The following is a 72,089-nucleotide window of genomic DNA, read 5'->3' as shown; positions in this document are numbered from 1 at the left end:
TCTTTTGCCTCATAATCAAGGACCTTCTTGCGATAAACTTCCAACTCTTTTTCCAGCTCTTGTTTTTCCTTCTCTCTCTTGACCATAAGCTCGTTTAAAAGTTGTAAAGCCTCTTGGTCATACTCGGATTGTTCTTCCATCATTCTCTGGTACTGCAATGCTTCCATCTGCATTGCAGCTTTCTCCTCCTGAAGCCTAGTTATCATTGCCATTGTCTGATTAGCAGCTATTGCAGAAGCACTCCTCTCTTCTTCTAGCTCTGCATATAAAGTCTTCAGAACCCTGCGCTCTGCTTTGAGTGCTGTTTTCAGGCGTTCAACAGTCAGAACCCCCTCACCAATTTCAAAATCACTATTGACACTTCCATCCAGAGAATCCTCTGTCCCAGATTCCTTTTTCTCTAACAGTAGCAACTTTTTATGTATCTGGTGGATGCCTTCGACATAACTGGGTGTTTCAGGTGCTTTCTCTTCCTCAACCTCATTAAGCTCTAAGGATAAGGACAAATGATGGTTTATTCCTTGTTCAGTTCTGTCAACAGATATGGTTTCGCCTTCTATGGTGGCTTCCTCAGCTTGCTTGGAATCTAAATATGGTATGATTCACATTACAAACTGAACTACTATTGAAGAAATGTATTGAAACTTAAAAGAAAAAGGAATTTGATTACGAGATGACAAACAGAGTTTTCTAAGTCTTACCTTGGCCATCATCTGCCATCAACGTATCAGAGATTGCAGAATTTCCAGCATTGCTGTAATTATTGGAGAAATGCTCTTCTGGCAGGCATGGGATTATAGTAACAGGTTCATGAACTTGAGGCTGATCATTAGGTTGCTGATCAGGCATATCTATCTCTATTGGGATCTCTGATATAGTCCCATTATCCAACAATTTAGAACTAGTTTCTTCAGATGCTGCATATATCAAGAAATTGTAGATTTTAGAGATGCTTCATTTTGAGATTTCTTGAACATGAATGTAGAAAGAACTAATAAATAAGCAACTTATCCATTTAAAGTAATTAATTCCTTTTACCTGGAATATCGATTGGTTCCTTTACTTCTCGAGCAATGGTAACCTGCTCGCATACCTCACCGACAAAATCTCCTTGGCATTCATCAATGTTTAAAGCGGAACAGTTCTCAATTTCCGCCAGTTTCATGGATTGAAGCTCCATAGGACTTGTTTTCTCCCCGCTCCCCTCGGCCAAAAGCACAGCTGATTCCTCTGCTATAATGTCTTCCTTGTCAACAACTGATTCCGTTTGCGTCTCAATAGGCAATTCAGTATCCAACAGTCCTTCTGGATGATCATGCTTGTTCTGATTTTCCTCTTTATATCCATATAAGGTTTGGTTATCATCAGTCATAGAATCGATCAATTCGATTGGAACCAGGCGGTGGTCATCGATATCATTGATATTCTCCAAACGTAGAGAGATGATTTCAATAGATGCATCTTCTCTATGACGAGCTTCAAAAATAATATCATCAGAAGATTGAAGAACAGCATTTATACCTTCTACACACATACTTGAATTCTCATCCTCCGGTGGTTCTTGCTCTTTTGTTCTAACAGCGCCCACTTTCTCGTCTTCATATCCTACTATTTCTTCGATTCTTATGCTTGATGGAGACCTCAAGCAGTCTTCTTCTAGCTCCTTTTCTCTTCTTTCAACAACTTCATCTAAATCAGAAAGCAGACAATGTTCATCATCCAATCTACCATCATCTTCTCTTTCTCCCCTGTCATGTTCATCGTCGCAGCAGCGATCAGTCTGGCAATCAGATTTACATGGATCCGAGTACTCACCTCCATCGTGATCCTCACCATTGGCAGCAGCAATCAAATTTCCTTTCTGGGCATAATCCAAAACACCCCATGAAGGCTGAAACAGCAAATAGGGGGAGTAAAGTTTGCTGCTCATAAACACATCACAGCACGAACACCTCGAAATCTTCTCACCATTCTCAACCTTCTTCTCACCATCACTGGAGATCACATCCACATCCTTCAACCAAGAAAAGAAAGCGATCCGTCGCCCGATATCGATCGACTTCCCATGACAATTCGGCCGAGAAGACGAGCATTCCTCGCACATTTGCTGCGCTTCAGCCAACTTCCGATGATTGGAACAGTAACCCAGTTTGGAAATCTCAGAGGCGTGGCTCTCACAAACAAGATCTCTATAAAAGCTACATCTTTTTCCAGGCTCGAAGACATGATCAACTTTGGAACACCATAGACAGGGAGGTTTAAGGCCAAAGTAGTTGGCGAATTTGGCAATCAAATAAGAAAACAAAGAGTTTGCGAGGAGGAGGAATATCAGAATCCATTCAAGAACTGCATAGACAAGAATTACAGTGATCTTGTGTGTGTTTCTACTCAACATGGTTGCGAACTTGTTGGCAGCCATGGATGCTCTGTTCTGTTCCTAACTATTTACAGTTGAGAGAGAGATTGAACAAGAAAAATGTAGGTGAGAGACTGCTTTTAATGGTCTGAAGAAAGTCGGTTTGAATGAATGTGGAAAAGAAAAGAAAAGAAAATTTGAGCTGAAGTCAGAGAGAGAGAGAGAGAGAGAGAATGTTTTCGAAGCTTTTGCGGGGGAGAGAAGCAGAATGCCAGATTGGAAATTGGAATCACTGGACTTATTGACGAGGTTATCTACAGGAGAAGGTTTTAAGAAGAAAGCATTGGATACTCTTCATACCATATATATCTGTACAGAGAGACATCTCTACCGTACACGTGTCTCGATTTAGGGCCCATGAAGTAGACTTTTCTTAGACCAAAAGTCATCCAAGTGGATGGTCAGAATCAGATTATCAGGGCAGAGCTTGTGTTTGTGTCAGAAGGGTCTTGTTTGGTTGGTGGAGAACATTTATGGAGCATGATGCATGTCATATAGACGATATTTCGATTTGTTCTCTCAAACTCAGTAGTGGGACCCACAATACGATAAGATCGGCTTTAGATTAGCCCCACTCACTTGATCGAGTCGGTGCCAAACCGCAGACGGCCCAGGGCCACCCTCGCTGTGGGGCCTTTACCAACTTTTGGAGTCCTACTTCTAATGGGAATGTTTGGCTGCAGAGATAAATACACTCCGCTTCTACAAAGTTGGGGCTTTTATTCAATTTTGCCAAGTTCGATCTCTTTTCTGGTCGGATCGTCCAGAAAAGAGGTTTAAATTAATCAGTTTTTACACGTGGCAAGAAAAGAAGGTGGCCCCACCATACAAAAATGGAGTTTTATAAATCCATCAAGGAATTCTAGGGCCGGACCTACACACTCATAAAAGCAAGACTGAGAACAAGGGTGAAGGATTTTTATCATGGCTACCAAAGACGACCCTTCTACGAATCTTCTTCCACAAGGTCTAGTATTTGGGAGTTGAGATAACCGCGTTAAGGATGGGCCCACTCATCTGCATAAGTAGGCCAGGTATGAAGTGATGTGTGGGATCCACACTTGATGTTACGCCTCTCAAGTTTACATCTCCGCCCCCACAACGTCCCATAACACATTTCCGTCGATGTATTAGAATCCCGCCATGTATTAGGTTTTTGACGATAGACTAAAACAGATGATATCATCATCGGAGATGTTTCCAATATACACTTGATGCTACGCCCCTCAAGTTCACATCTCCGCCCCAAAAGGTCTAGTATTTGGGAGTTGGGATAACCGCGTTAAGGATGGGCCCACTCATCTGCATAAGTGGGCCAGGTATGAAGTGATGTGTGAGATCTACACTTGATGCTACGCCTCTCAAATTTACATCTCCGCCCCACAACGTCTCACAGCACATTTCCGTCGATGTATTAGGATCCCGCCATACATTAATAACATCTTCTGATGATAGATTAAAACAGATGATGATCGAACAGATGATATCATCATCCGAGATGTTTCCAAAATACATGGAAATATACTGTGAGACGTTGTGGAAACTAAACCGATGATATTATCGGGAGATGAGATATACTGTGGGACGTTGTGGGGTGGAGATGCATACCTCTCACTCAATTCCATCAATGTGTCTACTTACATTATGGGATACGGCAACATTAACATCCGTCAAATTGGAATAATTTTGCGGGACACTGATTACTTTTTGGGCATTAAATGAACACTTGTCACAACGCAATAGATAGTAAAAAAGACAAATTTTTTAAACTATCCCCAGGTTTAAGAAATTAACTAACGTTAAAAGACAATTTACGAGTAGGTAAAAAGGGGCAATTTAACTTGGGCAATCTAACGAGTCCGGCTCCTACACTGCGCGCCTCACACCGATTTGACAGCATTTACTAATCGTATATTGGGTTCTTGAATTTATTATTCACGAGGAAATGAGGAAATGTTAGGGTGAGGCACGCAATATTAGGGTCAGAATTTATAGGTTCAAAAGACATTTGGAATAGATATCAATTGGGAATTAATGCCAATTCATTGGCGGGTATAAATGTATAAACTATAATAAATTTTTGATATTTTGAATGTTTATAACTTTGTAATTAGGGTTGTTCATAAGAAGGCCCAACCAGATCAACCCGAGTCAGTCGGGTTTTCATCAGTATCGGTTAGTTTCGGGTTGGGCAAAATCATAAACCGATATATCAGGCCGGTTTCGATTTTCTTATATGAAAACCGAAACCGACCCGAACCAAACCGAACCAATTAGTTTTCTAGTTCGATAGTTCCTAGTTTCCTACTTAACTAGTCTTCTACTAGAACTAGAATAACTCTATCTTTTAGTTCTTACTTAACTAAATTGTATCTATCCTAATTTCTATCGTCTTTTACACCAAATAGACAACCCATTAGGCAATTACAATTACAACTCATTAAGTAATTGTCTTTTACAATTACAATTAGGTGTCCTAGTTCTAGGTTTCTCTATCATTTTTGTACAAGATCAAAATTGAAACCGACCCAACCCGACTCAAACCGACCAAGTCGATTTTGCCTATTAGTGGGTTGGTTTCGGTTTCCACCTCATGTAACCCGATCAGGTCGGGTCAGTTGGAAAAACCCCTGTAAACCGACCCAAACCAACCTATGAACAGCCCTATCTGCAATATAAATCAAAAATATGCGTTGAACCTGTCCATACTTCTCCGTAAATATACTCCGCGCACCCAACTTTTGGAGCCCTAAGCCACTGTTACTGATTTGTCTGGAGGAGCCATCCCCATGTGCCCGACGGTTACCGATTCTTGTCCGTCCCCTTCTCTGAACCCTACCGGCTCTTCCGCCACTGTTATCGATACATACACCGTCTTCTTCCAGAGCTTGATCTTCGGAGAAGAAATTGCACGGCTCGTCAGCACCAAAATAGTTAATGCTCTTCCATCTTCATTAACGGGTGCTGATACGCTTTCTGCGGACACGTTGGATTAGTCATCAAATCCGAGAACTGAAAACAATTGATCGAAGAAGGCGATTATGATGTGGAATAATTGAATCTAAGGTTATGTTTGGTTTGAAAGAAAGGTAGGGAAAGGAAGCTAAATGTAAGAAAATGTTTACAAATCTTGTATAATTTTTTTTACATTTTTCTACCTTTTCCTTCAAACCAAACATAACCTTAGAAAAGATGAAGAAGCCGATGAAATCTTAGCGAAGATGTGGAATAGTTGAATCTTAGGGAAAAAATTGCTGCATTCGGGCCGTTGTCTTCTAAGATCACATTGGAGTTGCTATCGGATGACCCATCTTTGAAAATCCGGAAAATTTGAAGCTCCCACTTCATTGTTTGCACGGTTGGTGTTGCTGGTGTTATAACTTTCTTGGTTTGGTTCGGTTGCCTTGGAACCTCTGACTACAGCAATGGCGGGGATCTTATTCCGTATCGTAACCACTTCTTTAACTGAGACGCTGCCCTCTATTTCTTCGATTTGAGTTCTCCTAACTGTTATATACACCCAACAAAACGAGCAACAAAGCATTATGTTATTCAAGTGAAATTCGACAAATTGTGTTAGGACAAGCAGAAGGGGACACAGGGACAAGACCTAACCAAGGGATGACAGCTCAACCTGGCGAGTCTAGTTCACGGCATTTGAGCTTGAGTATTCAGCCACCTCGTCCCAAAACTCACCTCGGCGTCGGGGCACCTCGACATTCAATCCAATTCAGAACTAAAGAATCGAAGAGCATCCAATTCAGTTCAGAACTAAAGAATCGAAGCATCAGCTTGGGGCTAACAACTCGAATCGCCATGTAACTAACTCTAGAGGTCTCTCTAACAGATACTAAATCTCTCGAGATCATGATGAGATAACAGATCCTGACTTTTCCGAGATCACGATGAGGACTCATCCCAGCTCCGCCAGAATCGGAAGTGAAACGATAAGCCTTATCTACATATTGCTCCTTCGGAAGCAAAATGAACCCTATCTTCACACCCTGGGGATCCCGAAGCTCTTTCGTGAGACCCACGATTACTCTAGTATATAAAGACGGGAACCTCAAGGCAAAGGTACACATGATTACTCTACTCTCTACCTTTCAAGCTCTCAAATCTCAAGCATTCAGTTCGCATTGCAGTATACTAACTTAAGCATTGGAGCGACCTCGCCATGTTAGCCACCCTAGGTTCTCTGATCCGTTGTCTTGTAGATAGATCCAGCTCGCTGCTCGATTGGAAGCCAGATCGCCCTCCAGTTGGGAGTAGTCAGATCGCACAACAACAATTGGCATCGTCTGTGGGAAACGATTCAAAGGTCATACTCATTCTTCACAGTTACCAACCTTGATTTCTACGTCAATGGCATCTTCCAATCATACCGGGAAAAGCTGCGAGATGAACGTCTCCGGGGGGCAACCCCAACCCCCTACGGTGGGCATCGACCAGTTCACCATCCCGCTTACTGCGTCTGGAGTTCAAACACTGACCGCACCACCAAATACCACACAGGTGAGTGCCCCACTTCCCCTAGTGGTAGGCACAACTTTTTCTGAGCCTTTTGTGGTTCCCCCCAGAGTCGGGCAATCCCAGTTCAATGACCTGGTTCAGGGCGTCTGGGTTATCCAGACCCAAATGCAGCAGGTCCAACAATTTTAATAGTACCAGCAGCGTTATTTCTACCAGCAGTACCAACATCAGTTCCCTCCACTGCCACAAAATCAACAGTCGGTTTCACCTCGGCACCCAGGGGCCCATTAGAATCAGAACCGGCCTAGGACTAACCAGAACATCAGCTGATCTCCCCACCGGGGCGAAGAGACCTCACAAGTATCGATTCCTCTTAGGAGTCAAGTCTCGCCCCATGGGAGAAGAGAAGATCAGCTTACTCCACCGGCCTCGCAAGGGAACCTCGAAAATAGGTCTGGGGATACTCAACCTAATAGGACCAATCCTCCTTGGCATTCACAACCAGAAAAATGATGATAAGCTAGCATGTAACCAGTTCGGAGTTCGAGGTGTGAACTTGAGACAGGGCCTCTCCGTCCCTCGTGATAGCCAGCCCCAAAATCCCACAAGGAATGAGGAGTTACCTCGCGACAGAGCGGTATCGGAGCATACCGAAGTCAGCAGCACCAACACCGAGCCGGTGAAGAAACAACAGCGAAGGCGTCACAAGGCACACCGTACCTCAGCTCAAAACAGCCTGCCAACAAAGCCAACCCAGCGAGAAGGGCAAACTAAAGGTAAGGAAGAAGTAAGCTCGTTGGCTACAAAGGCCGCTCCTCCACTACTTTGCATGTCATCTCCCCTGTCTCCCGAGCTCTTGGTATCTCCAATGCCTAAAGACTTCAAGATGCCTTCCATAGGCAAATACGACGGGTCCTTAGATCCTAATGACCATGTGGACTCTTTCCAGTCCTAGATGCACCTAACAGGGGCTGATGAGTCTTGCATGTGTGTAGCCTTCTCCACTACCTTTAAAGGGGTAGTTCGAACCTGGTATCAGAACCTCACACCAGATCAATCAAAAGCTTATCGCAGTTTGCAGACTTATTTACCTCGCACTTCATCACTAGCAAGAAGTGCTTGAAGTCACAAGAAAGTCTTCTCAACGTAGTTCAGAGGGAAGGAGAATCGATCAGAAGCTACATTAAGCGCTTCAACGACACCTGCCTACAGATACCAAACCTTGACCCGGCGATAAGACTCACTACAGCGAAGAAAGGAATAACCCACAGGGAGTTTAAATGGCATGTGGTGGCCAATAAACCAAAGGATATCACCGAATTCCTTAAGCTAGCCGATCAATTCATCGATACCGAAGAGGAAATCAATCAGAAGGCCGACAATCCACCAACAGAAAAGAGGAAAAGAGACAATTAAGAAATAGGTAATGGCAGACAAAAAAGAAGAAAGAGTAAGTCCCCGAGCAAGGGAAGAAACAAATCTAGAAGTCGGTCTCCCTCGCGAACTCGTAAATCAGGTCGGCGCTCCATGACCCCACCTGTTGAAAGAATGAACTACATGCCATTGAACGCTAAGCGAGGAGAAATCCTAATGGCCATTAAGGACTCCTCCTTCGTTAAATGGCCTCCAAGGTTAAGGGGAGATCCTGCAACAAGGAACCGAAACGTCTACTGTCATTTCCATAGAGACCACGGACACAACACAAAGAATTGCAGGAACCTCCTCGATGAGATCGAGGAGCTCATCCGCCGTGGATACTTAAAAAAATTCATACAACGAGAAGAGAGAAGCCAAGCAGATCGGCAAGCAGATCGACAAGGGGAGCAAAGAAGGAATGCCCCCGAGACCATCAGGCAGAACGAGCAATCACCAAGATAGTTGCCCGAGGAAAGACCAATCCGCAGGGTAATTAACATGATTACCAGCGGGTCCATCATCATGGGGTGTACATCAGCAAATGGTTGGACCTCAGCCCACGAGCTAGAAAATGAAGAGGAAAACCCCCCAAAGCGACCTCAGCTTGAAGAACCAATATACTTCACAGAGGATGATGCACATGGGATCCAGTACCCTCATGACGACATCTTAATGGTAAAAATGAGGATCAATGACTTCGAAGTGAAGCATATCCTGGTGGACTCAGGTAGCTCGGCCAATATATTATTCAAGGAAACTTTTGACAAGCTACAGCTACAGTAGAGGATCTAAAACCGGCAGACACTCTTCTGGTAGGCTTCAGCGGTGAGGAGGTCAAACCTCTCGGATGAGTCACGGTACCCGTAGAGGCCGACACGTGGCCAAATATCGCGAGATTTGAGCACACATTCCTGGTGGTCACGATTCCCTCTCCCTAGAAAGCCATAGTAGGTCAACCCATTACGCACGTCCTACGTGCAATAGTATCCACCTACTATCTAGCGATGAAATTTCCAACAGACCATGGAGTAGGAGTTGTGCGAGGTGACCAGCTCGAATCTCACAAGTGCTACGTAGCTGCTCTCAAAGGGAAAGCAAAACTAGCAGATGATGTTGAGCTCGAACGCCCAACAGAATATGCTGACGAGCGAGCTGCCCCAACAGAGGAGACGGTCCACATCCCGATCTCAACTGATGACCCGACCTAGAATCTCTAGATCGGTGCCTCGATCAACGAACCACTCCACTCCCAACTAGTAAGTTTCTTACTTAAAAACTTGGATATTTTTGCTTGGTCTGCAGCAAAAATGATTGGAATAGACTCTAAAATTCTAACTCACAAATTGAATACCGACCCCTTAGTGAGGCCAATAAGACAAAAGAAGCGCAACCTCGCCCCGAAACGTTGGAGGGTAGTCGATGAAGAGGTCGGGAATCTCCTAGAGGCAGACTTCATCAGAGAAGTCCATTACCAGAGCTGGGTGGCTAACCCAGTTCTAGTAAAAAAGGCCAATGGCAAGTGGCACATGTGCGTCGATTACACCGACCTGAATAGAGCCTGCCCAAAAGATTGCTTCCTGCTACCCAAGATCGACCACCTAGTGAACGCGACCTTAGGGCATGAGTTGCTGAGCTTCCTGAATGCCTATTCCGATTACAACCAAATTAAGATGGACCCTGTTGACGAAGAGATAAATTCTTTTATAACTGAGCTTGGGTTGTATTGTTACAAGGTCATGCCCTTCGGATTAAAAAATGCTGGGGCAACCTTTCAATGCCTTGTAAATAAAATTTTTGAGCCGTTGATCAGTAATAAAATAGAGTGTTACATTGATGACATGGTCGTGAAGACCCAATTTTCAAATTTCTTGTTGAATTATTTACAAAGTGCATTTCAAATTTTGTGAAAATACAATATGAAATTAAATCCAAACACGTCAGAGTCACATCGGGTAAATTCCTAGGCTATATAGTCAACCGACGTGGCATCAAAGCCAACCTGGATAAAATAAAAACCATTGTATATATGAGACCACCCCACAAAATAAAAAAGGTTCAGAGGCTGACTGGCCGAATAGCCGCCCTAAGCTGCTTTACGTCCAAGTCGGCAGATCGCTGCCTACCCTTTTTAAAGCCATAAAAAAGAGTAAGGACTTCGAATGGACTACAGAATGTCAGCTCACCTTCGACGAGCTGAAAAGATACCTAGATGTCGCCCTAGTTTTAACTCGACCCGAGTAAGGGGGTGTATTAAAGTTGTACCTCTCCGCGAGTGACAAGGTGGTCAGCTCGGTACTAATCAAAGAAGTAGATCGAGTCCAACGACCCATCTACTATGTTAGTAAAGTTTTGTAGGACGTATAAACCAGGTACCCAGAGATCGAGAAATTAGCGTATGCGCTAATCATAGCAGCTCGCAAGCTTCTCCTGTGCTTTCAAGCCCACACTATCATCGTCCTCACCAACAAACCTCTGATGTAGATTCTGTTCAAACCCGAGGTGTTTGGAAGATTGACGAAGTGGTTTATCGAACTAAGCGAGTATGATATCTGGTATGAACCTCGGACGGCAATCAAAGCCCAAGCCTTGGCCGATTTTGTGGCAGTATGCACGTTTAGTACCACGACTCCCGAACTGGTTGAGCTCGAACACACGATGAAAGCTTTAACTAGTGTGGCACCAGACCTGGTCAAAGTAGGACCGACCTAGGATGAGGAGCCATGGATTCTCCATGTTGATGGCTCGTCCAATCAGTAGGGAAGCGGTGCAGGACTGATTCTGTACGGCCCAAGCGAGGTGAAGCTGGAATATGCACTCTGGTTTGGATTTACGACATCAAACAATGAAGTAGAATACGAAGCATTGGTCGTCGAGTTAACCCTAGCAAGGGAAATGAAGGCAAAGCACCTCGTCATATGCAGCGACTCACAACTCATTGTCAACCAAGTCACCGGTGAGTATGAAGCTCGTGACTCCACTATGGCTTCTTACTTGGCCAAAATAAGAGAGATCCTACGCAGATTCGTTTCCTACTTCATCAGATAGATTTTGAGGTCCGAGAACGCTGAGGCCGACGCCTTGTCCCGATTAGCCAACACAAGCAGTAACACCATGTGGACCATGTATATAGAAGACTTACCTCGGCTTAGCATTCTCGGGGGGGGGGGGTTAGAAGAGGTTGCTCCCGTAGCACAAGCAGAATCGAGCTGGATCGACCCACCCGTAAGTTACCTGCTTAACGGGACCCTACCTACAAAATGCAATGCGGCCCGAAGGGTAGAACACCAGTCAACTAAGTACATCCTTATAGACGGACAGCTATACAGAAGGTCCTTTACGCTCCCCTACCTGCGCTGCTTGCGACCCTCAGAAGCCGAACATGTACTCCGCGACACCCATGAAGGCTTGTGCGGCGGATACTTGGGGGGCAGAGCTCTCATACAAAAAGCGTTGTGGCAAGGCTATTATTGGCACACGATAAAGGCAGATGCACTCGAGCTCGTCAAGAAGTGCGACAGGTGTCAGAGGCACGCCAAGATCCACCATCGACCTGCTACTGATCTGAAATACCTAACTAGCCCATGGCCCTTTGTGTAGTGGGGAATCGACATCCTTGGCCCATCCTCACCAGTGACAGGACAGAGGAGGTTTCTAGTCGTAGCAATAGAGTACCTTATGAAGTGGGTGGAAGTCGAACCTTTGGTAACAATCACAGCCCGCAACATACAGGATTTCTTTTGGAAAAACATAGTATGTCGCTTCGGGCTACCTTGGGTACTTATCTCCAACAATGGGAAACGGTTTGAGGATATCAAGTTTCAAAACCGGTGTGCCAAAATGGGAATTCAACAAAATTTCACCTCGGTGGCACACCCCTAGGCGAACGGACAAGCAGAAGTCACTAACAGAGCAATACTTCGTGGACCAAAAGCTCGCTTAGCTTGAGCCAAGGGGTTATGGGTAGACGAACTGCCTAGTGTCCTCTGGGCCTATCAAACTACCATTAAGACTGCCACTGATGAAACCCCTTTCAACCTCACTTACGGTACAGAAGCAGTGATCCCAGAAGAAATCGAGGTCCCACACTACACTTAGAGGCTTATGACAAGGAGACGAATGATGACGAGCTCTGTACCAACCTAGACCTGGTAGAAGAGGTACGAGACCTGACTTACATCCAGATTGCAGCTTACCAATAGAGAGTAGCTCGGTACTATAACACCCAGATCAAAAAATGACACTTCCATGTCGGTGACCTAGTTCTTCAAAGGGTTATGGTACCCGAGCCCGACGTTGGTAAGCTTGGAGCAAATTGGGAAGGTCCGTACCGAGTAAGATGGGTGTTCGGGGAAGGCACATATGAGCTCGAGACTTTGGAAGGGAAGCAGGTACCTCAAGCGTTGAATATTGACAACCTAAGAAGGTACTACTTGTGACCACTGAACTGGTCAAAAAGGATCACTGAACTGGTCAAAAATGATCACCGAACTAGAGAGAGGATTGTGAGTCACTTCTAGAAGCCTAAGGGCCATAGTGCCAAGCTGACATAAGACCTCGGCACTACGATAAGTCCTAGTTGCCTCTTCAGCATAAGCAGATAAGTCCTAGTCACCTCCTCGGCATAGGCGGATAAGTCCTAGTCGCTTCTTCGGCATAGGCAGACAAGTCCTACTCGCCTCTTCAGCATAGGCAAACAAGTCCTAGTCGCCTCTCCGGCATAGGCAGACCAGTTTTCATGCCTGAGGCATAGACGGTTTAGGTATGAATCCTACGGCGTCTAGCCCACCTTGGCGTATAACAACAAGTTAATCCCATTTGAAGTCAGGCCCGATGGCTCGGCACTAAGGGATAACCAACACCTAAACGAGTAGCTCGTGTGTAGACAGGTCGGGTATATACCCTACAATGTCCACCCACCTCAGCATATAATGATACGAAGTTATCCCGACATGGATTCCAGCTCGTTAGCTCGACAATTCGGGATAACCTACATTTAGAAAAAATTTACTCCTATTTGGTTTAGTTCTCCAGTTCAGAAGTGATTTACACTTAAAAAAAAAAAAGAAATTCTTGCACAAACATTACAAAAAAACATTTGTATTTCATTGATATGGAGTTTCGGATACAAAAAAAAGAAAAAAATTTACAATAGACCGTGCTCGGTGTATTACAGAAGGGGGTCCAAGAAAAGAGGCATCTAGTCACTTTGGGGCTCCTCATCCTTGTTGGAGGCTTCGGCAGGAGGATTTGTCTCCATGCGACTCTCGCCAGCACCTATTTCCTCATCTTCTCCAACTAGGTCACCGTCACTTTCTGCTTCGGAGTTCAGATCTTGGGTAGCTTCAACAGCCATCTCCTCTGTGATCCTCGAAGTGGTTATGACACTGAGGTCGAGTTGGGGAAACTCATGTTGGGTCAGCCACCTACTAAGTTTGAATCCTTTGCGGTAGCTCGCCGTCCCTACCTCGACCAACTCTTTCCAATACTCCGCTGAGGACTTGTACTCCTTGATAGCCTTAGCCTTGGCCTCCTCCATTGCTTGAAGAAGTAGCTCAGTTCGCTCCTTCACATGAACCTCAAGATTCCCCACCCCCTCTTCAATGTCGCCTCTCACTCTTCGAGCTCCCTCTTCAAGAACGCCTCACGCTCCTCGAGCTCCTTCTTCTCCGACATCAGCAATGTGAGCAGCTCCTTCTTAGTCCACACATCGTTCTTCAACTGGTTATTTTTGTTGTAGGCTAAGTTCAGCTCAACGCGAGCTTTCCGAGAAGACTCCTCAGTTCCGAGGGCCTGCTTCAAGTTCACATTGGACTGATAAGACAAGGCATGGATAGCAGAATTCACCTGTCAAGAAAAGAAAACAAGTGTAAGTATACAAAGAAATTCAAGTACAAGATTAGAAAGACAAGTTCAAGAATGTACCACCATACAGTGAGTAGCCGCTCGAACCTCGAGCTGAGCAACTGGCAGTTCAGCCCAACGAGCAACCTCCTCGGCAAATACCGTGTCCTTACTCTTGAGGAGGCTGAACCTTGGAGTCAAAATACTTATGTTGCGTCATCACTACCCGTAGAAGTGGTGGCCACAGGAACAGGCTCTGGAGACGTAGCCTCCTCGGGCATGCGAGGTGGGGAGGGCTTGCATGAGTCCTCCTCGACTAGGTCTATTACGAGAGGCTGATCGGCAGACGGGTGCTCGAGCTTGGGAACGGTGGCTGGTGGGTGCTCAACATGAGCCCTTGTTGAGGCTCTATTCTTTTTCCCCTTCTTCATGCTCCCGAAGATTTCGTTGGCGGGGATGTCCATGATAGCTGTGACAAAAATGAGCTATTAGAAACAATACGAAGTAAAACAGAGAGAAAATACAGAAAACAATAACCTACTAAGACTCAGACTGGCCTACACGAGCTTCTCCTCGGTCACAAAGTCTTCGAACTTCAGGCCAAGCTCCGCCCAAGATCAGAGTGCCTCCCTTGTCTTCAAGTCCAACCTAACACCGGGGTCCTGGATGGATGCCCTCCAATGAGTCAGGAAAGGCTACCCCGAGTGTTGCGGACCACGAAATAGCACATCTTCCAGGCCAGGACCTTGTTCGGGAGCTCGTGCAAAAGCTTGAAGCCAAGACAAGGGGACAGATAGTAAGTTCATCTGTGCTTGGGCAGAACACAAGACGAATTCTTCTTTATAGAAAGGATAGAAGAAAAAATATCGAGGTCATGGGGAAGATTGTAATCGTGGAAAAGTGAAATGATCCCTACGACATTGCGGATGGAGTTCAGGTACAACTGGTCTATGGTGATATTGAACAACTTTATGATCTCGACTATGAGAGGGTGAAGTGGAAGGCGAAGACCAGCTGTGAGTTGTTCCTCGAAGATCATGATCTCGCCATGACCATGATCCCAAGGGAAGTTTTGTGGATGGAGTTCGGGAGCAACTGGTCTATGGTGATATTGAACAACTTTATGATCTTTATGATCTCGACTATGAGAGGGTGAAGTGGAAGGCGAAGACCAGCTGCGAGTTGTTCCTCAAAGATCATGATCTCATCATGACCATGATTCCACGGGAAGTTACCTAAGGGAATGCTATAGATGAGGTCATTGGGAAGTCTGTACCAAGATACTAGGGTTAGGAGCATGTCCGCCGTCATTGTCGACGGGCCAAAGTTATTTGGCATGACCTTGATGTGAGGTGGAAGCCAAGTTACCTGAGGCCTCTCGCTCTCGCCGAGGTGAGTTCACCTCGGGAGGACAATGGATTACATCTTGGCCCGAAGTAACCTCCTTGGTAGGACGAGGATCTACGGCCTAAGCTGAGGTACCCATCTAAAAGATTATCAAAACTAAAACTAGACATGATAGAAAGACACGGAATCGAAAAGAAAAAGCAAAGGGGGACTCACCAAAAGAAAGACCGAAGGGAAGGTGACCTCGGAAAGACACCAAACTGAGAGACTTGAGTGCAACCTCAGATTGCGGATTAGTGGACTTGTAGCGAGGAAAATGAGCCCCTTGGCCCTTATTTATAGCCAGTGTATCCGGGGATCAACGGTCGAGATCAACACGATCCAATGGCTTCAAGAAAAACTGGTTGCACGACCCCCGATGTTGAAATTGATTTAGCGCATGTTTTGACATCCACAAAGTTTATAAAACGGAATGACGTCCGTGCATAACTTTGACGTGACCTAGGTTATTCCTGGTTGAGTCGGGCTGTCGAACAGGTCCGACCAACGATTCGCCCGTCAAGCCGCCTAGACCTCGTGCCAAATCCACTTGGACTCGTCATGAACCCACCGCACCGGGTTGAAACCCCTGGCTCGGGGAGTGGGGAGCAATTGATGAAGGGTGATTTGGCCCGACCTAGCGAGAAGGGGACACATGGGCACAACCTGACCAAGGGATGACAGCTCAGCCAGTCATGCCTAGTTCATGGAGTTTGAGCTCGGGTATTCAGCCACGTCGGCATCCAATCTAGTTCAGAACTAAAGAATCGAAGTATCAGCTCGGGGCTAACAACCCAAATCGCCACGTAACCAACTCCAGGGGTCTCTCTAGCAGATCCCGAGTCTCTCGAGATCACAATGAGATAACAGATCTCGACTTTTCTGAGATCACGATGAGAACTCATCCCGGCTCCGCTAGAGTCGGAAGTGAAACGATAAGCCTTATCTACATACTGCTCATTTGAAAGCGGGACAAACCCTATCTCCACACCCCGGGGATCCCAGAGCTCTTTCGTGAGACCCACAATTACTCCAGTATATAAAGACGGAAGCCTCAAGGCAAAGGTATGCGTGATTATTCTACTCTCTAGCTCTCAAACTCTCAAACTCTCAAGCATTCAGCTTGCATTACAGTATACTAACTTAAGCATCGGAGTGACCTCGCCGGGTTAGCCACCCTAGGTTCTCTGATCCACGGCCTTGCAAATAGATCCAGCTCGCTACTCGATTGGAAATCAGATCACCTTTCAGTTAGGAGTAATCAGATCATGGAACAACAGTATCGCCGCGAGAAAAATAGTAAGGATAAAATTAAAATTTTAAAAAAATTATATTATGTATAAATTTTGATGGAATATTAATAGATGTTATAGAATTAGTCAATTGTTAAAAACAATAATAAAGGTAATTTAAAAAAAGTATTAAAAAAATAAGAATAGAAGTAGTCAACTTCCTAAACGTTAAGAATAATTTAAGAAATTTGCTCACTTGCGTCCAATAACTATTATTTTCTTCACTGACCCACATCCACATGCTTGTTTCTCAAGTAGGGCAGTCTGCATGCTTTGCTTTCTGTGAAACACAGCACACATAGTTGTCATATGGAGTCTATTGACTTGCCACGTGTCATATGGGACCCACCAACATAGAGCCTGTAACACCATACCAGACATTTTTTTAAATAAGTTCAAATTTAAAAAATGAAACCATTTCAGTTTTCATCAACATTCCTAAAAGGAATTTTTCTCACACGACAACATGCATGCCACCAAAAAGGCAGAACAAAGTTTTTGAACCATTTTGGCGCCTAATGGCGCCCAAATGCCTCGTGAGAAAACTAAAATCAAATGATTCAATTGTAAATCACTACCAGACAGCCTCTCGACGTTTTCTGTGAAATATGAAGTGAGGGTTTTTGTCCAAGCTTCTCAGTTGTATTTGGCTCTGCTAGTTGGACGGGTCAGTGGTTTCCGATGTCCAGTCTAGTTTTGGTATTGAAAAGAAAGGACTATAAGTAAAGGAAAGGGATAAATGCATGAGAGCCTGAGAATCATCTGAGAAATTGCATTTCAAGTTTCAACCTGACCAGAGAAATAACCGCGTGGCAAATTTGCTGCCATTGGCCTGACTGATCACTCGCTCCACAAATGTCTCTGCTGTCAATTCTGTCCATCTAATTCCACTGCAATTTCTGTTCAACGAAACTTTGTAAAAATAACGTTACTAGGTTTTGGATGATGTGGCATTTTCCCACTAAACCCAAATTTTCCAGGTGGCCTTCTTAGAGTAGCAGTTTGATCTGCCACGTGGTCATGAACTTGGTCACATCAGAACATCGGTGAATCACCTGGGCTAGTGCTGTAAAACCTAGCAACAAGGCTAAATCGATTCTCTCCAAGTCAAGGGGTCAGCGGCTCACTGTTTGGGCCACGTCTGAGCCACCTAGGGGGATGGCAATTTTCCGTCCCCACTGAGCATCAGGTCGGGGATGGGAAAGAGAATAATTAGGGTGCCCAGTTGGGAACGGGCATGAGATGGAGAGTGAAGTCCCCACCCCAACCCGACCCCAAATAATTCTATTTAGTTACAATAATGTTATGACAATTTTCAATTTCTATTTTATTTTGGTGATTAATGATAGTTAGTTAAATGCTAAATCAATTTAGATTAATGATCTTATTCTTTAGGAAAAACCTATGATATAGACATGGTATAGGAAGAGATTTGACCAATCAAAATACCTCTCATGAATTTGATGATGCTACTTTATAAATCATTTCTTTAGTATCATATCTTTTTTGGTATAATAGTAGATTTTTAATTAGATCTTCTTTCCAATCATTTGTAAAATCTTATGCAGTTCAAGTCCCAAACAAGATTTTAACTAAAAAAAATGAATTTAGAAATTTGGGTCCTTAATGGAGAATCCATCTCCGCTAGATGAAACCAGATTCAGTTAGTGCAAGGCCTATTAGTTGAACTAAATAATCATCACCGGTCCAACCAGTCAGGTCAACGGAGGCTTGAACAAAACACTGCTGGTAGGTGACCCAATATAGCAATAACTACGCAAAGGAGAACGGAGTATAAGAAGATGCCCAATAAATAAAATAACGTGAAATTGTGTTATTTCATACGTTGAAATATATAATAATAATTTTTTAAAATATTTAAATGCGAAATTTATCAACCGAAAATTTTGACATTTGAAATACTCCAGAATATTTTCTTTTTATTAAAAATTATTTCCAAATATTATGACATAAAGAAAAACATTGTTAAATATTGACCAAAATAAATCTGTGTAAAATATTCAATGCAACATTTTGATATTACTTATAAAAACCCAAATGTTCCAAGATTTCATTAAAATTATACCCATTTGTCTTGATTAATATTCTCACCAACTTGATTCTTCTGTTCCCATCCATTAGCCTACGCAAAAGGGATTTTAAGGGAACAATGTAGGGCCCAATCCACATATGTAACATGACATTGTGATACTTGTGAAACACCTAACTAAATTATATATGAAAGAAAAAAGCTATTTCTTCTTGTGATATCATGGCTAATTGCGGAACGGTTTATGCAACCTCTTAATTATGAAATTTTGCATAGGGATGTCAATAGGTTGGATTTGGTATGCATTTGGCATAACCCTAATCTAACATTAGCCACTCTAACTCACACTTGATCCTACCCACCCCACTAATGATATATGTGTATTTTATGTAGGGATGCAAATCGGATTTGAATATATCCATATTCGAATCCGATTCAACATTGTTCATAACGGATCTGATCTGAGGATTTGGTCGGATTTTATTGGATTTGATTCAAATTCGAATCCTATCGGTAAGTTGGATCTTCGGATTTGATCCGATCTGACTTGTTTTCTTTAAAAATTAATAAATAAAATAAATATACATATATGTATATGTATATATATATATATTATGTTTTTTATAAAAAATAAATAATATAATAAATTTATAAAAATACATTTATAAATAAATAAATAGCATGTATATGTATTATATATATTTATTTATAATATATATCGGGTCAGATATTCTTGGATAGAGGTGATCCGAATTCGACCAAATAGGATCGGATCATGATCCAATCCATTTGCACCCTTAGTTTTATGTTATATTGTATGCTTATATAAATATTATAATATGAAACATGTAATTCATATTTTATATTACAATATATAAAATAAATTTTCTACTCATATAAAAACATGAAATATATTTAATGTATTTATAGTAAAAGTTATAGACCTGGAACACGGGTCCAAGGTATAGCCCTTATCACAAGTGCAAAGCCTGCTCCAAGCCCAGCCCAACCAAGCCCATGATCACCCTTAAATTGTACTCCTTTACACACACTAAAAAATAAGGTTATTTTTATATATGTGCCAATGATAATGAGTTGGGTTTCATGTGGGTTTACCTAGCTCGAACATGACCTAGAACCTAACTAAAGTTCATCCAACAATAACTCAATAAGATTGAGTGGAGGTGAAATCAAATCGAGTAATAATCGAATAGTTCGAGTTCAAGTTTGATTAGGATTGCTTTGAGTTAACTTCTAATCGAGTTCAAATTGAAATCAAGTCTCAGGGTAAATTCAATTAGTTATTCAAACTTAATCTTGACCAATAAAAATTTCAGCTAGAAAACTTGTAAGCCTGGCTAGATTAAAATTTTTATGCCAAATATATTTTTATACTAGTATATTATAGAAATATATCATATAATAATATATATTTATAAAATATGAAAATATATAAATTTTCGAGCTTTGGATCCAAATTCAAGCTCATCAAATATATAATTAAACCAAGCTCGAATTGAAAAATAGAGTTCAAATCAAATTCAAACTCAAGCTTCAACCTAGTAGCATTTTAGTTTGGCTTGGCTCGGCTCAATTACTACCCTAAGATCAGGTAAAGGCGCGTGGGCTTACCACTTAAGGCTGTTTTTGGTTGCAATGCAAATAAATATGCATTGATGTAAAATCATGGCAGTGCAAATGATTCGAGTGTAAATTCTAACCTATTTATGTTTCAAATTTTAACTTATTTTGTTTGATTGCAGTACAAATGAAGTAAACTAAGACATAAAGCAGAACAAAGTAAAATCCAAAACAAAATTAAACAAGAATTTACATTTGTTACATTTGCACTCCCATACATTTGTACTAATGCAAATGAATTTGCACTGCAACCAAACAGAACCTAAAGAAACCCATTTACATATGCTTCCTTTTGGTTGCAATAGAAAAGGGGATTGAGGAATAAGAATAGTTGCTAATCACATTTTGGTTTTGCTTCCATAGAAGAGCCTAATGTGGAAATTAGCAAAGTTTGAGCTGCCAAATCCACAAGAAAGATGATCTATATTTGTATTATATAGAGGAAAGAGGGAGGCCAACAGTCCTCTCACAAGGACCTCCTCCTCTCATTTCTCATACATGTGGTTACTTATTAATTTAAAATGTCCAACAGATTACATTTTACAATATATAAAAACATTCATGTTAAAAATGCCAATTGTAATATTTCACTTTGTCACGGCTCATTTTTTGCAGGTAGATTTTGCCTTGCATTAAATTATTAAAAATATAAGAAATCACAATAAAGACCCTCGTAGGTCTTAACTTTCTTTGTAAGGATTAAGAAGTAAAAAGACCACCAACATCACCTGTAAGGATTAATGGGAAGTAATTTGTTTCTAAGTAAGAATAAAGAGTGGACAAGTAGTAAAAAATGATTTAAGTGATAATAATTAACAATCGCAATTGCATTAAACATAACAGAACAAAATTCATGTAATCGACATAAGGCTTGGATGATGATGATGACTCTCTCTCTAATAAAATCATTCTTAAATCTCCCTCCCCCCCTCTAGTCAATGTTTATAGTATCTCCTCCTCTCCTGTTCAGTCCCTCATTCCTCTTAAATTTTTAAACCCCTTTTACCCTCTATAATAAATCAAAGATATGATCAACCCAAGACCAATCTTAAACATCGACCTTAGCCTAAACTCCAACTGATGTAAAAAGTAAAAAAACCCAAATATATCCAAATTTCTATTCTTGATGATTTCAAAATATGAGGGAGGTGGAGGTAGGATCATTTCTCTATTGATTCATTGATTTCATCAAAATAATTCACAAAGTTCTATAATATCAAGTTGTACAATGTTTGATAATTACAATACAAGGATCTAATCGGTTCTCTTGTCTAGATATTTTATGTTAAATATAAATATTGTGTCTTTAGTCAAAAGAAGTATATTGAGTTGTGATTTACTTGATTTAGCTCACCTGTCCCAACAGAGCATCAACAGACTGCTTGATTACAATTAGAATGTGGACTTTCATGAAAGAGAACCGGCAACCAGAAGGATAGTTGGTACAAATTTTGGAAGGAGAGCAGAACAAATGTCCTTACTGATTCCTTCTCCCACAGCCTCCCCAGGCTCCTTTTTCAGAAGAAAAATGGGCTTGTCCAAGCTAAAAAACAAAACAAAAATTTTGCATCTTTTTTTTAGTTCAAAGATGGTATACATATCTACCTTCATTTTGTATTATTTGTTAGCTGTTGACAGAAGATGTTGTCTATATTCAAGATAAAGAGTTTGAAGAAACAGCCAGGACCTGCAGCTTCTGGGCATTGGCTTTGGAAGGATTGCTGAAGAGCAGCAGAACACTGCAATCAGCTTGTCTTGTTCTCTCATCTCACTTATAGTAGCATGGAATCATGGATCTCCACTATAATTGCCACATCAGGGGTATAATTTGGGTACTGGTTTGAAGATTTTCCACAAACAAAGTAGTCTAGGGCTGATGTGGCAAATTCAAATGGTGGGTGGATGTGTGTCATGTCATCTCCGCCTCCAATGTGGCGGAATCCGGAACCCTCCTATATTAAAATATAAACTCAGAATGAAAATCCAACGTTATGTAAAGGAGGTTTTGATGTACCCAAGAAGCAGCAAATTGCATAATCTCAACAGCCCAAAGCAATCAAACCCTTTTTGGATCACAATCAAGAGGAAAAGGAAAAGGTCTGTTTATATAATCATAGCTGTGTTGTTAAATGCATCTTATCAAGCTGATCCCTTCCTATATTTGGTAATACAAAAGATATTGCAACTTGCAACAAAATATTTATATACTTCTAGTGGCCTGTGAATACAAAGAACTAGAAACCCTAACCAGACAGGTTGGATTGACTGACCCTCTTGAGCAAGTTCGATCGACCTTTACTAAATGCAACTGGTCTACCTGAACTAGACCAAGTGCAAATCCTAAATCCACATATCACATGCCCTTAAGCGTAATTTTGTTGTAAATTAGACTTCCACTAGTTCATACAACTGGTCTACTTGAACAACTTTGTTAGACCCTAGTTCATACAACTGGTCTAACCGAACCAGATCAAATCGCACTGCTGACCGGGTCAAACTTGGACCAGGAAAAACCCTGAATCCTCATCAAACACACATAAACGTAAATGCGTAATTTCAATGTAAATTTACACTGCCACTGAAGTATGGATTAACTAATAGCCTCCTGTTTCTGATTAAAGAATGAAAAAGAGGTTAGTCTTCTCAAATTAAAATTAGAGGAAGCAAGGGAAAATGATGATGAATCATAGCTGTCCCATAAGCATGATCTATATTACAAGAAAAAGGCAAAATGGGCCTACAGAAAAAGAGGGCTTTCAATGGGAATTGCAATGATAGTGACTTGAGAGCAGTTGGATTTGAATGAATAAAGAAAGCCCAAGTGATGGTGGGATGGGGGGTATGGGATCCTCTCTTCTCTTCAGGTTGCTTTCCTCGCTGACTCTCTCTCTTTGTTTAGCTTTTCGCCTCCTCTTTCACATTTCTCCTCCTTTTATCTTTTGAAAAGTTCTTTAGCAGCTGGCCCTGACTGACCCCTTTACACAGTTATATTATGAAATTTTAAACTGTATAGAACCAAACTTTGATACCTTATAAGAGTTTGAATGAGTAATCTAAAGCATTAACAGATCCAAGAGAATTTATTATATTAGGTATGCAAGCAACCAACCAAAGGCCGAAAGCAGGTGAACAAATAACTAATACTTTAACCCATCAGGAAAAAACAATAAGTTAGTACTGTCATTACCATATATATACTTAGTTAGTTAACGGAAAAAATATTCACTGCTTCGCAGTCCTCATCAATTATTAAACTTCTCCTAAAGGTTCCGACACCATTGACGTCACAAGTCGTAGCGTTGTAATTGAATGATTCCATCCCTTAAGAACTGTTGAGTGTTGATTTGATTGGATCCGAGAGCAACTCTTCAGGATGGCAAAGATGGTATAACAGACTGATTAAATTTGGAAATTTCATGGTCATAGGATCCGAAAGCAATTCGAGGTCATCCCGATCTGATTGGATTTGGATTTGTGCTTCTAAAAATCGATTTAGACTTGATTCTTCAGAGATTTAATCCAAATCCGACCTACTTGTGTGGGTGGGGCCGGGGTACCGAACTAAGATCTTAAAATTGAATTTTATTTGAAAACGCAAGGCAAGGTAGATCCACGCACAAAGTCATGAAGCTACAAGTTAGGTTTGGTGTAATTTAAAAAAAAAAAAAAGCCTCAAAAGGTTTACAATGAGCTGAAAATTCGATATTTCAATAAAGAAGAGATAGTTTTGATAGCTTCTTTGAAGTGGTTCACTTTCAATCAACATAGTCCAAGCAACGCTAAAACCTTCGCAGACGGACCCTAAATAGGATTAGTGGCTGGATTATTCTCTCAATTCTACGATTCGGGTGAGGGATAAAAAAGGAATAGAATTTGCAGCGCTAATCCTCAAGTTTCCAAATTTGCTCGTGTGTCTAAATTGTAATACACAAATACTATTATACCAATGGACTGGATGGAATTGAATGGAATTGATTTCAAGGCCTCCTTGTGATCCAAACACAACATGTTTCATACTATCATAGGATTGCGGTGAGGTGTTGCTATTAATCATTGTTTTGAAAACCGGATTGAAAACGGAACCTTTTTTACCACAAACGGTCCAAACCCGGATCGAATGGTTGTAGGGTCCAAAACCGGACTCAAACCCATGACTGATTCTTGGATCAAACAGGTCCAACCGTCTGGTCGATCCGAATGGGCCTTATGATTAATATGAATGAACTGAAAAAACATTATATCCCGGTAAAAAATGCTAGTCATACGGGTCCAGTCCTACGGAGTACGGAAACAATCACCGAATACAAGTTACATATGAACCCGTGTGGCTAACTTTTCTATTCTATTATCCTATTATTTTTTATAGATGGGGTTGGGTTAAATTTGAACAACCAACCCATTTTTGCCAGGGGCGGGTTCAAATCCACCAAAATCCCAACTTGGCTGCTTCAGCCTTCAAGCCCTTGCTAGTTACAACGTGTAGAAACTTTGTATGTTATTGCATTCATGTGTAGATCCAGCAGGTTGGGTTAGTTAGGCTGCCTACGCAATCTTTCTGCGTATGCTGTCAAATGGGTTGGGTTCCATCTGGTCTGGGTCAGTATAGATCTGATCTGATAAGAACCGATTGTAATCGGTAGCTTAGATGGGGATTGTTTTTGGGTAATATATCACAAAGTGCACACACACATATGACATAACAATCACCCAAAATCCGTTCTCAAAAGTATGCATTTAACTTACCAACCTAGTGGTAGCTCGGTTCGGTTGGCATGTTAGCAGAGATGCAGATTGGAATCCCGCTATTACCATCTTCGTTGAAAAGTTAGTGTATTGTGTTAAAGTACCAAAAAAATGCGTCCCACATCTCAAACATGGTGATTATAGTCTTCAGAGTATGCCATGGCCCAATCAATAGCAACATACAAGTATGAAACATATTTGAGATGTGTGCTTAGAGATCATGTTGAAAGTAATGTCGGTAGATCCAGTCTCAAGTCTTACACCCTTCTTTGGCATGTAATATACTCAATATCATGCATAGTTTTTTGAAAAAAGAAGAAAAGAAATAAGAAAGAAAGAAAGAAACATTTCAATTCTCATTGGCTGCATTTAGTAAGTGCAAATGCAAATATAAATATAAACCACTGTTTTCAAAATCGGATCGGACCGGAAAATTTGGGAACTTGTCACCTGATCAGTTCTGTTTTCCTCCAAAACTACTTTTTCCCCTAAAACTGTTGATTTTGGTCAGTAAACCGCTCAACCGACTGGTTAACCATTTGAATTGTTCAAACAGTTTTCACCGTTTTCTAATTTTTTTATTTTTTTGTCAGAAAGGGCCGACCGTTCGGGTCGAACGGTCGAACAGTTTGAATCGGTAACTGGATCCCTGACAGGTTCAATCACTGGTTCATTTTTAAAAACCATGGTATATACAATGCAAATACAAGGTTTAGAAATACAATATGTCGGATTTTACACTCTACGTATTTATATTTGTACTCTTAAACTTTGCAAATACAAGGTTTAGAAATATAAAATAGCAAATTTTGCATTGTACATATTTGTATTTGTACTCTTCCCAAACCTTGTATTTGTACTCAATTTGGGAAGGGTACAAATACAAATATTGTAAATTTGCTTTTTCAAACATCTTTGCATTTAAAATAGGAGCAAAGCTTGCATCCAAAAAAAAAATTGAAACAAACTTTTGCATTCAAAGTTAATCAATGTAAAAAAGATCAATTCCAGTCCTAAATTTTGTTTTATATCCATCCGCAACATTTTAGAGTGGTCAGATAATAAGAAACTAGTCCAAAAGGCTAAAACAACTTAAAATGCAAAGAGAATAGCCTGAAACTTTCAGAGTCCCTACATATGATATATGAAAGTGGCATGATCTGATCTTAAAGTGGTTTTTGGATCAAGGGCGGAAATGGAATTCTGAAGCTAATTTTGTCAAATTTCCAAGATTTCCAAGTTTGGGTAAAATTCTATATTTCTGCTTATAGAAGCACTGTTCATCGGAGAACCATTTTCATTTCCATTCTGCATAAATTCTTGAAATTACTAACTCCACTAGAACATGGAATTCAGAAGCTTCTTTTTCCATGCTTCTCCAAATCCCTTGATTCTGAAAGAGCTGCCAAGTAGAAAAATCCGATACATGGAATTGAAATTCCAATTCCAAACCCACTCTCATCCACACACAGCCCAGCGGATCAAAACTAAGGGATTAGTGGACAAAAATGAAGAGAATTTATTTTCCATATTTAAATCATTTCCTTTGTGCCAGTAATACCTATGAAATTTATAAATCAAATATACCAACTTTACAATTTACAAGTTAAGGCCCACAGAGACACTGAATCATTAATTAAGTTTGGCGTTTCCATACTCTTGCTCCCCTATTATCGAATTAAGACATTAGAATGTATGTGCTTCCTTAGAGTCAATGTCATAAGCTCTTTCATATAGAACATCTCCTTCTAGTGGATGAAGCTTCTTCTAATGGATCTTGCAGATTCACCTTTTTTTTTTGCAATTGAGGAAAGCTAAAAAAAAAAAAAAGAATAAAAGAGGGATTGATTCTTCCTATTTCAAATGGATGCAATAAACTGTCAAAAGACCAATCTTAGTAAATCTGAAGGTTGTGCTTGGTTTGATAGAAGGTAAGAGAGAAACAGAGAGAGTTGAGGGAAAGTTGGATGGGTTTTTGTGAGATTATTTTAACAATTTTTTACTCAACTTTCTTTTTCTCTCTTTTTTACCATAAAAAACCACACAGCAAAAAGTACTATTGTAATGCATACTTTTGTGCATCCTAATTTCCTAATGTACCCTGCATGATTTTTGAGCCACCTTTTTAGTTCCAAAATTAGACCCAAAAAAGTAGGGAAATGGTAGCAAACGGTAGGGGTGTCAATATTGGAGTCAAAAAGCCTGGAATTCATCCAATCCGATTATTTTGGATTTGGATGATCCATTTATATAATAGGACTGAATGTCATTGACCTTACCTGATCCGATTAAGAGTCAAAATCCAATTTCTATAATACAATTATATGTATATTAATTTATGGTGCATGAATTACATCATGAAGCAAAAAAGAAAAAAAAAAAACCGTGAACTAATGATAATGATAAAAGGATAAGTTACAATGGATATTTTTAATGTTGTTAAATTTTGATAATAAATATATCTTTTAAAAGTGAACAAATGAAAAATAAGTAGACCACGTGACATATTGTGTAATAAATATATCTTTTAATGTGTAATAAATATAATAATTGGATTCAACTTATAATTAATAAATCTAGTATTTTATATTTAAGGAATTTTATTCTACATGTATAATAAATTTTGTTTGTTTTGAAAATAATGAAACAGGCTTGAATTAAATCCGAATTGAATGGGATCAAATCCAATCCGAGAACCCTACACCCGACCAAATTTGGTTTCAAGTCATACATGAAAAATAAAGTAACAAAAGAAACCACATTTTTGTTTATTTATTTTCACTCTCTTTACTCTTCCCTGTGCATATGTCGTACTAATACTTGGGTTTGGACTTTGGATTGAATCAGGCTTCTGAAGGCATCAACCTGAACCATCTGTGCTTTATATGGGTTCTTTTATTTTTTTAATCCTTTCTTTTGGGAAATGGATCTGGTCTGGTTGGCCTGACCCAAGTTGCACCTTGGATATACCAATACCAGCCAACATCTTTTCATCAGTAAAGATATTAAATCTGACCACAAGACATTTGTCATAACTGGTCCAGACCCTTCTACCAAAAAGAAAAGATTTTAAAAAGAAAAGATTTTAAAAACTGGTCCAGGCCCACAGATTTCCGTTAGTATGGTTCATTGCTTTAGTACGAATCGGGTCCGAGGACAATTTTTTATAGGGCCGAGTTATGAATTCTGTTCCAAGCATTTGAATGGTTGAATATCGATGATTGTGTCATTTCTTCCATTTTGTAAATAACTTGTTACAAGGGAAAAAAAAAAAGGTCTGGACCTTCAACTTGCATCAATTCACAACAGGAAGTGATATGGGCACATCTCAGTTTTGATAAGGGTACCCAATACAAAATAATGGGGTCATGGGGTGTGCCCAAATCAATCTTTATCTCCATTGGAATTATTGTACGATAGCCAAAAATGTATACTGAGAAATAGTAAGAAATACTAGTACCAGTACACAAGTTATGTGGCTTATGCAACTCTTTGGAGTCTTAGCTTTGTATTACAGGCAGTATTGGAGTCATTGAAAGACACTTCCAAGAAAAATGTTGAACATGCAAAAAGTCCCACCTTGTCTGTACCATGAGGAAGACAGAAAGCTGCATAATATTGAATAAGGACCTAGCCTTCCATACAAGTAGGCCCCACAATTTGTAAATGCTAGGGAGGGGCATTGTCCATTGTGGATAGAGTGAATAATGACCTAGCCTTTCGTACAAGAAATAGATGTCTTTATTTACCCCAATTAATAATTTATTGATCAACTTAGGGGTGAGGATTTGATTTATTCGGTTAAAAATCGAACCGAACAAACTAAAAAACAAAAATCAAAATCAAAGTCAAAACCAAAACCAAAACCAAATAATAATAAAATCAAAATAACTGAATCGGAATTTTTTGTTCAGTTTTTGGTTATTTCGATTAAAAAACTAATTTAATTCATATATATAATATTATATTATAACTTATAATATATATATTATGAAATTTAATTTCATTATAATATATTATATATAATATATTAATATATAAATACATAGAATATAATATATAAATATTAAATATTGTATATTATATATTATATATTATATAAAGAATTGTAGTTATTTTGGTTTTTTTGATTAACCGAATTTCTAAAACTGGACCAAAACCGAATTACTCAAAAACCAAACCAAAAAAACCAAAACCAAAATTTTCGATTCGATAATTTGGTTTTAACCGAATAATGCTCACCCCTAAATCAACTCATCCTGATTTTGAATTTTGATAAAATGGGGTAGGATCCATTGTGTAGCCCAAATTATTATAGGCTACCCCTGTTGTGTATCCCCATGAAAAAAAAAAGAGACCAATTCACTACTTTAAAGAGATTGGTAATATTTTGTAGCTGGACTACAACTACAAGGCCATGTAACATACAGAGAACCAGGACCCATCATTGAAAGAGCCCATCCTAGGGTGATCAGTGCTGGGCCTAGGATTTTTTTCCAAGCCTAGCCTGGGCCTATGTTTAGGGACACTGTGTTGGTAAACATATGCTAGGCCAGACCCAACCCGGCCATGATCATCCCTAGCCCAGCGTAGTAGAATAACCGAACAACATATTTGCTCAGACTTTCAAACAAGATGCCGACAGGAAAACATGGATGGGTACGGGCCGAAAAAAAGAAAACATAGGTAAGATAATGAAACTAAGAAAGGAAAAGGTCGTTAAAGCCTATAAATGATCTTGCTTCCTGCAGATTTATAATATATTTTTTAATCATAATAGTGGGCTCATTAGTAGTTTAGGCTGCATATGTTTAAGATACAAATGCAGAACCGGCCGGTTCGGTTCAATTGATGTTTTTGTGAGAGAGATGTGGGTCACCTTATCACATCCACCTGGCCATCTCCAAATGACAGTTCCAAGTTCAACCACCGAGTCATTCCAATACTAGCATAGCTCATTTTTTTAAATTTGCGCCTTGCTTAAAAGTTAAATTGACTGATCAAGTTAGGATTGCCAATACCCATAATTTTGCAGATTCTAACGCTTCTCAAAGTCTCAATTGAAGAGCACCATTGAATGCCATGAATCAAGAGCATTCGTCCTGGTATCATTTAATACAATATACACAACAAATCCACCATGAAAGCAAATACCGCAGAGGAGACCAGGAGGCAAGCATAGCTCCTACATGGCCTTCTTTGCAACCAAAAAGATTTGGCTTGTCAGTCTAGCACCATGGTTCAATGTATCAAACAAAATTGTTACCCTTCAGAGTTTATATCTATATTTGGACAAGGCATGAATAAAGAGATTGACAAGAGTTCACTTTACAACATGATGACAATGTATCAAACTAGAAATTCTGAATCTTACATCTTTTCTCTACATTCCACAAATCATGACCTGTTTTCTAGTCCAAATTCCAATGACGTGGATAGAATACAGAACACCAAAGCTCATCTGCAATTATGCCCCAATAAAGGGCGGCGGTAGATTACAATATAGGCATCCAGCAATGAAACTACAGAAGGCTTGTGCTTCCAAATGGGTTAGTATTCTGGGGATGAAGAGCAGGGTTCACAGGAAAAGCCCCAAAACCGGTATCGCCAAAAAAATTTGATGCGCCCATAATTAAATTCTGTTGTTGCTGTGGTTGATAGTTAGGCTGATAGTGTATGAAGGGATTTGATTGCTGTTGAGACATTGCAGCCATTTGAACAGATGGAGGGGGAACCACATTGTTCGACAATGCAAATGGATCCTGTACCTCGAATGGGTTTGGGGTTGGTGCTCCATAAACAGGCTTCTGCGCTGCTCTATATGCACCTTCGTCATACAAACTGTTGAGAGTAAGTGTGTCCAATCCACCAGCCTGAATATAGCACTAGTCAGATGCTGAAAACAAAAGAACAGTATTGGGATGTAGAAGATGATATTCACAGATAATCACATGCTTTATAGCAAGCAGTTAAGATCATCTGTTACAATCTCCAACCCCCCTCCCCAGTGAAAAAAGAGGAAAAATAAATAAATTGAATATCTGAAGTTAGATTTTGCTCAAACTCTTCAAAACAATGTTTAACACCCAGAGGAGTCGGAACAAATTGAATATGATACCAAGATGTTTCCCCAAAATGTAAAGCAAATAGACAATTTGTTCTCTAAATGAGCCAGGACTTTTGTGCCAAAAAAGAGAACAAATTAAGACGACGTTAATGAGGGGCAGAACTTTTTCATCCTGATCCTGAGTTTTTTTTTTTTTTTCTTTTTCTTCTTTCAAGAAAAAAGCAAGGTATATTCCATGTATACATTCTGATACTTAGATATAAAAAGCATCCTTCCCTAGCCATACTCTTCTATCCTTAGGACCCTACCCTCTCTAGGTCTGGTTGCACGAATTCTTTGCATAAGATCTATCCAGGACCCAACCTCGGAACCTCCAAATTATTTAGAGGCCTTCTGAAAGTGGGGTTGAACTCACCCAACTCTCCTTGATGGCTGAAGACATTAGAAATCCAACATTCTTTGTTTTGGGATATCTCACAGAGATTTGGGAAAACCTTCTTGAGAATTTGATTTCCACACCATATGTTTTGCCAAGAAATGTATTCTAAATCCATCCCCCGCTTCAAATTTGATATCTTTTTTAAATTCACCAAAGATTTCTGATTCCTCAGTTTGCCAAAGTACAGTTGAGTTTTGGGCTGACTTACTAAAGGCATACTTGTCTTTGTACTCTGTTTTTATTTGTAGGTATATAAGCTAATGAAAGGGGCAGCCAGACCTATTCCTGGTGGGAGCTAAACTCAGAAGCTGACAGTAGCTAAATCTGGCATTCACAGGGATTACCTATTTAGTGATAGCTTTCTGCCTATTAACTTTCTGAGTGCTTAATTGTTGTGTACGTGTCCTCATGTACCTCTTTTTCAAAAAAAAAAAAAAGAGTTGGTTGTGCAATTCCACGTTACTCCATATAAGTAGGAAATTTTTATGGGTTAACACAGCTAAGGAGATTTGGGATAGAGTAGCAGAAACTTATTCGCAAAATGAGAATGTTGCTAGAGCCTACCAGTTGAGAAACCAAGTGATTGCTACTAGGCAAGGAGACAATTCTACTGCTATTTATTTTTCAGCCCTCAAAACCTTATGACAGGAGATAGATCATTTGGAGACTGTGGTTTAGGAAAATAGCAAAGATGCAGCAACTTATCAGAAGCTGGTAGAGATGGATCTAGCAGGACTTAACCCTGAGTATGACATTGCACGACAGCATATTCTTTCCTAAGACAGTATAAGCCTGCATTTGGTGTTCTTTATTTTAAGGACTTATCTCCTTTTTGTAATTAAAATGCCCTTATGAACACTGAGTTTTTAACTACACAAAAGAGATAAGTCCTTGAAATAAGGAATGTTAAATGAAGCCTAATTCTCCCTCAGGCATATGCCTTTGTGCTTGGAAAGGAGATTAGAAGGAATGTGATGACGAGGAACCCAAACCTTGAGCAGCCAGCTATGGTTAGCACAGTGAAGCTTAAGCCGAGTGGGGACAAGAGTGGAAATGAACCGACGAAGGAGGACAAGAAGGATCTGATTTGTGACTATTGTAAAGAACCTAAACATACCAGAGATACCTACTAGAAGTTTTACCACACCTTATATTGAACCGACTTAGAAACAAGAATGGAAATGTGAAAATGACAATCATTGGTGATTTATCAAGACCACCTACTACAACTTCTCTAGAGTCTGTTAAAGCATCTGCAATGAGGGCCAAATTTGAGAGATATGGGCAGTTTTTTGAATCAGAGGAATACAACCAATTCCAACTCATTATCAAGTGGATAGCAAGGTGCAAGTGGATCAGGAGGTAACCATTCTAATTCGTTTGCACATGCAGGTAGTTCACATGCCACTACAAATTATGTATCCATTACAGGTAAGGGGGGACCTCCCTGGATTAAAGACTCAAAAGCCTCAGAATATATGACCTTTGTAGTGGCAAAGATAGAGTTTCCACAAATGATGGATCACATGTTCCCATTACTGGGAAAGGGTCTATTAAGATAATCGATAACATTATCCTACCTTTTGCCATTCATGTTCCTAGACTAAGCACTAATCTTTTATCCGTTAGTATCTTGACAAAGAATTTGAATTGTACAGTGATTTTTTTCTCATGGTCATTGTGTTTTGCAAGATCTGGAATCAAAGAGGATGATTGGGAGTGATCGTGAGATTAATGGAATCTATCTTCTTAATGCGCTTCATAGTCATCAAATTCATCATGTCAACAGGAACATTGAGTCGGAGTCAATGGATTAGATTATGCTTTGGCATAATCAGTTAGGGCATTTGTCTTTTGTTTCTTTGCGTTTTTTGTTTTCAAATTTGATTTTGTCAATTTGTCCAGCTTGGAGTGTGAGGGTTGTCAACTTGGAAAGCGTTGTAGACAATCCTTTAAAGCAAATAATAAAAAATGTTCTTCTATTTTTTATATTGTTCATATTTGATGTGTGGGGGCCATACCGTATTTCCTCTCTGAGTGGCTATCGGTATTTTCTTCTGGATGATTATTCTCAATACTCTTGGATATATTTGATGAGATCCTGTGATGAGGTACTGTCTTTGATTTGAAAGTTCCATCAGAAGGTGTTGGCACAGTTTAAGGTACAAGTGAAAGTGTTTAGATCAGATAATGCCAAGAAATACTTTGAAAAAAACCTGGCATCATACCTATTGAAGCATGGAGTAGTCCATCAGAGCAGTTGTATATACATTCCACAATAGAATGGTGTAACAGAAACGAAGAAAAGACATTGTGGAAATAGCAAGAAACGTGATGTTGAGCTCTATAGTTCTAGTTCGTTTTTGGAGTGATACATTCCCTACCGCAGTTTTCTTGATTAATCGGGTGCCTACTCGTGTTCTTGGATATAGCATTCCATCCAACCTTCTTTTTCCCGAGGTGAAGATGTTCCATATTCCTAAGGGTTTTTGGATGTGTATGCTTTGCCCATGTTCTTGGTCCTCACCGCTTAAACCTGAACCCTAAGGCAAAGAAGTGTTTATTCCTTGGGTATGTAGGAAATCAGAAGGGGTATTGTTATTATGATCCAGTCTCCGGGAGCCAATATGTTACTATGGATGTCACTTTTTTTGAGTCCACACCTTTTTTCTCGAGAGGTTCCTCTCAAGGGAAGTGTTTTGGAGAAGGAAGTGAGCAATCTATACTTCATGTTCCATCTCCTTTGTCCACTACAATGTCTAACCCACATACTCCACCCACCTTGCCACCTCCATTGTGTCCTGCCTCTCAGTGTTTTACACAACAACGCCTACAACAGCACAAGGAGGTTGATTCCATAAAAGAGGAACCCACGTCACTCCATATCAGCTCATCGGAGATTCCAGGTTCAATTGACATAGACCCAATTATGCCTCTTGTTTCCTCTAATGGTTTAATTCCTATTGATGTTACTATCCCTGCTCCTAACATCATTGCAAATGACCTAGATCTCTCTATTGCACTCTGAAAAGGGAAGATGAAGTGTACTACTCATTGCATCTCATACTATCTTTCCTATAATAGATTATCCCCTTCATATTGGACCTTCCTTTCCTCCCTCGACTCTGTCTATACCCAGGAATGTTAGTAAGGCTCTCTCCAAACCCAAGTGGAAGATATTTATGCAAGAGGAAATGAAAGCATTGATTAAAACTAATACATGGGGGATTATGGATTTACTTGATGGCAAGGAGACATTTGGATGCAGGTGGGTTTATATAGTGAAGTACAAGACTGATGGGAGTATAAAAAGGTACAAGGCGAGGCTGGTTGTAAAAGGGCACACTCAAACTTATGGCATAGATTACTTTGAGACTTTTGCACCAATGGCAAACATGAGCTTAGTCCAAATTCTTCTATCACTAGTAGCTACATACTCTTGGCCACTCTTCCAACGTGATGTGAAGAACGCTTTTCTTAATGGGGACTTGCAAGAGGTGTACATGGACCTTCCAATTGTCTTTTGCAATGATGTGGATAAAGGAAAAGTATGTAGGTTGAAGAAGTCTCTATATGGTTTGAAGCAATCACCCAAAGATTGGTTTGCCAGGTTTAGAAATGCATTGGTTGTATTTGGCTATACTCAAACTCAATCTGATTATACTCTTTTTGTAAGGAGGAGGGGGTCACTGGTGTCAATTTTTATAGTGTATGTGGATGACATTGTAGTCACAGGAAATGATCTGAGTGAGATTGATACCTTAAAGAAGAACATGCACAAAGAGTTTGAGATTAAGAATCTTGGGGAGCTGAAGTACTTTCTAGGCATTGAGGTGGCAAGATCCAAGAATGGGATCTTCATCTCATAGAGGAAGTATGTTTTGAATCTACTATAGGGAGACAGTAAAACTTGGGGCAAGGGTAGTTGATACACCTATTGATCAGAACCACAGTATAAATGCTTCAAAAGGTGAACTAGTGAATGATGTTGGAAGGTACTAGAAATTAATGGGCCAGTTGCTATACTTATGTATGACACGACCAGACATCTCTTATGCAGTGAGTGTAGTGAGTCAATACATGCATGCCCCACGAGTTCAACATCGGGAGGCTATTGACAAGATGGTTTCCTATTTTGAAGGGACACCTAGGTAGATGCATATTATTTGCTGACCATGGACAGTTGAATTTAGAGGCTTAAACAGATTATGATTGGGCAAGGTGTCTAGATGATAGGAGATCTACATCAGGAGTTTGCACTCTTGTTGGAGGTAATCTAGTTTCATGGAAGAGTAAAAAACAAACAGTTGTGGAAAGGTTAAGTGTAAAAGCTGAATATAGAGCCATGGCAGATGGTGTTTCAGAGCTCCTCTGGTCCATTCCTTGTTAGGGGAGATTGTAGTTGAGGCCGAATAACCTATGGTGCTATACTATGACAATCAAGCAGCAATTAACATTGCCCACAACCCAGTTCAGCATGATAGGACAAAGAGTGTAGAAGTGGATAGACACTTTATAAGGGAAAGGGTGACATCCGGAGAAGTTTGCTTACCATATGTTGCATCTAACTTGAAGCTTGCTGATGTTCTTACAAAAGGTGTTGCAAGAAACAAACTGGAGCATGATCTACACAAGTTGGGAATGTGTGACATCTATTCCCACCTTGAGGGGGAGTGTTGAGTTTTGGGCTGACATCACTTGTTTTTATTTACATAGCATATTTAGGGAGCTATTGGGCCCAAGGCCCATTAGTTTATGTTTTACGTTAAGAGTGTTTATTCAGTTCTTACAAGTAGTCGACTTAATAAGGGCATACTTGTCTTTGTACTCTGTTTTTATTTGTAAGTATATAAGCTAATGAAAGGGGCAACCAGACCTAATTTTTGGCTTCTCCCATTCTCTTCAACCTCTCTACTCTTTCTTTCTCTATATAAACCTTCTCTTCTCTTTCTTTTGTTCTTTCCTTCACAGTTTTTATATCAAAACAGATCTTCCAAACTTTTCTACTCACAATTATATTACCTAAATTGCATAACTCAGGGGCTGTTTGATAACAACTAACTAAATATGATGAACTGAAAAGCTTATTGTTTGTCTTTTAGTGAATAAGATTTTTAGGAGGTTGCGGGCTCCTTAATGGCAAAAACTGAAATTGGGCAGACCACTATATCCTTAAAACCTTTATAATTTAATTATTTTTAACTAAAATACAAAGCAACAAATCTTTCAGTTCAATGACTTTAGCCATTATCAAACGGCCCCTCAGGCACATTACTGAAGTAATCTAGACTGATCAATATAATTGTGGCTGTGAATTGCATATATATTTGACTTTTTTTATAAGTGCATATATATTTCACCTTTATATGATAAAAAGGTTATGCAAACAAATAGTTTTGATTTCCATTTACTTCTATTCCACACATTAATATGCATATCTAGATATTAATCCACAAATTCAAAAGAAAAAAAACGTTTGGCTTTAGAGTCAACTCCCCAATATGCATCCAATCCAAATCCAATGTCCTTACCTATGCAAGTACATAAAATTAGCAAGTTTTTCACTTTTATTTGGTTCTGTGATCTGATCATACATAGAGTCATGCTGCAACTATTGTTGAAGAAAGAAAAGTTTATCCAGGTTCATACAAGAATGCAGTTAAAACCATCATTCTAATTACATTTATATACGTGTCTAGAAAATTCAATACAGATGCCAAATTATCAAACAGAGCGAACATAAATGCAATTTCATTGACCATAAGTGGTGCATGTGATAAATATGACAAAAAAAAAATAGAAATGGAAATGGACTAACCAATTGCCTTTCAGTAACTGAAGAAATGTTGCTACTTGGAGTAGTAACAAGAGCAAGTTCCCATCCAGAAGGATCAAAATCTATGGTTTGCGCAGTACCATTGTCATGGGACGCATGGTCAGCTGCAAATACAAATTCATCTTTGGTCAATTAATGCAAATGACAAAAACAGCAGAACTTGGGAGAGAAGAAACAAAATCAGAATTTAATTGAACAGAAATGCTTACTAGATGGGACAATAGCAAGAGCTAAAGCATTGCTTTCCTCTATTACAGAAGCATCAGGACTTGTAGCATTTAATCCCTATAGATTAAGAAAATAATAAAAATAAAAACAATATTTGGAAAAAAAAAAAGTAAGAAGGGCACAACAGAATAAACATCAGATAATAGGAAAATACAAATAACTGAAAAGATATACCAGTAAATCTCCATTATCCACAATGTCAGGAGGAGGAGGAGCATCAGTGCCAGAAGGAGCAACATCATCAGAAGGCAGTGGCTTTGGGTTATCTACAGAAGGTTTATCAGCAGAACTAGGAGAAGATTCTTCTTCTGGTTTGTATGTCAGAAGGAGTCTCTCTGGTAGTTCCTGATTAAGAATGGGCACGTTACTTTGTCTAACACAAGCCTAAGGTATTAAGTCTATTGATTGAAACAATAAAATCAAGACAAACATTTTTTAGATAATAAAGAACCCCAATGTTCCCTTTCTGAACCTAAGCAAATCAGAATATACAACAGATGATAATGAACTAAAAATTACATTAGCAATTAGAATATAGTTATGTTAGGGTTGTCATCGCAGTCCCGAACTGATTATTAATCAGGACAAGATCACGGGCCCAGAACTGTCACAATTAATAATCAGGATAATTGGATCTTACAATAATTGGTTATACTGAAAACTATATTTATTTAGTAATATAATAACTTAAACCTTAAATTTTTATAATATAACCTTAATAAAAATGATAGTATAATTAGAGGTGTAAAGTGGGTGCCCACAGGCGGCCCGCACAAACGCGGGCCGTCACAGGCTGTGCCGCCCTCCCCGATGAAAATTTTGGGGGTCGGCCTGGCACGGCCCACAGCCCAGGTCCACGTGGGCCTGTGCCGTGCCGTGGACCGGGCTGGCCTGTGGGCTAAGCCTTGGCCCAAGTTAGGCCATGGACAGGGCCAAAGCTATTTTTGCCATTTATTTAAAAATATTGAAAAAAAAAACTTAAAATGTTAATTTTATATGAATTTTGATGTATACAATTGCTTATATATACAATAATTAAATATAGTAGTATAATAAAATTGAAAAAAAAAATTTTATTTTACTAATATATTATATACTATATACTATTATACAATTATAATTTATATTATATTATATATATAAATATATATATATATAAAATATCTAAATAGTACATATGGGCCATGTCGCGGGCCGCGGGCGGCATGGCCCGTTTGATCGTGTCGTGCTGTGCCAACCTGTGGACTTCAAACCCCAGGCCCAGCATGGCACGGACCATCGTACCGGCCCACAGGCGGCACAGCCCGATTTACACCTCTATGTAAAATACTAAATTATTTATATGTTAATAAATTAAACACTTTTAACTAATCTTATATTGTATATTATCTGCCAAATTTACCATTTCAAACAAAAAATATAAGAAAAATTAGAACCTTATATGTATTTAATAAAATTATCAGCTTGGGTCTGAATTGGTTCGGGACAAGCAAGAACCAGAACCAACCCAATTATTAATTGGGACAAAATCATGGAACCAGAACCGATATGATTGGTTTGGTTTGGTACGGGCAATCAGGCAGAACCAACCCATTGACAGCCCTAAGTTATGTAAAACACTGTCATACTAACCAGTGCTTCCCTTGGACCTGAAACCATGCGTGGTGCATCTTTAATATATTCTTCCATGGTTGCAAGAAATGACTGTGGAGGCTGGACAAAGAAGAGTATTGAGTTGATACAATTCAAACTGTCCCATCAAGGGAATCATAAAATCAACTAGAACTTATAATGCAGCACTATCACCTCTCTCAATGCTGGAAACTGGAAATTCCTTGCAAGTTCCAGTCCCCTGCAAACTTCATAGAAATCAGAAAGACCCCGAGCCTGCAGTTGGAAAAAGAAATTTCAGTAGTACACTACACAAACTATTAGATATGTATTCTTGAATACCATGATTAAGACCATCAGGTAAAGAACTGTAAAGAGCAAAATATTCAGAAAATTACCTGTTGGCCAGCTCGTTTATAGATTTCAAGAGCTTTCACGGCTTCATGTCTTGGCATTTCAAAGAACTGCAACAAAATGAAAAATAGTTATGGGAACACAAATAGAGGCTTCCTGGTCTCACAAGAAAAAAGAAGGAATCCACACATAAAGAAAAAGTTAATCTCACCTTATCAACGAGATTGATAATCCCATCATTAACAGCACAATAAACTTTAAAACTCTCCTTCAGTACCTACAAAGTGATTTTGGAACCACAAGCTGTCAGTGCATGTAAGCATATCCAATTAGGAAACACAAACTAAGATACCCAGGCAATTTGTTTATATCCCTAGGTACCCTCAAAATCACAAGCAGGAGTGAAACTATGAGATTTCCATCTGAGCAATTAGATCTTCACCCAATTTCTTCATTACAAGCATTGCTGAATTTGGTATATAATCATGGATCCAACATAAATTATTAAAAACATTCTTACAAATATTGTATTTCAAAAATAAACTGACAAATATTAAGTGTCCATTAATTTTACACACTAAGTTTTTAAGTACATTATGATTTTAGTTTATTATTCTAATATTGCAAATTCAGTATTGTATTATTTTGCTGTTTTTTTGGTGAAGGTATTATTTTGCTGCTGACTTTACATTATTTGGATGGTGTAATGGAATGCATTTATGTTCTTAAGGCTGTGTTTGGTTGCAGTGAGAATTTCATTTGCACTGGTGTAAATGCATGTGAGTCAGTGTTTTAAAAGCGAAAGGCACAAAAAAGGCGCAGGGGTCAATTTGCGCCTGAGGCACAAGGCGCAAGGCGAGGCATGCGCCTTTTTGAAGCAAGGCGCAAAAATACAAAAAAAAATTGCTAAAAAATAAAAAAAATGTCAGAAAATTCAAAAAAAATGCCAAAAGATTCAAAAAATATTAAACATAATATTACTAAAAAATATAAAGTGTTCCAAAAAACCTATTATCTAAAATTAAAATACATAAACATAAGATGTAAAGCGTATTCAAATGAGAATTTAAAAATAAAATCAAACATATAAAACATTTTCAAGCATGTAAAACCTCTAATCTCTCTTTTCACTCAATTGCAGTACTTCACATAGCTAAAGTAGTGTAAAACATATTACATTTCTGATTCTACGAGCCGCCTTTGTGCCACGCCCCTCGAGGCAAGCCCAAACAAGTCCACGTTAGGTCTTAAATTCTTAGTTTTCACACAAAAAATAATGATTTTATAGTTTTAATTGTTTTTTAAGAAGACATTTTATTAGGATGAATGAATGAACAACATTACCAAATTAGGCGTATGCCTAGGATCACCAGGCATGCACCTTTTGAAAGGGCTGCGCCTAGGACCTTGGCGAGGCACATACCCTGAAATGCACCTCGCCTGTGTGCCTTTTAAATCACTGATGTTAGTGCTTTTTTTTTTGGGTAATGGGCTACATAACTGGAGGTAGCTCTTTGGCAAACCCCTAGACCCCCCACAATCCGGGTGAAGGCAGGACTCATTCCCAGTTCATTGCTATAACCAGCTAGAGAATTTACCAACAGGCTAGCTATCACATTCCATGTAGTGCAAATAGGCTGAGTGTAAATTCTGGTATTTTTGCTTCAGATTTGACCTTGTCTTGTTTGTTTGTGAAAAAATAAAATAGGAAATAAAACGGTATGGTCCCACTTTATATGCAAGAGAATGGAGGTAGGAGGGTTATTTGTTTCAGATTGAGGTAGGAAGCAAGATAATGTGATCCCCACTTTATATGAGAGAGAATTGAGGTTGGAGCAAGGTGGTGCAAATTTTGCATCGGTTTTTGAGATGCAATTTTTTTTTTTTTTTTGAGAAAATTTAACCAGAATTCATTAAGAAAAAAAGAGGTGCATGAGAAGATGTACAAAGCAGGGGAAGAACCCCTACAAGTTACAAAGGAGGAAGCTTGTCACTATACAAATGCTCTAAGAACACACCACATTTAGCTAAGCCATCTGCTGTATGATTTACACTGCTAGTGAGTGCAAATGAGAGAAAATTACTAATTTTGTATCAAGTAGGACTGCAAATCATAGTTACAAACAAGAAGATGCAAAACTGAGCTGGATGCAATCAAGCAAAATTTGTATCTGACTCAAATTTGCACTGCAACCAAGCGCAGCCTAAACATCACTTGCTCCTTTGCATGGAAGTTATATATAAATGTCAAAACGCGAAATATGTTTTTTTGGTAATACATAAAAAATAAAATTTATTAATAAAAAAATAAGGTACAACTGAGGGCTATGAAACATCACCCAAAATACAAAACAGTACAGAGATAGGCACTCAGAAAAATAACAGACCAAAGCCAAAAAAAGGACACAGCTTTAAACCAACTCCAGAGAAATCCAAAATCCAACACCAAGATCTTCTTTTGAAACCCCTTCAGAATTTAGCTTCCTCAATAGAATATAGTCAGTCCTTCCATCAAGACCATACCTTCTTACAAACTCCCAAGAATTTCTCATAGCCCCGGTGATCCCGTTGTCCCCCCTTCCCCCTTTCCTTTCACTCAACTTCAAACAAGCAATAAAATCACCCCCCACATCCAAGGAAAAGCCCTACCACTGAGAGCTCCCTCCAGATCCTCCCACAACTCCACCTTACTGCCCTCCCCTGAAGGCCCATGCACATTTGACACCAAAATCCTGCAAAGCAACACCAGATGATCCAGCACCACTGGCCCTTTTTCCTTTTTCTCTTTCTTTTTTTCTTTTTTTTATTTTTGTTTTCTTTTTTTTCTAAGAAGCAGGAATCTCCTTTGTGGGTAATTTGTAATTCTCCTCCAATTCCTGGAACATTTTCCCTGTGAACAGACCTAGGGCTTTACTTACTTCCACTGCCGTATCTGCAACCTTAGTTAAGTCAACAGTTTTATCAATCTGATGAGTCTCATCTAAACAAGCTTCCTCCTCACCTACCTCACTAATACTTCCATCCTCATCTGATGAAGGAACTTCATCCTGATTATTTTCAATCTCAAACTCTGTCAGCGGTCTTGTCCTGTGTGCTCTCTTCCTATTATACACTTTGGGCCACGAGCTGACCTGGCCTTTACCTTTGTTTCTTCCCCCTTCTTCTAACTCTTCCTCCAAAAGAATGGCCATAACCAAGCTAGAGTGAATGTAAAACATATCCATGCACCCATACCCGGTTGGTGCACCCATCTCAAACAAGTCCCCAGTTCCATGACCCAGCCAACGACTCAATGCCCACCCACCACAGAACACGCACATACCCTAAATTATTTATAGGATCAAGTACCAATTTATAAAATTCCTGCCTATACTACTTCTGTCCAATGAACAACTAATTTGTTGGCCGCCACAGAACACACACATACCCTAAACTATTTTTATAGGATCAAGTACCAATTTATAAAATTCCTGCCTATACTACTACTTCTGTCCAATGAACAGATAATTCGTGGCCGGTTTCTGGACCAAGCAGAATGAAGTGTTCCTACCAGCTGCCAAAGATCTAAGTTCTCTCATAAATATAGAGTGTCACACATATCCCCATCCTTCATCCCTATTACTGCAACAGTTAAATCAAGCAGTTATAATATATTAAATGCCATTTGAAAGAAACAACAGATCAACAAAGGAAGGTTTTAATTCTTCTGTTTAGGAGTGTTTTGCCACCACCAGAAGCAATAACTTGAGAAATTTATGTTGGTCTAACAATTAAAAGTAAGAAGCCCTCCTAATGTATTTTACTTGTACACCTAAGGCCCCATTCATTTTTTGGAGTCTGGAGGGGGGAGTTGGTCAATGGAATTGTGGTTCCCATTGACCACTTTTCCCATGTTTGTTTTTCACGTTCATGTAGGATCCATGGAAAAATCACTTTCCCTAGGTATCACTTACCCAGGTAAGTTATACCCATAAAAAATATTGGGACAATTTTTCCCATTCTAATAATGACTTCTTATGGATAAAAGAGTCATTGTAAAATTTACCTGAGAATCAAAAGAACACGATTAATTTCACTTACCTAGGTAAGTAAACTTACCCAGGTAAAATTAGCTTTTTGAAAAACAAACGAGGCCTAAAGCTTAAACTTCCCTTGCAAAATTGAGATTTAAGTATAAAAGATTAAGTGGACATACCAAAGCAAGGGCATATTGTATCACATAATTGCCAACAGCTGCTCCTTCTGGCTGTGAAGTCAATAAAATCCAACATTAACCTTGTCCTTAACTGAGGGAAAAAGATAAGCAAAAGAAGAAAATACATATTCAATAAACTATTAGATTCAACAAATTTCACAAGGTACCCGGCATCCAACAAGACGATGCAGCAGCTGTTGCAAAGCTGGCAACTGCTCCAACAGTTCTTCACTGTGCAAATCCCTGGTTCTACTGTAGCCCTGATAATGGAAGGAAACAAACAATAAAGCTAGAGATCAACAATTGATGATGACCCATATTAGATTAGATGGACATAGAAATACCTATTTCATCCAGTTGATATGATATAATATGATTCAAATAGTGATGCTGAACACTGCATCCCTTTTCCCCCATTTCTCCAATCCGCAAGGTCCAGCAAATGTCTCAAGATTCATCTTTTTCTTTTTTTTTTTAAGTATTGTACTCATTTAATATGTATCACCATGTACAAGTACAGACATGTACAGTGAGGTCACTATACAAAAATTGCAGGCAACAATAACAAGCAGGCTTGCACAAAAATATCTCAAATTTTATCTTCTTGGCGAACTTACACGATTCTATCTTACTGGTTTTAAATGAAAAGAAGGTCTCAAGTCGATTATTTTATGAGTTATTAACTTATTACCAGAAACTCCCCTTCACTTTTCTAACATTCCATTAAATATACACTGACGTTTCAATACTTCCACGGATCCCTCAGTCAGACACTTTTGTTTATAACATATAGACTTTCTGTCAAGTCAGCATCAGAGGCCATAACAGAAGTGGTCCACATGCGCCATATTTATTTTTTAATGACAAAACGAACCCTGGCCAACTGGTCTACTCTATTAACTAAATTTTATATGACAAATACCCCTGCTTTATTTTACTCCCCTATTTCATGTTCATTCATCTCACAACCTGCCAATTTTTCAATTCTCCAACCAGCAGTTCAACTTGACTTAATAATCAGCCCATGTTCATAATTTTGGTTCAAAGGATAGAACTTAATAGAGGGGCATCATTGTAATTTTAAAAATGCCATTCATTTTCTAACGAAAATTAGGGGTGCTCATGGTTCAATTAACTGAACCATGGGCCTATTTCCAAACTGAACCGGTACCACTGGTTTTTTTGAAAACTGGGAACCGAAACCAATCAGTTAACCAGTTGATCAAGATCGGTTCGGTTTTTGACCAGTTTGGTTCTTTGGTTTTTTGACATTTATAATATAATATAAATACTAGAAACAAATATAATATATTACATTATAAATAATGAATAATATATTATATATTATACATTATAAATATATATATTTATATAATCCATATATATTTATTTATAATATATAGATAATATAAATATATATATGAAAAATATATATAATATACATAAATATATATATACCGGTCAGTTTGGTTAACCACCAGTTTTTCATATTCATTAACTGAAACCAAACTGGTACCTTCGGCTTTTCAAAAATACTGAACCAACTGGTTCAGTTAACTGGAATTTTTTGTTCATTTTCATTGGTTCGGTTTGGTTTTTCGGTCTTCCAGTTTTTTTATGAGCACCCCTAATGAAAATGTTTTACAATGGAGGTCTCTTGAGAACTAGAGGTATCAAAAAGTCAAGATAAGTTTGAAATTTGAGGCCATTGTTTAGAAGAATCCCTTTATAAGATATTTAAGATTTACTTTATTCTGGTTTAAGAAATCGGGAGTTATTTAGAGCTCTCATGCAACAAGAATGTTTGAGAATGAACTTTATAATTGTTTAATTGGTCCACAATAAGTGTGGGGAATAATGATATTTGTTTAATGTTTCTACATCAGATTAGAAATGTAAGGGTGTAAGGGTCTTCATTCTTTCTAAAATCAATAATAACCACCAAAAAAATGGAAGGGAAAAAAGAACTACATGACCCAAAAAAACAACAATTAATACAAGTCAACTACCATTCATGAACCTTTGCTTGGAAAAGGAAGGAACCCACACAACTCGAACCTTCCAAACCCCCTGTTGGCAAAGATATCAGCCAAAGAGTTAGTCAACCTTGGCATCCATTTGAATAAGCTGTTTATCCTTGGAAGCAAAGGCACAAACTTCTCTCTTTTTTTTTGTCAATAACTGTGGATTGAATTAATATTAAAAATATGAGAAAATTACAGGGCAAGGGGGCTAAACAATCTTAGTTCCCAAGAACAACCATTAAACATCAAAAGAACAAAAATTACAAGACAGCCCAAAAAATAGAATGTCTGTTCACCCCTTGTCTAGCTAGACCATCTGCCAAAGAGTTCGCACTTCTTTTTACCCATTTGTATTGGAATTCCATGTCCTTAGTCAGCCACTTGAATTTCCTCTTTTCAATACTGTAATTCCAAAGTCTAAGACTATCCTCTTTCAGGCAGTTTACCACCACTTCAGAACCTCCTTCTATGACCAGCTTGTTAATATGCATATCCTTGATTCTTTGTACCCCTTCAAGAGCTGCAAGAAACTCCCACCCCAACTGGTCCAGAATACATAACTAACAGATTCCCTTGTTCATCTCTTATTACTCCTCCTATTCTAGATGGCCCTGGATTTCCAAAGCTGCTGCCATCAAAGTTCAGTTTAACACAGTCATGGGTGGGGGGATAAAACAAACATTTGAGGCCTTCTTCATTGGAACAAGTTCGGCTTTCTCCTTCCACTTTCTTTGCAGCTCATCAACAGAAAATTCTGCGAACAAAGCCAAGGTTTTCAGCCAGTGTATAACCTTAATGTGGATGACCTCCAGCATTGCTTCCAAACTTCTCTCCTTATCTGTAAATATTCGTGAATTTATCTCCTCCCAAATAGTCCAACAGACTGCAGCCCTCATACACCTCCACATAAACTTGGCCCTTTTTGTTGGCCGAAACGGCATAAATGTGAATAGGCTTTGCACATTCGAAGGGGGGTCCACCTGCACCCAAACAAAGAAGTACACCACTCCCAAATGATGTTAGTGAACCAATAGGAGATTAGTAAGTGATACCAAGACTCACCATCAGCTTTACAAAGGACACACCAGTGAGGACAAAAACAACTATTGGGTCTTTTTCTTTGAAGTAAATATGTTGTGTTAACTCTTTCCAAAAAAGCCTCCCAACAGAAACTCCCAACCTTAGGAGGTAATAGGATGACACCACACCTCTTTAATAGGGAAAGACAAGCCAGAAGAAGAAGAATATGTGAGAGCACTAAAGAAAGAGGCACAAGTGAAAGAAGCAGAGGGGGGTGAGAGTCCAAATTCTACTATCTGCCTTTGTTAGCTCTAGGAAAACCCCTTCAAGAATGGATAACAGTGATGAGATACCATCAAGTTCTGTGTCCCTGATATCTCTTCACAAGCCCAAGTTCCAGTCGACCGCGGAAATAGAATTAGAAGGAACAATGAATGAAGACATTGGTTCATTTTTAAAAGTGGAAAGTGCAGAAAGGATTGGGAATTGGTCTTTTAGGGTGGATCCCCAATCCAAACATGTTCCCAAAAATTAATGAGATTTCCTGAGTGCAAGTCATACCTGATCCATGGAGAAAACAAAGGTAGAATAGCTTGAATAGCTTCCAAGGAGATGCTCTTGTACTCCTTGCCAGAATCCCAGAGTCCCATCCATTTGTTGCAACCCCATGAATACTTCCCACTATCTTCACCCAAAGTTTGTCCTTCTCCAATTAGAACCTCCAAAGCCATTTCCCCAGAAGAGCCAAGTTCCTATTCCTTATGTTCCCGATACCCAAACCTCCCTCCCTCTTACTCCTACAAACCATCTCCCACCCCACCCTATGGTCCTTCTTCTCCTCCCCTGGCTCCTAGAGAAAGTCTCTCATTAGTTTTTCTAATCTACTAGCCACCTTTGTCGGAATCTTGAAGATTGACAAAAGGTAAAGAGGAATGTTAGCTAAAGCAGACCTGATTAGAGTGGTTCTCCCTCCAAGAGACACAATTTTTCTTCCAAGTTGCTAATTTCTTTTCAAACCTCTCCACAACCGGAACCCAAAACTCACCTTTTTTAGGGTTTCACCCAATGGCAAACCAAGGTAATTAAGGGGCCAATTTGCTATTACACATTCTAAGATGTTTGCAGCCTCAAAGATCTCCCCCTCGCCCATATTTACCCCAACTATACAACTCTTCTCAAAATTCACCTTAAGGTTTGACATTTGCTCAAAAAACCGTATAGTGAGCTTCAAATTTCTAATCCTTTTAGGGTCCCCTGCTTCACAAAAGAGTATGGTGTCATCTGCAAATTGCAAATGTGTGAGTGGCACAAGCTCCCTCCCAACTCTCCAACCTCTGATTAAGCCCCTGGAATCTGCTCTACAAATTAGTCTCCCTAGAACTTCAGCTACCAAAGCAAATAAAAAGGGAGAGAGGGGGTCTCCTTGCCTAATCCCCCTCAAGGCTGGGAAGAAATTGACCACTATCCCATTTAACAGTATGGAGTAATGGTAGTTCCTGATACAACCCAAGACCCATCTACACCAATTATCCCCAAAACCAAAATTGGTCATCACCTCCATCAAGAAAGACCAATCCACCAAATCATAAACCTTTTCCAAATCCAGTTTACAAATCACCCCTTTTTTTCTTTGACCTCTTAAACTCCTCCAAGCTCTCATTTGCTATCAGAATCTAATCTGTTATTTGTCTCCCCATCACAAAAGCTCATTGATTATCTGCTATAATTGTTGGGAGCACTTTCATTATTCTGATGGACAGCACCTTGGTGATAATCTTATAAAGGTTGTTCACTAGGTTGATCGGCCTGAAATCCTTTGGGTGACATGCATTCCTCTTCTTAAGAACCAATGCAATAAAAGTGGAGTTCAGCCCTGGGTTGATCACCCTCTAGAGTGGAATTCATCAAACACAGTCCACAGATCTTCCTTTAATATCTCCCAACAATCTTGATAAAAAGCCATCGTAAAACCATTTGGGCCTGGCACCTTTGATCTATCCATAGAGAACATTGCCTTATCTCTTCCACTTCAAATTTCCTTTCCAACCAACCCCCATCCTCTATCTGCAAAGTTGTCCATTCCATACCTTCAATCCACACCCTATTATTTAGGGGTTTTCTAAAGATAGACCTAAAGTGATTTGAAAAAGCCCCTGCTATTTCTCTTTGGGTGGATATTGTAACCCCTTCAATCTCCAGACTTGATACAAAATTCCTTCTTCTTCTTCTTCCACTTGCCCCCGCATGAAAAAATTTGGTATTCCTATCCCCCTCCTTCATCCATTACACCTTGATTTTTTGTCTCCAACTTATCTCCTCCTAAAGAAGATAATCCTCTAACTGTTTACGCAATTCTCCATCTTAGCTCCTTATCTTCTTCTGTAAGACAACCTCTTTCTTCCCTGCCATCCAGGTCCTCAATTTGCGCAATCACTATTTGCTTTCTTTCCTCTAATCTCCCAAACTCTAACAGATTCCACTCCTTGATTTTGCCTTTCAGATACTGGAGCTTCTTATGAAACATCATTTCACTCCATTTCATTGTTGGATTGCTTTCTAGCCACCACTCTTTGACTTTCTTTATGAACCCCGGGTGTCCTAGCCACATGTTTTCAAACCTAAAGAGAGCAGGACCAGCACTTCTTTCATATACTGAAGCTTCTTATGAAACCTCATTCCACTCCATTTCATTGTTGGATTGCTTTCTAGCCACCACTCTTTGACTTTCTTTATGAACCCTGGGTGTCCTAGCCACATGTTTTCAAACCTAAAGAGAGCAGGACCAGCATTTCTCACTTCCTCCCTATAGATTACGATAGGCCAATGGTCAGAAGTCACCCTTGGATATGCTCTAGAGTTTAAATTCCCCCAATGTTCTTCCCAGTCATTTGACAATAGAAATCTATCCGGCTTAGAGCAAATCGGGTTCACTTGGAGATTGGACCAAGTAAAACAACTATGTGATAGTGGGATCTCTTTAAGCTCGTAAACATCCACAAATTGATTGAATTTCCTCATACTCAAGGTCGCTCTCTGCCTCGGAGTATTTGTCTCTTCCAGGAATCTTATAACATTAAAGTCACCTCCAAGACACCAAGGCCCTTCCCATAGTCCCCTTACATCGGCCAGTTCTTCCCACAACTTCCTTCTCTCTCTGTAATCATTTGGGCCATATACATTAGTAAGCACCCATTCAAACCCATCCTCCACTTGTTTAAACTTCAAGGAAATAGAAAATTGGCCTATTAACTCTTCCTGACCTATGAGTACTTCATTCTTCCACATTGTGACAACACCCCCCGCAAACCCCCAAGAAGGTAGAGCCGCCCAGTTAATCCCCCTGCCTCTCCAAACACTCCTTGCCCACCTAATGTCAAAATCTGCTCTCTTGGTCTCTTGCAAAAGTACCACATCTGGGTCTGTTTTCTTGATGGCCTCTTTTATTACTGCTCTCTTCCTAGCACTTCCCAAACCTCTGATATTCCAGCTTAAGATCCTCATCTGACTATCTTCTTTCCCCTTAGACCCTCCTGCCCTCAGTTATTCCTCTTCCTTCTTTCTCCTTGGACCTTCAAACCTCTATCTCCTCCCACCTCCTTTAGCACCCTTTCAGCCTCACTCACTCTTCTCCTTTTAGATTTAGCTTCTTCTTTCTTTGTTTTCAAAAATACTTTGAGAGCATTTGGATCTTTCAATTTGCACCCCAATTTCTGTACAAAACCCGCCTCAGAAACCTTACTAATTACATCTCTTACACTTGACTTTCTACTTCCCTCCCCTGTTTTTGTCTCCCCCCTTCTATCTCCTTCCTCCTCAGAACCCTCTACTCTAACTCCCTCTGACCCTTCCTTTTGACTATTTTCCACCACTGCTTCATTTAGCAGACACTCTAGGATTTCCAGGATTCTTTTCATTTTTTCTGTTTCTCCTTCATTCCCTACTTCTCTCTCCTGACCCTCCCTGCCGCTTCTATTTTCTCTCACCCCATCCCCTCCTTCAAAGTCATGAACCTCTCTGATGTGATGGTTCATTGAGCAGGGGCTAGTAGTACCACCAAGCATATAGCCAATAACAGATGGGTCCTTCCCTCAATCTCCACTCTAAAAACCTAGTAAGATAAAGGTCTAAGGCATTTAAGCATAGAGAGAATATCTACACAAAAAGAGTCTTCATTCCCAAACTGCCCCAGTACTCAATCCCAAAATTCAAACAATGCAATTTAGCCCAAAACATCTGCTGCCTATTTGCCCCTTGTTTAGTTAGAGCATCTTTCATGCAATTTTCAGTTCTCACCCACTAATTCAATTTCTCGGATATTGTGCCTGTATATCCAAGGACTTTGAGTGTGAAACTTTGTGCAAGAAATAACCACCTGGGAGTCCCCTTCCACCTCCAACAGCTGGAATCCAAACTGCTTTGCAAATTCCAGTTCTTGAAGCAAAGTCAGCAGTTCTGCTGTCAATGAGTCTCCTTGCTCTACAGGGCTTGAAAATAGTGCTAGTACCCTCTCAATCTCAAAGGTATCATGATATTTCAGTTCTTGAGTCGAATGTGACACTTCCTTCCATGATCTCAAAATATCATGATGCCTTTATCCCTTTAATCCCTATAAACTCCTCCAACACAAGATGTACCTGGTTACCCAGTGGGTCATCCATCAAAATTGAGCTAAGGATCTCTTGGAGAATATACAAACTCTGCAGATATTTTTCCTGTCAAGTAGTTTATCAACTTATATAAAATATGCACTATGAAGATCAGGTTGTTGCTGTGTTCTCAGGTCCAGTTGGAGTAGGGGAATTGGTTTTTGCAGAGTTCCAAGCTGTCCTGCAAGGAGTAAAGCTTGCTAAAGATTTAAATTATGATAGATTGTTAATTGAAGGTGACCCTAAACTGGTAATAGGGTGGTTGAAGGAACCTGAAACTGTAATTTGGAAATACAAAGAATACATGAAAAGATTTAAGTGGATGGTCAGAGATATGACAATTTCAGTCCAATGGGAAAGGAGGTCAGCTAATGGGATGGCTGATTTCTTTGCAAAACAGGGGGATGCAGAAGTCTGAATTATTCTCTGCTCAGTTGTAATCTGGTTATATGGCTGGGGCTGCATCTCACGCCTCCACTGGTTGTACTCTGTAATCTTGGGATACTTAACTATGCTCTAATAAAGTTTATATCATTTATCAAAAATATATATATATATGCACTGATTTGCTGGGATACACTTGAAGAAAAATATTAACATGATCAGATATAAAATTGTCAACATATAAAGGCTAGTTCAATGGCTTATGCCCATGGATTGCCCAAGTCTTAAAGCCTGCAATAGCTTTATGTATTCAAGTAACTAAGACAAGAAAATTTGTTTGGACATTTTAGAACTTCTTACCAATGTCAAATTGATTTGATGATCATGCCCAAATACCAAAAGCAGAGATATGAAGATAAAATAGAGCAAATCGAATCAAATATTATAAAGAAATAAGGCTGGAACTATCTGATTCACAAGAACTTCCTGTCAAGCAATTTTAATAATCTAGTTTGTCTTCTTTTCTTCTTGTCTGTTTTAAAAAGTTTCTTCCCCCATTTTCTATTAAAATTTCCTATAAAAGGATGGTAGTTGAAGCCGATGATATCACATTAAGACATACCTTGTCTTCTCCTTGGGCAGGTCTTGGGAGACGCTCAGCCTCAATATCGTATTTCAAAATCCTAAAGCATTCTAATCTTTCTTCCAAAAACAGTGCATATGTACGAACCCATGCAGAGCAATCCCAAGCTGAAAGAAACAACCATTTGAAAGTAAGAACTGCATTTCCTCATGTTCAACACAGCTTATATAGGATATGTTTGTGCACAAAAAGAGAAGCTTTTATAGAACAATATATTTCCAATAAACAAATCCAGGATGTGAAGAAATTAACCAATGGGGCTTGAATCATCTTTGAAGTTAGATAGTTGGAGAATGTGCCCCCTCTGTGAGTAGTTCAGGAGCTCTTCCCGGAAAGTAGGATCACCCTCCCTCAAGGTTCTATGGATAACTATCAACGTTTTCAATGCCACCTGTGTAGTACAAACCAAGTCCAAATTATGTCATAATAAACAGTCATGTGACCAGGACAAGCAAAGAAAAAGCCAAAAAAAAAAAAAAAAAAACAATGTTAAGCAGAGGATCTTATTAATTATTAGTGTTAGAAACAGTACATTGAGTGATAAGGACCCCCTTGCTTTACTGCAAGTGGGAGAAGAGAGCCTGCAACACCACAGTTGAACTACTGACAAGCAATCAACAAGTAAAAGGGATTTCATTAACAAGGAAATAAAATAGTAAGATACAATTGCTTCTGCTGTTCAAGATTACAACAGCAAGAAGCAAACAGCAGAAAATTGCTGAACAGTCCCAAGAACACTATCAAATCTTCAGATTGGGAAATACTAAGTTGAATGCTTCAAATAGTGTCCCTTCCCAAGGGGATCAAAAGTTCACAACTTCATTAACGCAAGGGATATTTCTTGCATGTGGCAGAGAGCACAATAACATAGGTTAGAATCTGAGAGCAGCCACTTTGTGTAAAAAAATAATACCAAATGTTTTCTGTATCCAGTATACCACTCCCAAGACCCTGGATAGCTTGGGCCATCATTGGGTAATGGTCCTTGTCATTAGATTTGGTCCCTGTTTGGGAGTGCTTCTTTTAAACACTTATTGGGAAAAGCGCTTAAAAGATTCCAAAAGCACCTGAAAAAGAATTTATGGGCATTTGATAAAAAAAAGCTTCAATAAGTGCTTTTTCAAGAGAATAATCCCATTTTGAAGAAGCCCAAGTTTTGGGCTTTTTAATAAGCACTTCTTAAAAAACTGATTCTTGTGTTTCTGGCCCGTCTTAGCCTGCCACCTAATTATCAAAATACCTATACTACCCCCCCACCCGGTTTGAAAGAAGCACTTTTTCACCAAACATCATAAGCTGCTCATTTAATAAGCACTCCCAAACATTGCCATGATGAGGAGTCTGACTGTCAGAGGCAGTTTGTTATAGTTGTGCAGTTGGGAGTTTTACCCTGTCTGTCAGATGCAGTTTGTTAGCTGGGACCAAAAGCATGAAGATTGTCCTTAAACCCTCTCCTTTTTGTAAACATTATTAAATTTCTTACCTGGACCAGCTCCACATAGACCATTTTCCAATCTAGAAAAAAAAAATAACTCTGGTAACATGAACCAATTGATGACTCCAAGCCACATAGACCAGCTCCACATAGACCATTTGCCTTTATACCACAGTCTCACCAATGCAACTTAATTTTGTTCCAACCAACTTTAATGGCTCCAAGCCACACCTGAGCTCTTGCAACTCCTCTTCTTCCCTATTCAAATCTTCTATAAGAATCACACCTTCATTTCTGCCTACTAAGGCAACACTATGAGAATCAACTACCTCTTCCCCCGTATGTGTACTAAGCTGCTTTATTGAAGCCATCTCCCTTAATACCATTCTCAATTTGAGATACCATCCTCTGCACCAATACAAAATCTTTTATCATTTATCATCAAAACAAAGAATACATTGAGAAGCTTGCCTATCCTCCTACTGTTTAATTATTTGCTTTCCCCATGTTTATCATCAATGACAAATCAGGCATAATCTCATCACTGACCAAAGCATTATTCGGCTCTTCCACTCTGCTTGGTCCCAATACCCTCATTGAGTGGTTTTCCTTCTTGCATAGCCTGTTATGTCTACTATCCCTTGGTTTAATTAGCTTGTCTTCTTTCCTTGCTTTCTCCTCTACTTGGTTTTTCCATGTTTTTACATATTTAATCACCAACCATATTCACTAGTCTGAACCATCTTGAACTTCCTCTCCTCTCCTCCCTTGAAATTTTGGTTTAAACCAAAAAACCTTCCCCAAGGAAGCCTTTGTTATTCCCAGTACATCTTTCATTTGAACTTCTACAACAACCTCTGTATATTCTATGATATTACATCCCCCGACCCAGTTGCCATCTCATGTTGACCCATAACGTGCAATCTTCAATCTTTCTGCCTCAATTTACTCCCTGATATCACAGTTTCCATCTACTACACCATTCATTATTGCATCTTCTCCTTTGGCCAAAATTACTAAAGGAATTTGAAATTTCTCTCTTCCCAGTCATATCTTCATTTTTTTTTATAATTGCGCAGTCATATCATCATTAAGACCCAACACATGGCTGTTAATGAACACTTCAAATCCCACCTTACCTCTTCCTGAATTCCCAACTCAAATTCCTCTAGAAACCTCCCTTTAAAACTACCTTTGGTCTTCATCCCACTCTAGTAAGCCTCCATCTGCTCAAAATTTTAAACTGAAGGGTCTTCTCCTTCAATTACTATCCTTAACTCGTACTCCTTAGTCCCTACCTACGAATCCTAACTTCAACACCGACAGCATCAATGAAACATTTTCCATTTCAATTTCCTAAGTATAATGGGTTATTCCATTTTCCACTTCTCACATTCCCACTTCATTACATCTTCTTCTGAATCAGGATTCACAAATCGCCTCACTCACTTCCAGAAACTGCAATCTTTGTCTAATATTGCAAATATCTAAACTAAAACTTTGTCCTCCTTACCAGACTCATTCCAAACCCCATATTTTGTGGTTCCTTCTCAACTTCACTATCTCTATCAACCCCAGTACTGCTGCAACTAATTGAACTTTCACCTTGTCTTTTGTAATTATTTATATACTCCAGTGTTTTAAAAGGCGTGGGAGGCATACGCCTGGAGGCGCGGCGCTCCCAAAACGCCCTGAGGTGTATGCCAAAGGCGGTGACACCTCTGAGGCGTGCTAGAGGCGTATTCCTCTTGCGCCTCATGCACATCTGATATGAAAATACAGAAAAAAAGAAAAAAAGGAAAGGAAAAGAAAAGAAAGGGAAAGGAAAGGAAAGGAAAGAGAAGAAAAAAAGAGAAAATGAAAGAAAAGAAAAAGGAAGGGAAGGGAAGAAAAGATAAGGGGAAAGAAAATGGTTGGCCCCCAGCCCCTTCGGCTGGGGGGCTTCGTCCCCCAGACCCCCCCTTGAACTACTGTTATGCATCTTTATTCTTCTTAATATAAAAGATTTTTATTAAAAATAAAGAAAAAATGAGATCCCCCCTTCCTCTTCATCCTCCTCCTAACCCCCTCCTCTTAAGGAGGCTTACGCCTCTTGCGTTCTAAATTACACCTCACGCCTCTAGGTAGTGGAACGCCTCGCGTCACGCCTCCGCGTTTTAAAACATTGATATACTCTTGGTCATGCCCTCTATCCTTCCCCCATTTCCAGCCATACCTACTTCATGCATCCAATTGATGATATCTTCCCCATGAATCCCTCATACTTCAGTTTTGTCTTCTAACTAACCCCATACTTCACCAGTCCTAATAACAGGACCATAAGATTTCCTTTGAACCCTTAAAAATGCTTCAAGGAGGCCCCTTCTGTTACAAAAGGAGTATGGGAACTCATGGTTGGAAAAAATCCTTATGGTTTTGATACCCAGTAGGAATAATATGAATCAAAGTCCAGGTTAGTTGGTGAACCTAGTTGAACAGAATACCTAGCTTGGTTCGGAGAGCACCTGTTGGGTTAAAGATTTGTTTGTTGTTAAACGTTACAGGCTAGGTGTTGAACTATTGACCCTACTTGTTCAGACAGGTGTTGACCCCAAAGTGTTCCCAGACTGCATGAGTACATCTGTAAGTAACTTAGTTCAACATGGAAAAATTCATTGGGAGGAATCAGCAAAGAAAAGAAAAGATGGTCAATATCTTAATGTGTATTTGAGTGATTGTCCTTGGGCTTAGGAGTGTCCACATGAGTTCGTTGAGGTGTCTACACAGGCCTGTGGGCCTCTTTTATATTCTATCAAGAGTTTGGATTGCTCCACCTAAGTAGAACGGAAAGGAAGAATAGGAAATTCAAAGGGGAGAGTGAAGAAACAAGCGATAAAAATATAGGAGTGCTAGTAGCATGATTCAAAACTAATGTGCACTAGATCAAGCGGCAGCTTTGCTTGCTTCATTATGCCACCTTCAACATAGCATTTTTTCCAGTTCCTAAGTAGAATGAAAAGGAGGAATTGGAAATTCAAAGGGGGGAGCGAAGAAACAAGCAATACAAATACAGGAGCACTAGTAGCATGATTCAAAACTACTGTGCACAATTGATCGAGCATCCCCGTTGCTTCCTTCATTATGTCCACCTTCAACATAGAGCATTTTTTCCCATTCCTTTTTGGTGGGGTGTCAATAGAGGACTTCAGGAAATACAAAGCTTTAGGTTTACATATATAAGTTCTCCTAGGATGATTTGATTTTTCACTGTGTAATCAGCTCATTATGATGGAAAATTTTCTACATAATCAAAAGTAACAGAAAGGTCACTGTGAAAACTTGCAGGGAACTAATGACACTATTCTTTATTCTTAAATTTGATGGTAGATTTAGTACAAGAAAAACATGGTGCTTTGAAAACTTTTTTTTATATCCTGATAGCGTGCTATTAACTCCATAAAGATGGAAATCAGAGTCACCTCCAGATAAAATTAGGAACCATGATCAATGCATATTGGGTCCTATGACACTCACTTAAAAGAACTCAGTAAATGGAACTTAAGAATACCTATATCTTTGAAATCTTGCATTTTTCAGCTTTGACAATCAACAATGATATGAAACGAATAACTTGAAGGAAGTTCTGAGCTTTAAACTCCTGATTTCAGATACCTTTCTCCAAAAATTTCAAATACAAAAATAAAATGATAGAGGTTTTATAGATAATTTCACAAACTGTGCCTCCACAAAGGAAACTCCAAAGAGAAAGGGCCTCAAAAGTGCAATACAAGGCAGATAGTTCTTAAGAAACAGAAGCAGAAGCATCATATGAAAAGTATGGGGAAACAAAAGGGAAAAAAAAAAGTATCATATACAAAACAGATTTTATTTTCTTTACAAGGACCAAGATAAGGATTTAACTTGACGGGAACCACTAATAAGGTTTCATATTATCAATCTGTGATAACCCAAAGAAAAATCTTGACAGTCCCCTTCCCGATTCCAACTTAATCAAGTAATAATCGTTTTAAAAGCATATTCCTTCCTTCACAATCCCGATCACTTTCAAAACCTCACAACTAAAATTTCACACAAATTTCAAGCAATAAGAGCATTAGCAATCAATTCCAATAAGATCTAGAACTAAATCTAAAGCCAAAATGAACAAACAAAAACAACAAATGGGACATCTAGATGAATTTGAAGCACAATAGAAGCATACCGTCCAGTTGTGGGTCTTTGCCAACCGCCTTGCAAGGGCACGTATGCAGTACGCAACATCTGCCCTCGGCCGCATCACTGATGTGGCCGCCAAGATTTCTGAAAAAGAAAAACCATTTCTTTACAAATCAAACCAACACTTCCAGAAAACAAAACCAAACTGCAACCAAATTAGACTTGCAGAGCCACTCACTCCTGAGATGTCTCTCCTTCGGCGGGCATTCGACGTGATTCGTGGCTTTGACGATCGCAACATCGACATCCTTCCATTATAAACACCAATTAAGTCCAACCCAAAGATCAAACCCACAAGAAAAATACACAGATCACTCATTGCCAGTCTTCACAGAAGGAGAGGTAAAGAAACAACATCAAAAATTTAAACTTTTCTTAGAAAACAAAATAGAAGAGGAGGGAATTGAAACAAAACCTTATATTCACTATTAACTTTAGCGAGGCCCACTGTGGTGGAGTCTTTGATAGCGCCGTAAGCCTTTCTCCATGTCTGAAGCGTAGCCATGTGTCAATACCCCCGTCGGCTTCTCTCCGACGACGGCTCTATTCTTCTCCTCCCCTCTCCCCTTCTCCGTTGCCGCTGCAATCTCTCTCTCTCTCTCTCTCTCTCTCTCTCTCTCTCTCTCTCTCAACCTCTGCCGTCCTTCCTTCCTCTTACGTGGAGGGTGTCCTTTTTCTCTATTCCGGTCTTTTCAGTTCAGCGAGCACGGTTGGAATTTTAATCAACCAGACCAAGGCACCCCAGCTTAGATCTCTATCTCTCTCTCTCTTCCAGCCTTGTTGGCTTTTGGCGGGCCCAATTTGTTATGCGTCATCATTTATTTGATTTTTTTCCAAAAATTAAATAATATTCCTCTGACAAGCCAGTAATTGTGATCTATAGATTGGAATATTTTCTCTCATAGACCATATCTAGAGTATAGAATACTGCAAATACATACTAGCTGGCCGTTGATCAGAAGTCAGAACTTGTTTAAATTGCTTGAAAGCAACCCAGTTGGATGTGTTTGACTGTGTCCCCTGTCCTGTGGTTCATCATCATAAGACAATGCAACAGAATAGTACCACGTGGCAGAGTTTGTCTTGCCACGTGAATTGCTTTTCTGGGCATTAATAAGGTAAGGTATACGACAATTTTTATAGACGATAGACCAATAGAAACAGTCTATGGGAATGGGACCCACGACTCTGGACCTGAATGTGAAGAAGCACCGAAACACACATTTTAAGTCAGTAGGTCACATAAAAAGCTGTTAAAGTGAGTAATTCGGGTGTGAGAATTGATACTTAATCCCTTGGCGGTGCTTAATTAATTAACTGTTACGAAGATGTTATGCTGCTCTCTTTCTGGTCAGCATGGGCCAGGGCCACCCAAGATTATTAGCTTACCAACTAATGATAAATAAAATAAATTTTAGATTAGTAGTAACCAACAATCTTGATTCATATATAAACAATTGGCTTACTTGATGGAACCACTACGTAGAAAAGGAAATTGTAAGTTCCTACTTGCTAAAAGTAAAAAGGGTGTTTGGTATTGATGTGTTTCTTGCATCTGGGTTTAAATAATTTGCCACATTTCTAAAAAAAAAAACAAAAAAAAAACAATTTGCCACATTAATTAACATGTAAGCATAAATGTGCGAACTCTGCATTTATTGATGCCCATTTATGTGATCCAATCAACAAAAAAGGTGCCAAGTAGTTCAATTGATAAGGTGTTTGGCTAGTTGTAGGCTTGTGGCAGAGACTTGGGATTAATTACTGACTTCATTCATGTTAGGGATACAATTTTTTCCCAACCCCACCCCATCCAATCCAAAGGGCAATTATCAGAAGTTTCATTTTAAAATTTCTACAACTGGGGAAGGCACATTGTTACAGCTCCCCTTGTAATGTGGCACATTGAAAAAGTAGACAACTTTTTTGGGAATTGCTTTGTTGTTTAGACTGTGTTTGGTTGCAATGCAAATAAATTTGCATCAATACAAAACCATGGCAGTGCAAATGACTTGAGTGTAAATTCTGACATTTTTATTTCAAATTTTAGCTTATTTTGTTTGATTGCAGCATTAATAAAGTAAAATCCAAAAATAAAAAATAAACAAGAATTTGCAATTTTTACATTTGCTCTCTCATGCATTTGTACTAGTGCAAATTTATTTGCAGTGCAACCAAACACAGCCTTAGGTTCAATAATTGCAACAATGCCAAACACCCTCTAAGTTGATGCAATTTACAGTTACAACAAGAGTGCAAAACATGGGTTGTGAAACCCATTTTTAATATATTTATTCATATATAGCATATTAGAGCTTTCTTCCAGTTTAGCTTAACAAACTTGCTAACTGTAAGATATCCTAAGATCACCCGATCAATTATATGTTTGGGCCTTTGGGGGAATAAATGATGTAAACAAACAACCTAAGAGAGGCTGTTACTTGTTAGGGACAGGCAATCAGCTACTATATCTCAACCAATGTTCATTGTGATTATCATCTCTTACCTATATGGGTTCCACTATGAATCTTGTCTCGTCGCCCAATTCATGTTAGAGCAACAAAATTATTTATTCAAGGCCAGTATCTTTTCATGATTTAAAATTCAACACGGATCCGCCTGATACGTTGGTGATTGGCAATCTTAATTGAGCACCAACATTCATGGAAGGTGATGAAAGACAATGAGGTGGTTGTTTAAGCTGGTGCAAGCGATGAGTAACATCATGGATGTATCACATTGAGCTGGATTGGATGGGACTCAACTTGGATCTGCTCAGAGAGAATTCACATAGGCTGTGATCATAGTTGTAGCACTTTCTTGCAACCCTCCAATAAAATACAGAAATGCCAGCGATCAAATAATAAAAAACAGACTGTTGGATGTTTTCGAATTTAAAACAATTGCTGATGTGTCTTTGTTTTATTGGACCCTCTGAGAGGTGGCCCCGTCTGAGCCTGTCCTATGTATAAATAAGTCTAGAAGGAATGCCAACCCAAGTCATGGAAAACCCAGCATGCCAACCGGGTTGTTGGACCAAGGACCCAGTAGTAGGCCAGGATTGAATCAAATCAATTCTTGATAAAAGTAGTCAAACAAGCTTGGATTGCTTGAAAATTGGGCTGGGATATGTCAAGCTGTCAATACAGTCATGGATTGTAGGCAAAGAATTGGAGGATCTGGTAAGGAATTGTAATTCCATCAAGAGTTTGGGAAGTAGTAGACGCATGGTAGGCCATGGGCGATGGGATGGATAGGAAATCCTTTCACAGCCAAAAATGAGAATTTCGTAGGGAAGTCCTTGGACAGGCTACTGAAACATGCTGGGCCCAGTAAGGTGATCATTCCTTGGCCTCCTCATTACTTTTTTTGTCTTTGGATGAACTTGACAAGCTGGTCTGATGCTCATGGAAAAGCCAAAAGTTAAAAGATGAGTAAGCCTGGGGGATTGGGGAGAACCAATTATGAAAAAGTTGGGGGGACAATGTAATTTGCATCCCACGGAATTTGGCTTATAGCTGAACTCAATTCCATCCCCACTACCCCCTCTCTCTGTCTCTCCTAAATAGTTTTTTATATTTTAATTACTACTATTCGCTCATTTTGCGTAAAATTGGAGGATAACGAGGTGGGTTTCACAAAAAAAAAAAAAAAGCAATAATTTTGCATTCAGCCACCATTACAATAGGGCTTATGGTAATTTTTTTGGAGGCTGGATAAGTTATTTATCCATCCATCAAAAACGTCAATCATCTTGCTTCTTGCATCTTATCGGCGTATTCATCGGTTAAGCCGCTTGTTATGTTGTATTTGTGATCACTTATCCAAAAAACGCCTTATCCCGATAACAAATTTAAGGTCCGTTTGGTTTTCAGGAATAGGGGCCTGAAATCGAAATTGGAATGGGTTATTCCGATTCTAATTGTCTGTAGGGGTGTTCACGGACCGAACCGTGGAGTAAATTTTTGGACCAAACTGGTATGTTTGGTTTTTATATTTAACTGAATCAATGCACTTGGTTAACCAGTGGTTTGGTTTTTCGATTTTATTATGCCCTTAAAATAAAATAAAATAAAAAAGGAAACACAGTTGAAGAGAACTAGGATGCCACTTCGTCGGTGTCGCCGAGATGCAGAAGATCCTATAACCCGTAGCCAAGCCTTCGATGTCACCAAAGAAGCAAGAGAGAGAGAGAGAGTATGAGGGAGTGAGAGTAAGAGAGAGAGAGAGGGAAAGAAAGGGATGAGGGAAATAAGGAATAGGGATCCTGCACGTACGCGGCGGATGTTAGAGTCAGACGACTCAGACTATCAGATAGGCTATGCCAGTCTGGCAGCCTGAAAGTGTCAAACTATCAGTAGTCAGTTCGGCAATTTAAAACTTTAAATGTGTTTATTAGATTTAAAAAATATATGTAATATATATATAATATTATATAAAAATATATTACTATACATATATATATATATCGGTTGGTTCGGTTAACCACCGGTTTTTTTAAATGATTAACCAAAACCGAACAGAAACTATAGGTTTTCTAAAAATGTTGAACCGAAACCGAACCGACCAGTTTGGTTAACCGATTTTTTGGTTTGGTTTCGGTCGATTTTTTCAGTCAGTTCGGTTTTTCGGTGTTTTTTGCTCACCCCTAACTATTTGATTGGGCGAAATCGGAATCCTATTCCAATTCCTATTGGAATGGCATTCCCTCATTTGAGGAAATGGCCTTTCCTTGCCCCTCCCTTGGGAATGAAATCCCATTCCTATCAATTTTAATTCCCATTTTCATTTCTATCTGAACCAAACAAACTATGGGAATGAACCATTCCGATTCTGATTCCAACTACGAACCAAACGGGCCTTTAATTCATTTTCTATGATACAAAAGTTATTATAAATTCAAAATTGGCAAACTTGTTAAACCCGAGCTTAGCTGGACACAGCCCAAAAGAGTATGGGTTTAACTTGGGTTAGGCTCAAGCCTACAAGGTCAGGTTTGACCAGAGATTGGACTAGCTCAGGTCCTAGGTTTTGCATTTACGGTTGGGCTTGGTTTGGCCTTAAGCCCGGCCTATACAATTCAAGTTACAGTCCTCATCTAAACCCTAATAGGGTATGTATGTAATAGACCAAGCCCCTTATTAGTTGTGCTTATGGGTTTAACGTGATAAGGTTGAATAATAATTGATAGTAGGGGTGAGCAAAAAAAAAATGAAAAACCGAACCGAAAAATTGGTTAATCGAATTGATTGGTTCAGTTTTGGTTCAGTGTTTTTAAAAAACCAAAGGTATCGGTTTTGTTTCGGTTAATTAATATAGAAAACCGGTGGTTAACCGAACCATCCGGTATACATATTCTATATATTTTATATATATTTATGTATGTTATATATATTTTTATATATTATAAATTAATAAATATACATTATATATATACATATTATTAATTAAAATATAATATTTTATACATATTTATAAATATATATTATAAAAATTGAAAAACCAAAAAACCAACGAACCAAACCGGTCAATCGGTTCACCAACTGGTTTTAGTTTGGTTTTGGTCACCGGTTTTCCAAAAAACGGTAGTACTGGTTCGGTCCTAAAAAAAACCCCATCGAACCGTGAGCACCCCTAATTGATAGGCCTTTAACATGGCAAATTGACAAATAAACTTGTTAGGGTCTGTTTAGCAGTCAAGATTGAAATTGGAATCGGAATCAGAATTATCTATTCCCAATACATGTTTGGTTCAGATGGGAATTAGAGTTGGATTCCAATTGTTGTTGTTTGGTTTATTTAGAGTCAAAATCGGAATCAACTGAAAATTTTTAAATTTTGTCTTAGTTTACTATTATTTAATAATTAATATTTCATTATTTTATTATTAATTTATATATATATATTTTTTTTTTCATTATAGTAATATTATATTATTTTTATTTACTAATATTTGATTAATATTATTATTTTAAGGTTTTATCCCATTCCCAAGGGGGAGCTTAGAATGGTCATGCCCCCCATATGAAAAATCCCATTCCACCAAAAATGAGAATCAGAATCTCATTCCAACCAAACAAACAGCTATAATTGAAATGGGCCTTTCTAATTCTGATTCTAAACACCTATTCCAAGGAACCAAATGCACCCTTAGTTTCTTGCTCTATCTTCTAGAAACATCTTATATATTTGTTATAAAATGATAGTTTTAGACATCTTCTATGAATTTATTGCAAATAAATCATCATAAGCATATGCATATGCATGATACGTGAATATATATGTATTTTACATAATCAGCCCAAGTCCTAACTGGTCCAAAACAAGTAAAAATCAATCTTCTCCCTGCCATAATTGGAACTAAGAATGCACATCAAACTGCCTATAATTGGGACAAATAGCTTGGGTTCAGGCATGGCATACGGAGATTGATGTATGACGGTGGCCACCTTGTACTTGTTAGGATCGTACCCAGTCTACCCCTCCCAAGACCCAGATATCTAAGACCAACACTGGATAATGGGTTATTTTAACTTTGGGTCCATCAGGTTGATTTGTACCTTTGACAACCTTAATTTCATGTCAACATTTTTCTGTCTCCTATAATAATATCAACAATCCTATCTAATTAAGGTTGCAATCAGATTGGATCAATCGGATACGCCTAGGTTTATATTTGATTTGTTAATATTCGGATTTGAATTAAATCTTGTTCATCAAATTCAGTTTATATTGAATATTGAGTACCATCAATAAATGAAACTAAAAAACAAGATCAAAAGTTCATGTATACATGTATAATTAATAAAATGCATTAAGAATGACTTAGATATTGTTTATCACCAATAAAATGACTTGCAAATAACTTATATGGGACTTGAACCTTTGTACCTTCAGAAACATACAACAGCCAAACCAACTTTACTAATAAATGCATAGTATTTGAAACATATAAGATTGGGTTGATCTATATTTGATCCAATTACAAAAGGATTAATTTTATGTTGCCTTAATAAAATCGGATTTGAATTAGGATTAGGGCAAATTTATACCATTTTGCAGCCCCAGAACTAATTTTAGATGCTTCGGTAACTTGCTTGGGGTTTAATCCTTTCTAAACAAATTATAACTACTCTAAAAGGAATAATGAAATTGGTTTATTTAGGACTTCTTCAAGGGTGATTATTAAGTAGCCTCCGTACTACCATATTTCGCATGATATGTGCAATGTCTATGAACATGGAAATTCTTTTATTAATCTGAAGTGCTTAAATATCATGTGACTTGTGAATTCTTGAAGACAATGAAGTCACATCTCTATCACATTGGTGTTCATTAACTGCCCTTGTTCTTGAATGTGACAATAGAAAACCACCCCACATTAGATCCTCCATCCTAGGGCAACTGTTATTGTTTATCATGTTTCAGACCAGCTATCCACATCCTGGTTGGCTGAGTTTTCTACTTGATTTGAGCAACTAAATTAGGATTTATGCATGATTAAACAACATACTTTAGATATAGAATGGGGCCTACACTGTTGTCTGTTGCTAATTTTTGGGTTAGGCTTAAGGACCATTTGATAATGGGATGGCTGAAGTGGCTGAGATGAATGGTTTATTGCTTTGTCTCTACATGATTGGAGTTGTTTGTTCAATAACATAAGATTTGAGTGGTTCTGGTCGGTTAATTGGGTGAGGGTAGATGTGGGTTGGGCCACACCCATTTAAGCTATACGCATATTACTGTTTAAATAGGTTGATGGGTTAAATGGGTAGGTTGTAAGTTGTAGCAAGTAGCAACCAACACCTAACCTACCCAATTGCCGCCCTCGCTATACATAGTCGGCAGAAAGCCATTTCATAACTTTGACTTGAAGTTACTTTTAGTTATTTGATAGGGAATCTTATGAAGAGTCTTAACCTTACCTTTGACTGAGCATAAAATGACAGGGAACCTAAAAAATGGCTGTGAATAAAAAAAAACGTTTTCCAAGAAGCTAGAAGTAGTAAAATGACATCCCTTCAAATTTTCACATGTTGATCCCAAACAGAAGATTGGTCTTTTAGTCTAAATCCCGTGAGTTATGGCATCCATTGATCCATATATTTCTCAACCATTCAGAGTCATTTTCCAGATTAAGTTAAACATTAGGGAAATTAGGAAATAATTAGTTCCCATATTAAATGTCATTCTCCAAGAAGATTTATTTTCTTTCACTTATGGCGAAACAAGATTTATGTAGCAAGAAAGTATTTAAGCACTAATAATGATAATGTTATTGCCAACTGAGTCATGGTTCCATTGGCACATAATTCCCATATTAAAGTATTTAAGCTCCAGACGAGATGTGATTCCAAATCCCGCTATTAATTCTCACTACCTTTGTGACGAGTTATTAGTATTGCTAGAAAAAAAAAATACTGTTTTATGTCAAGAAGAATTGAATTACAACCTCTATGGCGGCAAAGGCGAGTAATCAATATCAGAAAAAGATAATGATAATGTTATTAAATAGAAGGAAATATCAATACCATCTATATTATATAATATAAAAAGTAAAGAGAGGAGATAAGGGACCCCTCACCATATGCACCATCCTATTTAGTTCCCACAACCCATTATGTTCACTTTAATCCATCTTATTTAATCACCTAAATTCAAATTTAAGTTTGACAAAAAAATAACTAAGTTCTCTATACGTTACACCATATTCCCACAACCCATTAATTAATCCATCTTATTTAATCACCTAAATTCAAATTTAAATTTGACAAAGAGTAGCCTAAATTATTCTCTATACGTTACAGCATACTCACCTGATTAATCACTTAATTAATTACCATTAGTTCCACTTTAATCCATCTTATTTAATCACCTAAATTCAAATTTAAATTTGACAAACAAAAACCTAATTCCCACCACCTAAATTTGGAAGTCTTTAGTCTTTTATGTCTCACTCTCTTAGGAAGATCCAATCCGATATATATATATATATATATATATATATATATATATATATATATATATGTTATTTATTTATTTATATAAATATATAACGCACACATATGTTATTTATTTATTTATAAATATATTATTTATATTACATTTTTGTAAATTTGTTATATTATTTATTTATTTATAAAAAAACATGTATATATATGATCAAAATAGTTGAAAAGATACTTGTATTTTTTGTTTTTTTTATTTAACTTGTTATATTTATTTTTCTTTTAATAATTTATTTATTTTAAAAAAATCAAATCGGATCAGCTTAGATTCGAAGATCTGACTGCCTCATCGGATTCAAATTCAAATCTATGTTTATGAGAACTGACCCGATCTGCAAATAACAGTGTCAGATTAGATTTAGATATACCCTGATTCGAATCCGATTTGACCCATTTGCATCTATACCTCTCTCTTCTTTTTTAACCTTTTGAATACTATAGTTTTTTATCTACTATTCTTTCTATCAGGACCAATGCTTACTCTTTTTTTTTTTTCAATGAAAATGGTGACTACTCTCTTCCTAGCTTAAAGTAATTATTGCTACACGGAACTTGCTAGAGATTACCATATATCAACCATCACAATAAGTTTTGTATCTTTTTTTTTCTTAATGGAGTCATTAGCTACCCTTTATTGTTTCAAAGTGATCTTATAAAGCTGGTTACTTTGCCCCTTTTCCTTTTAGTTTTTCCTTTATTATTTCCTTATTGTTAAAAATTAGGACAAGCTATTTATTATTTCCTTATTGTTAAAAATTAGGACAAGCTATTTAATATAAACTTGTCTCCTAACATAGCTTTCTCTTTCTACCTATTAATGTTCCTTTTTTGTAGGAATCTATTTTCCTTTTATCACCCAATTTGTAATTGGAGGTTAATGTGTATGTGTTGATCTTTCAAGGGGCGGCCAATGCACCAATTTCTTCGTTGTGGTCTGATCCAATTTGCTACAAGGAGGTCTACACTGATCAATGCACCGGTATGGTGTTTTTAGTTATGATAATTTCTTTGATATCCCTAATTTAACTTATTTTATGGGGATGGTTTTTATAGGTGGTGGGCCTAAATACATTTGGAAAACCAATAAAACAATTTTCAAAAGGGACTGAGCTCTAAAAAAAACATTTATTTAAATATTTCATTTATTAATTTAAATATAATAAGTTTGATTTCATTTCATTTATTATCATTTTTTCTCTTTTCATCTTCTGTGCGATCTCGCTAGTATGGTTGGGATAAGGCTTGGATGATGATGAATGATCATTATGTGCGACCAAACACAGCAGCCTTTATATATATGACCAAAAGAAGAATTAGAATGTAATCCTTGTATGTTTGGAAAGGCCAGCTAGCTTGCTGGTAAGGTCTTGTCTTGAAACACTACTAGCACAGGATGGTGAATGAGACGGCCAAGTGGCAAATCAGACTAGTGGCCTCAAATATCCTCACCTCAAAATTTTCAGATCTTAGTCCAAGATGGTCAATGGGTGGCTGTAAACTTGTAATCTGCTATGTGGCATAAACTTTGGCCACTTCAGACCACAGGTGTCACTGGCCCTTGGGATTATGGGGGTGCACATGGGCTGGGCCTGGGCGAGGTCTTGATAAGCTTCCCCAATTCTAACCCTAAAAAAACATATGGCTTAACCCAGTTATGATCCTAAAATAACCTACAAAGCTTCGGACCTTAGGCTAGGCTAGCTGGCCTTTGTAATAATTTCAGAACTAGCTAATGACCCTGTCCTCAAGCCAACTATATGTTTCTTTTATTTGAAATTTACTTATACTATATAGGTAGCAAGACAAACATGCTTTACATCTAAACAGAATCTACAATTGTAAGTGTATTTTGATCGGAACCCACTATCTACAAGACTACAACTACATGGTTTGTGATTCATTGAATTTTGAAAGACTGCAGCTACCTTTCAAAAACCACTTTGAATGAAGAAATAGAACATTCTTATATCTACATAGGACCAAATTCCAAAACCACTCCATATGGCACCAACATTACTTGGTCCTTTTTTTTTTTTTTTGGAGAGGAAGACCAAGCTACGCGTTTGAAAGAACCAGTGTCTGAGGGGTTTGCATTAGAAGATAATCTTTCATTTGCTGTTTTATCCTAATTTTCATGATAAATATTAAGAATATATTTTTATATAAATAATATGAATAAACAATACATCCAGGTATAAGAACATAAAGACCAAGCTACGCGTTTGAAAGAACCAGTGTCTGAGGGGTTTGCTTTAGAAGATAATCTTTCATTTGCTGTTTTATCTTAATTTTCATGATAAATATTAAGAATATATTTTTATATAAATAATATGAATAAACAATACATCCAGGTATAACATAAACAACACAAAAAGAAATTCATAACAGAAGCATACTCAGATTACTATGATGAAGGGGAAAAAGAGCCCATATGTACGTATTTACAGAGAGAGACCAAGCAACCCATTCGCCACATCTATACATTTACCCCCAATTTCTTGGATTTAACCCTGATCACCAGGAAGGCAAGCTCGACAACATCTTCATGGAGCAGTTAAATTGAAAACACAGCTTGAGCAGATGAAATGTGTTGAAATACTCATAATATCACATGAGCAAGTCATCCAGAAAAGGGGCACTGAAGGGTAGCTTTATAACCCCAGAGGCAACTAAGAGCAATAACACCCACACTGGTAGGACCCCTAGACATACCACCAGCAAAATTCTTTGCCCTGCATAATAGCAAGTTGGCAACAATTGATGTCAGGCTCGGTAAAATGAACTAAATTGTCCAATTAGCACAATGAAGGTGCCAAATGTGATATTCCACAAATAAGAAAGGAAAGATCCACTGCAATGTCCAGCTCCTTCTGTCTCAGAGTTGTTCTGAAGAATCATGACTGTGCTACTGACTTGACATGAAAATTAAACTAACTTGGGAGGAAGGGCACACACAAAATGTGAACAGAGTACAAAACATAACCACTAGCTGTCAGTAGTGATGTTAGGAGTCTGGACTCTTAAAAAACTGCATATGAAAAGAAAAGAAAAGAAAATTAAGAAGAAAAAAAGATAACATACTCTCAATCAATGATAAATTCTAATCAAGGTCATCTTGTTTTAAACCATGATGTTCAGATATGGATACGAACATGAGGCAAACACAGATATGGGGAACAGGGATACAACTCTCCATTTCCTAAAATGCCAGACATGAATACAAGTAAGGGTATCCCACTTATATGCTTAGAGCGTGTGTCCATATTAGGATTTTGAAGCTGATTGCAATTTCTTAAGACTTATGTCTGGTCAAATTTAATTAAACTTCTAATATGTTTAGTTTTTTATAGTATAACTTGTTAAACATACCATTTTGCATATTTTACAAGGAGTTAAAGTGGCGGCAAAGAGCCAAAGTTAAATGGCTTAAAGCGGGAGATCAAAACTCCAGTTTCTTTCACAAAATGGCAAAAGCAAGGAAAAGAGTAAATCAAATTGAGAAACTTGAATGAGGAGAGCAAGTGGGTGAAGACTGGACAGAAATGAAACACATAGCCACTGGTTTTTTCTCGGAGTTGTTCAAACAAAACTGGGCAAGGAGGCCTTTTCCAGAAGGGCTTAACTTCAAAAGTCTTTCGGTGGATCAGCAGAGGGAGTTAGAAGCGCCCTTCACCGAAAATGAGATATGGCAGGTAATTAAAAATCTGGGAACTGAAAATTCCCCAGGGCCGGATGGTTTGACTAACACCTTTTATAAACGGTGCTGGGAGGGGGTGAAAGGGGATTTGTTGAAGGTGTTCCATGACTTTCACCAAAATGGATCCTTGGTTAGAAGTTTGAACAGCACTTTCATCTCCCTTATTCCTAAGGTGGAAGGTGCAACAAACATTAAAGACTTCAAGCCAATTAGTCTGCTAAACAGCTTTTATAAAATTCTATCCAAATTTCTTGCAGAAAGAATGAAGAAGGTCCTTAGTGTGATCATTGAGGAGAATCAGTTTGCTTTCAAATGAGTTGATTGACTCAAGAATATGAGAAGGTAAACCAGGGTTGCTATGTAAGCTGGATTTGGAAAAGGCATATGATCATGTAAACTGGAAGTGTTCGGACTTTGTGCTAAAGAAAATGAACTTCGGCAGAAGTGGAGAAATTGGATCAAGGTATGTATTTCCTCTCCAAAGTTCTCAGTTTTGCTTAATGGGCAATCCATGGGATTCTTCAAAAGTTCTAGAGGATTAAGACAAGGGGATCCCCTCTTCCCTCTTCTGTTTATATGCGTAATGGAAGTTTTAACTCTATTTGTGCAGAAGGTGGGGGATGAGGGTCTATGGAAGGGTTTTGAGGTCTCTCCAGGTGAGGAAAGTGTTCAAATCCTACAGTTCGCCGATGATACTCTGTATTTCATTGATATGGATGTTGATCAACTAAAGATTCTCTTAGGGGTGCTTAGTTGGTTTGAAGTGGTTTTGGGTTTGAGAGTAAATTGAACCAAAAGTAAACTGATTCCGGTGGGCGAAGTGGAGAATCTTGAAGAGCTCACGGAGATCATACCTGGTCAAATTGGATATTTGCCTATTTCCTATCTTGGCCTCCCTCTTGGAGCTAAATGTACTTCTGTAGTGGTGTGGGATCCGGTGGTTGAGAGAGTGGAGAAGAAGCTTATGTCTTGGAAATCCAAATATCTGTTGCTGGGGGACAAAATCACATTACTAAAAAGCTCACT

At 38.7% G+C, this 72,089-nt stretch overlaps 3 protein-coding genes and 1 long non-coding RNA gene across 7 annotated transcripts in view; all 4 read right to left on the bottom strand.

The window, feature by feature from the left end:
* Nucleotides 1–2,693, bottom strand: part of LOC148863890 (myosin-binding protein 3-like) — a 4,522-nt gene extending 1,829 nt beyond the window's left edge. For all 3 annotated transcript variants that reach the window (XM_088979120.1, XM_088979121.1, XM_088979119.1), the window contains exons 1-3: nt 1,039–2,693; nt 702–917; nt 1–586 (exon numbers count right to left, since the gene is read on the bottom strand). The exon at nt 1–586 is cut by the window's left edge. In XM_088979120.1, the coding sequence (XP_088835246.1) occupies nt 1–586; nt 702–917; nt 1,039–2,419 (2,183 nt within the window). In that variant the 5' untranslated portion in view covers nt 2,420–2,693. The remainder of the gene's footprint in view (nt 587–701; nt 918–1,038) is intronic.
* A 2,139-nt stretch (nt 2,694–4,832) lies between these two features.
* On the bottom strand, nt 4,833–5,961 carry LOC148863889 (uncharacterized). The gene is made up of 2 exons (XR_016110719.1): nt 5,575–5,961; nt 4,833–5,392 (listed from the first exon to the last, which is right to left on the bottom strand). It is a non-coding gene; the product is annotated as an uncharacterized LOC148863889 (long non-coding RNA).
* Nucleotides 5,962–30,533: 24,572 nt separating this feature from the next.
* LOC148863888 (putative clathrin assembly protein At2g01600) lies at nt 30,534–59,128 on the bottom strand. 2 transcript variants are annotated; one of them, XM_088977479.1, is made up of 15 exons: nt 58,771–59,128; nt 58,534–58,603; nt 58,342–58,439; nt 52,958–53,096; nt 52,685–52,812; nt 44,156–44,248; nt 43,989–44,039; nt 40,005–40,070; nt 39,838–39,903; nt 39,635–39,715; nt 39,461–39,541; nt 38,003–38,173; nt 37,810–37,885; nt 37,583–37,704; nt 30,534–31,131 (listed from the first exon to the last, which is right to left on the bottom strand). In XM_088977479.1, exons 1-15 carry the CDS (start codon nt 58,858–58,860, stop codon nt 30,781–30,783), a joined length of 1,683 nt encoding a protein of 560 aa, XP_088833605.1. In that variant the 5' UTR covers nt 58,861–59,128; the 3' UTR covers nt 30,534–30,780. The 2 variants fall into 2 exon arrangements, with proteins under 2 accessions (XP_088833605.1, XP_088833606.1); XM_088977480.1 differs by having other exon boundaries at nt 30,534–31,154; nt 58,771–59,117.
* Nucleotides 59,129–69,654: 10,526 nt separating this feature from the next.
* CRR3 (chlororespiratory reduction 3) overlaps nt 69,655–72,089 on the bottom strand; it is an 8,758-nt gene continuing 6,323 nt past the window's right edge. Inside the window, exon 3 of the mRNA XM_088981440.1 lies at nt 69,655–70,098. Coding sequence (XP_088837566.1) covers nt 69,974–70,098 — 125 coding nt within the window. The 3' untranslated portion in view covers nt 69,655–69,973. The remainder of the gene's footprint in view (nt 70,099–72,089) is intronic.

This window comes from Nelumbo lutea, chromosome 3, assembly GCF_056320005.1.
Source record: "Nelumbo lutea isolate HS-2025 chromosome 3, American lotus-T2T, whole genome shotgun sequence".
Lineage (NCBI taxonomy): Eukaryota > Viridiplantae > Streptophyta > Magnoliopsida > Proteales > Nelumbonaceae > Nelumbo > Nelumbo lutea.
Note: the sequence above shows the minus strand (reverse complement) of the source record. Positions and strands in the feature narration are given on the sequence as shown.

Coding starts and splice junctions, on each gene's coding strand:
- LOC148863888 (XM_088977479.1), bottom strand. CDS start 58,860: ATGGCTACGCTTCAGACATGGAGAAAGGCTTACGGCGCTATCAAAGAC. Junction 39,904..40,004: donor TTATCAATCTCGTTGATAAG/GTGAGATTAACT, acceptor ATTTTGTTGCAG/TTCTTTGAAATGCCAAGACA. Junction 39,716..39,837: donor ATAAACGAGCTGGCCAACAG/GTAATTTTCTGA, acceptor TTCCAACTGCAG/GCTCGGGGTCTTTCTGATTT.